At 39.3% G+C, this 72089-nt stretch overlaps 1 protein-coding gene and 1 pseudogene across 3 annotated transcripts; one reads left to right on the forward strand and one right to left on the reverse strand.

Moving 5' to 3' along the window:
- The first annotated feature begins 26777 nt into the window (after nt 1-26777).
- LOC107822604 (uncharacterized) lies at nt 26778-34496 on the forward strand. 3 transcript variants are annotated; one of them, XM_016649150.2, is made up of 3 exons: nt 26778-26911; nt 27051-27242; nt 33948-34496. In XM_016649150.2, the coding sequence occupies exons 2-3, from the start codon at nt 27122-27124 to the stop codon at nt 34238-34240; spliced, it is 414 nt and encodes a 137-aa protein (XP_016504636.1). In that variant the 5' UTR covers nt 26778-26911; nt 27051-27121; the 3' UTR covers nt 34241-34496. The 3 variants fall into 3 exon arrangements, with proteins under 3 accessions (XP_016504636.1, XP_016504635.1, XP_075097157.1); XM_016649149.2 differs by lacking the exon at nt 26778-26911 and adding an exon at nt 27917-28328 and having other exon boundaries at nt 26936-27242; XM_075241056.1 differs by lacking the exon at nt 26778-26911 and having other exon boundaries at nt 26943-27242.
- Nucleotides 34497-35883: 1387 nt separating this feature from the next.
- Nucleotides 35884-41583, reverse strand: LOC107822605 (inactive protein kinase SELMODRAFT_444075-like; annotated as a pseudogene).
- Between the last annotated feature and the right edge of the window lie 30506 nt (nt 41584-72089).

The raw sequence follows: 72089 nt of genomic DNA on the forward strand, positions 1-72089 counted from the left end.
GACGGACTCGGAATGAAAATATGAAGATTCTGTTAGCTCCGTTGGGTGATTTCGGGCTTAGGGGCGTGATCAGATTATGTTTTGGGTCCGTAGATAATTTAGGCTTGGAATGCCGAAAGTTGAATTTTTGAATTTTCTGGTCCGATAGTGAGATTTTGATCTGAGTGTCGGAATGGAATTCTGGAAGTTGTAGTATCTCCGTAGTGTTGAATGTGACGTGCGTGCAGAATTTCAGGTCATTCGGACGAGGTTTGATAGACTTTTTGATCGAAAGCGTATTTTGAGAATTTTGGAGTTCTTAGGCTTGAATCCATGGTTAATTCGAGGTTCCGATATTGTTTTTGGTGTTCTAAGGATTGGTACAAGTTTGGATAATTATTTGTGGCTTGTTGGTGCCTTTGGTTGAGGTCCCGGAGGTCTCGGGAGGAATTCGGATGGTTGACGGGAAGATTTTTAAATTTCAGTTGCAGCTTCAGCTGCTGGTTCTGTCATAACCGCACATGCGGTTTGGGTTCCGCAAGTGCGGTACCGCAGAAGCGGCTCAGTGGCCGCAGAAGCGGAAATTGGGGACTTCTTCAAGAACCACAGAAGCGGTGGTATTTCTGCAGAAGCGGTACTGCATCTGCAGATTGGGAGTCGTAGATGCGGAAATTGGTCATTAAGTGAAAAGTCGCAGATGCGACATTAGTTCCGCAGAAGCGGGACCGCAGATGTAGTCTCTTGACCGCAAATGCAGAAACAGCTGGGCAGAAATATAAAATTTTGAGTGTTTAGTTTCAAAAGTTGGAAATTCGATTTGGAGCTCGGGAAAGGGCGATTTTGAGAGAAAATTGAAGAGGAGATCATTGGGTAACGATTTTTTAACCTTTTCTAGTTATATTCCATCAATCTATAGTTAGTTTCATCATTTAATTTCGGATTGGAGATGAAAATTAAAAATTGGAAGAAAGTTATTAAACCTAGAATTCGACTTTTGATTGGGAATTTGACCTTAGATTTGGATAATTTTGATATGCATGAACCCGTGAGAGCGTGAGGATTCTGAAAATATAAATTTTACCCAATTCCGAGACGTGGGCCCGAGGGGCGTTTTGGTCATTATACATAATTTTGCGTATTAGCTTAGAATTTAATTGTAGAATCAGTTACTTGAAGTGTTATTTACATTATGCAATTGAATTGAATAGATTTGGGCCATTTGGAGTCGAGTACTAGTGGCAAGAGCGTGGTTTCGGGTTGATTTTTGAACGGGTTCGAGGTAAGTGGCTTGTCTAACCTTGTGTGGGGGACCTTCCCCTTAGGATATGATATATTTGATAATTGAAATGCCTTGTACGTGAGGTGACGAGCGCGTACTTGAGCTAATTGTTGAAAATCCGGTTTTTCCTTAAGTATTTCAATTGAGTTCTCTTTCCTATTTTATTCTACTTGTGAATTTAGACTGTTGCTAGTTTAGAAAAGCATGTTTAATTGACTTAATTGCCTATTTGCTTAAACTGCCTTAATTGCATTACGTGAAGCATGTTAGGCTAGAATTAACTGTTTACTTGGTACGAAATTTAGCTTAATTGGGTATTCTTGTGTTGCTGCTATGTGTTTTTACTTTGGGACTACGGGACGGCATCCTGGGAGATCCCCTGTACGTATTTATGATCTGAACTAAGGTGCAGGATACCAAGAGATCCCTGGCACGTATATTGAGGATACCAAGAGATCCTCGGGATACCGTGAGATCCCTAGCATTTATTGAGGATACCAAGAGATCCTCGGGATACCAAGAGATCTTTAGCATATATTGAGGATACCAAGAGATCCTCGAGATACCAAGAGATCCCCGGTTATCATCCTTGTTATGAGTGGTACTTCCTTGTGGTTTACCTTCATCTCTGTTTCCGTTATTGTACTCTTATTATCCTGTATAGATTCTTACTGTAGATTCTCAATTGTACTGTTTATCTTATCCTGTCAACTTATATTTATTTAATCTCAGTAGGACCCTGATCTTTCTCGTCACTACTCAATCGAGGTTAGGCTTGGCACTTACTGAGTACCGATGTGGTGTACTCATTCCTCTTCTGCGCATGTTTTTCATGTGCAGATCCAGGTATCGCTACTCAGGCATATCATCCTTAAGGATGCGAATGCTCTAGAGACTTCAAGGTACATCTGCCGCGTCCGCAGACCGAGAAGTCTCTTTCTATTCCTGCTTTTAGAATTTAGCCCTTATGTATTTTTTTCTGTTCTTATTAGACATTCCGGAGTTAGAGCTATGTAGTATTGATCTTAGCTTGTGATTCATGGGTTTCCGGGTCTTGGATTTATGTATTGGTATTGAGACTTAAACATGGTGTGAGCCGAGCGGCACATTTAAACACTGTTACTACGTTATTTCTGTTTTAAATTGTTTTACTTCCGCAAATTTTGGTTTTTCTTCCGTAAATTAGGCTTACCTAGTCAAAGAGACTAGGTGCCGTCACGATGGTTCAGGGAGGGCAAACCAGGGTCGTGACAGGGCTCCGGAACCAAAATACGGGCCCGATACCATAAATTTCAAATATAATCAAATTTCCAAAAACTCTTATATTTTCAGTAAAATAATTCTATCAAAAATTCATTTCTCGGGCTTGGGACCTCGGAAATTCGATTACGGGCATACGTCCAAGTCCCATATTTTCCTACGGACCCTCCGGGACCGTCAAATCACAAGTTCGGGTCCGTTTACCCAAAATATTGACCGAAGACAACTTAAATTTAATTTTAAAGGCCAAGTTAACATTTTCATCACATTTCCACATAAAAAGCGTTCCGGATATTCGCCCGAATCGCGCACGCAAAACGAGGTGAGGAAAAATGAGTCTTTTAAGGCCTCGGAGCACAGAATTTACTCGTAAATCAAGTGATTACCTTTTGGGTCATCACACTATCGTGGTTAGATAGTTGGGGGACAATTTTAGATTTTGCGGAATTTTTCTAGGGAAAGTGGTTGTAGACAATAAATTTGCGTCAAGAAAATAAAATCGAGCGATCGAAAAATATTGCAATAATCGCAGTATTTTATTTCAAATAATTTGAGCGTTACAATCTCTATGAATCCTCTGATTCTTCTTTTCAATAGTAAATAAATTCAAGGGCCTTTGAGCTTGATCTTGAAAATGTATTTGCTGCCACGAACGATGGTCTTGAATTCAATTAGCACGAACTTTGATTTGAACTCGTACTCCTTGAATCTTGATTTGTTATTCGTTCTTGTACTTGATTTGTTCTTCGTTCTTCAGCTTGAACTTGATTTGTTCTTCCTTCTTGAACTTTAACTTGATTGCTTGAAGCTTGAAACTTGTAAAGAAATTTGCGGCATTTGATCCACGAGCTCTCTCTTGCTTCTTGTTATAACTTCTGATATCTTTTCTGGGTTATGAAGACCCCTATTTATAGTTGTGGGAAAGAAGAGTTATGATAAGAACAAACTCTTTCCGACCAATCAAATCGAAGTGTGACAAGGCCGCGTTTGATTGGTCATAACATGTCACTTGCACACGTAGCGCGGTTTCATTGGCTTTTTAATGTGACTTGGCATGCCTTGTCATTTTGACATATGGCACAATCCTAGTGGCTCTTTCGTTTGACTTGGCATGCCACGTCATTTGACACGTGGCACTGGGCCTCTAGGAAGATGCCATCTTGGGTCTAATAAAGTGGGTTCATCGCTTGTAGCCCAATTAAATGGGTTAGCCCACTAAATTTGGACTTATTTATTTAATCCATATATACTTGATTTATATAATTAATTCAATTATATTAGCCTAATAAAATTATTTGAATTAATATATGTTTTATTTAAAATATAGTCCAAAATATTTTATGAATTTAATTCCAATAAATTTTATATGCCTACAAATGTTCCCAATTTCAATACTTGCCCGGCAAAATTGAAACTTAGGCAGGGGTTGAAGTATTGGTACGACATCATTTATTTTCCTTCCCACAGTGACGTAACTCCAAATACTTATGGATTTGCAGATTCCTTCAATTATTTTATTAATTACCATAACATTACATCTTTCACTGGTGCAAAACTTTATTCAATCCGTTATGATGCAGCAAAATCTAAAGAAATTGGCAAGAATTTGTAACGCCAAGCATCCCTTTGAAGACAACACGCAATACTCTCATGCATTTCTTGGCCAAAATATATTATTTACTATTTATTTGGCGACATCCTTTATGCTTCAAAATTGAAAAGCAAAACCTTGCATGACTAGTAATTATACTACTAGTAATTAAAGATCAGGACTGGCCTTGTAGATACTCCAAGAGTATAAGCAGAACTATCAAACCCAACGTCGACGTAGTGATACTTCCGTTGGAAACCAAGTTGTATACGGCGAACCCGGGGCCCGATTTCCCCATCGTAGGGCCGTCTCGCGGTCATGCCCCTCGAAGCTCGGAGTCAAGGTCGAGACTTACCTTCGGGGGTCGTCAGATACCGGCCCAAAGGACACCGCATTCCGACAGCTATAGCGGGCTACAACAGGCGAGAGGGGAGTTCCCAAGGCACACGGCTTAATCTGACAAAGCTGGCCTATCCGGGGGCCTATTTCAAGATGTCACGTCCAGCCACCATATCTCCACGCCTTCACGGTTAACACGTTTTGTACTATGACGGATTTCCCTCCTATATAAAGGGGATCCCCATCACTTTGTAACGGGTTGGCTGATGTTGCTCCAACTATTTTCTCTAAAAGATCAATAATATATCTCTCTCTCTCTCTCTCTCTAAATCGCTCGTTCTTACTAACTCAAAGCCACTTTGGCATTTATCAATCCCTCACTTGTTCTTCATTTATTGCTTGGTATTGGCCATATAGAGCCTTGTTTAATCATATCTTAACTGTTATCCCCTTCCCGACTACCCCCGATAGCTCGAGATCGAGCCCAGGTATCGACCCTGAGGTCCCCCATCGACCAATCCGAAGCCAGGGCAGTAAGCCCCTCGGTTTGATTACTGCCTCGTTTAGCTTGCATTTCGTCGTTAAACATCATATTCCTAGCATCATCTGTTCTAACAACTAGCATAAAATAGATCACGTATTTTTAGAATCTCATTTACACATTTAATTATTGTTACCATTTTTACGGTAAACAGTTTGGCGCCCACCGTGGGGCTAAAAATAATAGTGATTATTTTCTTGTTGGTTCCATCACAAATACGCAAATTATCTTTCACACTTTTTCTTGCCCAAGATCTCTTGATTTCAGGTCGAAATGTCCGGCTCGGTAAACAGGAAAAGGACACGACCGTTCTAGAGGCCGACATACCACCGGATTCAACTCGGACGAAAGGGAAGGTTCTCCAACATAACATCCACATGATTATTGGGGAAACCACCGCTCCCCAAGGACCCATGTTCAAACGAACGAGGACATCCGCTACGGAAGAAGGACCGACCCGAGAACGCGTACTCGAAGATACCCTCATATTCAGCAAGGAGGACCTCGAGACTATGACGGAACCGTATAACGACATGCTAGTGATCTCGTTTCTCTTAAACAACACCAGGGTAAAGCGCGTGCTCGTGGACCCAGGCAGCTCGACCAACATAATCTGGTCGGAAGTCAAGTCGTTCCCATCCCTCGAATCCTCCACGGTTTCAACATGATCGGCGAAATAACGAAAGGAGAGATTACTTTCCCGATCAACACGTCTGGCGCAATCCAGAACACCGAGTTCCAGGTCATCGACGGCGACATGAGATACAACGCCTTACTCGGCAGGCCTTGGATACACAACATGAGGGCAGTGCCCTCAACCTTGCACCAGGTGATAAAGTTTCCCACGAGGTATGGTATCGCAGCCATAAATAGAGAATAGCGGGCAGTGCAAGAAATGTTCGCGGTCCACCATGAGGCGCCAACCCTCACATGCCCGATCTCAGACGAGGAGGGAAGTGTGCAGACCCCCAAAGACGACGAGGAAGACTTCTTCGCCACCCAAACTTTCGTCGCCCCCGAGGAAACAAATGAGACCATATCAACAGTCGAAGAACTGGAGCAGGCCATGTGGATCGAGCACCTCCCGGATCGCAAGGTATACCTGGGGACAGGGCTGATCCCCGAACTCAGGACAGGGCTTATTCAATTTCTTAGTAACATTATCGACTGTTTTGCTTGGTCCTACCTAGATATGACAGGAATCCTGCCGGAAATAACCTCCCACAGGCTAAGCGTTGATCCCAAATTCAAACCCGTAAAGCAAAAGAGAAGACCGCAGCCCGAGGTAAAGCATACCTTCATCAAAGAAGAGGTAGCGAAACTTCTTAAAATCGGATCCATTAGGGAGGTAAAGTATCCTGAATGGCTAGCTAATGTAGTAGTAGTGCCAAAAAGGGAACAAGTTGAGAGTGTGCGTAGATTATAAAGATTTGAATAAAGCATGCCCCAAAGATTCTTTCCCGTTGCCTAATATCGATCGTCTGATCGATGTTACGGCCGGTCACGAGACCCTCACTTTTCTCGATGCCTACTCGGGGTATAATCAAATTCAGATGAACCACAAGGACAGGAAAAAAACCTCGTTCATCAGGAAGTATAGTACATATTGCTATGATGTAATGCCCTTCGGGCTAAAAAACGCGGGAGCAACATACCAGCGCCTGGTTAATAAAATGTTCGAGCATCAAGTTGGCAAATCAATGGAAGTATATATTGATGATATATTAGTCAAATCCCTGCGTGCAGAGGACCATCTGATCCATTTGCAGGAAACTTTCAACATCCTCAGAAGCTACAACATGAAGCTCAACCCCGAGAAATGTGCCTTCAGAGTAGGCTCGAGCAAATTCCTAGGCTCCATGGTTTCAAATAGGGGGATCGAGATCAACCCTAACAAAATAAAAGCCATCGAAAAGATCACGGTGGTGAACAATGTAAAAGTCGTCCAATGGCTGACAGGGCGGATAGCGGCCCTGGGAAGATTCATATCAAGGTCATCGGACAAAAGCCACCATTTCTTCTCCATACTCAAAAGAAAGAGCAGCTTCGAATGGACTCCAGAATGCCAACATGCCCTAGAAGAACTGAAATGGTACATGACTAGCCCGCCTTTGTTGTACACGCCCAAGGAGGATGAAACATTATACCTATACCTGGTGGTGTCCTAAATAGCGGTAAGCGGCTTACTGGTTCGAGAAGAGCAAGGTACATAATTTCCTGTTTATTATGTAAGCCGAACCTTGGGGGACGTCAAAACCCGGTATCCCCATCTGGAAAAATTGGCTCTCGCACTGATAAGTGCCTCACGCAAGCTGAAGCCTTACTTTCAATGTCACCATATCTGCGTACTGTCAACTTACCCCCTCTAGAGCATACTGCACAACCTGAGTTATTGGGTCGATTGGCCAAATAGGCCATTGAGCTCGGAGGGTATGATATCGAGTATCAACCTCGGATGGCCATCAAGTCCCAAATCTTGGCGGACTTTGTGGTCGATTTCTCACCACCCATCGTGCCCGAGGTATAGAAAGAACTTTTATTAAAATTAGGCACATCCTCCGGGGTATGGACCCTGTTCCCAAACGGTGCCGCAAACATACGATGATCCGGGCTCGATATAGTCCTAAAGACGCCCATCGGCGGCATAATCAGACAATCCATAAAAACCGCAAAACTAACTAACAATGAAACCGAGTACGAGGCTATGATTGCAGGCTTAGAATTGGCCAAAAGTTTGGGAGCCGAGACCATAGAGGTAAAATGCGATTCTCTCCTCATAGTAAGACAAGTGAACAGAAGTTACGAAGTCCGAGAGGATAGGATGCAGAGGTATTTGGACAAAACCCAAATCACATTACATCGCTTCAAAGAATGGACCTTAGTCCATGTACCCCGAGAGCAGAACAGCGAGGCCGATGCCCTCGCAAACCTAGGATCTTCTACTGAAGAAAAAGACCTACTCCCCAGAGCTGTTGTCCAATTGTTCAAATTTATGGTCGAGAAGGTCACACGGAGATTAACTCCACCAGCCTAACATGGGATTGGAGAAATAAATATATCATTTATCTGAAGGACGGGAAGTTACCCGCAGATCCAAAAGAATCGAGGGCCCTGCGAACCAAAGAAGCTCGGTTCTCAATCAACGAAAATGGGGCTCTGTATAAGAGAACTTTCGATGGCCCCCTAGTAGTATGCTTGGGACCGAATGACACAGATTATGTGCTCCGAGAAATCCACGAAGGCATCTACGGAAATCATTCCGGGGCCGATTCTTTAGTCCGAAAAGTGATCAGGGCGGGCTACTATTGGGACAGCATGGAAAAAGACACCAGGGAATTCGTCCGGAAATGCGACAAGTGTTAGAGGTTCGCTCCCATGATCCACCAGCCTAGTGAGCTACTGCATTCCATTTTATCACCATGGCCATTCATGAAATGGGGAATGGACATCGTTGGCCCTTTACCGACGGCGCTAGGTAAGGCTAGATTCATTATATTTATGACTGACTACTTTTCAAAATGGGTGGAAGCGCAGGGCTTCGAAAAAATAAGAGAGAAGAAAGCCATAAATTTCATATGGGATCACATGATATGTCGGTTCGGGATGCCGTCGGAAATAACATGCGATAACGGGAAGCAGTTCATCGGGAGCAAGGTAACATAGTTCCTTGAAGACAACAAAATCAAGAGAATCCTGTCAACACCGTACCACCCGTGTGCAAACGGCCAGGCCGAATCCACAAATAAAACCATCATTCAGAACTTGAAAAAGAAATTGGAGAGCGCCAAGGGAAAATGGAGAGAAATGTTGCCCGAGGTGTTGTGGGCATACTGGACAACTTCAAAATCGAGCACCGGGGAAACATCCTTCTCTCTAGTATATGGCACTGAAGCACTGATACCAGAGGAAGTCGGGGAACCAAGCGCCAAATTCTAGCACACTAATGAGGGCTCGAATAATGAGGCCATGACAACGGCCCTCGAGCTGCTCGACGAAAGACGGGAAGCTTCGCTGGTTCGGATGGCTGCTCAGAAGTAGAAAATTGAAAGATACTACAACAGAAGGACAAATCTCTAATATTTCGGGATCGGGGACTTGGTCCTGAGGAAGGTTACTCTCAAAACCCGGAACCCTAATGAAGGGAAGATGGGCCAAAATTGGGAGGGGCCATACCGTATCCTCGGGATAGTTGGCAAAGGATCCTATAAGCTTGGCACCATAGAGGGCGAACAGCTTCCGAGCAATTGGAATGTATCGATTCTTAAGTGGTATTACTGCTAGGGCGTCCGATTGCAAAATCCCACAAATATCCTCAAGCAAACGCCGCACTCTTTTCTTTCGACCAAGTTTTTCATCCTGACACGGGTTTTTTTCGGTAAGGTTTTTAACAAGGTAACGTCCACGCATTTCCCGAGAAACGACAAACAAGGTTCTAATAGAGAATGATGTACCGGGCCAAACAGTCAAACGAACCATATACGCCTGAGCTGGGTTTACGACAACCTAGCAACATGTATTTACGCCAAGCAATTAAAGAATATCTTTTCAAACATCTCATACTCTAGAAAAGGGAATTTCAGCATACTCACGGCAAGGGTGCCCCCACCAAATGCGTCCCGAAGTACTTGGAGACTTAGCATTAACAATTTGACACCCGCATGACCCCAGGGTCGGAACTTTGGGCTCATAAGGCCCCAACGAGGCAATTCCGAGCTCATAAATAACGGCCTTTTAGCCTAAACAAACTCGATGACTCGAAGAATATCGTCAATTTCCATACACTAGAAAATCCAAGGCCATAAGACCTCGAGCGGGTAGACTCGTAATAAATGGATCTATTCTACATAGCAACAAAAACTATAAGACCTCAACAGGCATGAAAATTTTGTAAGACCTTACTACAAGCGTAAAACGCAATCTCGAAGTTTAGGCTATATGTCGTATTTGTAAGAATCCTGAAAGGGCATACCCTCGGTGTAGATGCCTAAACTATCACTCGGGATCAAAAATGGCTCTGGCCAAACACATATGACTACGGTCAAAACGGCTGCTCCAGCCAAAATTAACGCGACTCAGGGATGCCCGACTGTCCCTAACAAAATCACAGGTCATTACTTCGAATATACTTCGAAAAGAACCGGTTAAAACAGGCTTCCCTCAACAGGCAAAACGAGCTTCGACCATGTCAGCTCCAAATCACAAGGCTTCGAGCTACTCAGCCTACGAACTAAGAACCTTTCGAGGTGCTCGAACATCGCCGTTAACGACTTGAAAACGAGGTTCTTCCAGAACCAACGACGGGTCAGGAAAAACCATTCCAAAAAGACCTTAACGAGAGTAAAACAAAGCCTATAAAATGCCTATGGGCAAAAGCGTAAGAGCCATTATCGCCAGCCAAACGAGCCTCCGGGCCGCTACTGAAAGGTCTCAACAACCAAACAGCATAAGAGCCATTGTCGCCAACTTAAAAATTGAAAACTTGAGGATTAAAATGAGCTCGAGTCGTAACTCGATTCGGAGACTGGATCCAAAATAGTTAACTATAATATGCCTCAGGGCACAACATAAGTGCCATTGTCGCTAGCCAAACAAGCCTCCGGGCCACACACTCAAAAGGTCGCTTTGACCTGAGGTGCAAAAGCCATCGTCATCCACCCATACGGGCACAAAAAAAGCTTGAGTGTCAATTGAAGCTCTAGTCGCAACACGACTCGGAGACTAAACCCAAAAACAAGCGAAATACAAATGTCCAAGAACAAAGGATAAGAACCATCATCACCCGGCCAGGGAGGCACAGGAGATTAAAGATCGAGTAAGCTCGAGACAAAACTCAGCCCGGAGACTCAACACAAAATGTTTGGAAAAGGCGCAAGGACCCTCACGGTAGTTCACACTAAAGGTCGCACCGACCAGCCGCATGACAACTCCGAGCCGGCTTAAATGGGCCACAAAGCTGTATTGCGGGTTTACGGTTCTTTCGCCAATCCTTGTTGAATTCAAAGCAGAAAGGGGAATGAGGAAAAACAAAGTTGATCCTCTTTATACATATGCCAAAATAAAAGGTAATATATACAAACAGGGAGATCGACATGAAAAAACAACAAGGATCCTAATCTACTGCCGAACCGGTAGCCTCAACAGCTCCCCAAAGGTTGTACCCAGGTGATTACGAGCCTCCGGATGGCCCCTTCTCAACGGCGTCCTCTCTCTCCGGGGATCCGCCCCCATTTTTAACACCGCTCGAGCTGCCTTCCAATGCGCCCTCAATGGTCTGCCTTTGGGAACCTGGCCAGCCACGATCCGCGGCTCGAGGTAAAGTCGAGCCAGCTCCCTCAAACGTCCTCTTAACGCAAGAATTTGCAACAACTGATCCTCCCCCATGCAAAGATACAAGTGCCTCGGCCTCAGCTTTGATCTGAACCAATGCAGCCACCAGCTCGGAATAGAGGCTCTTATACTTGCCACTATCCTCCTTCGCGTCCTGGAGCTGACGCTCGATCAAGGTAACTTTCCCCCTAAGGATGTCCCTCTCGGAAGCCCCTTCGCTCACGTGCCGACTAAGCTCGAAGATTTCAGCATCTCTGGCCTGAAGCTCCCCTCTCAGCAGGGCGTTCTCCTTCTCAAACTGCACAAAGCAAGGCCTAAGGAGTTAAAAGCAATGGAATCTCACAAGAGCTCAAATGATAGTAAAAATAGGAGATGAATAACCTTCTCGGTAAAATAAGCTTTCTCGCGTTCGCGACGGCTCACCTCATCCTGATACTGGGCGAGAGCCTGGTCATAAAGCACTTTGGCCTAAAACCATATAAAAAAGTTAGGAGAATGAAGGTCGAAACAGCCCAAAGCGGCGACAAGGCTAGTAGAAGTTACCCGCTCACAAAGTCTGCCCATCTCACCAAAAATGAACGAAGCGTCGACCTCGAGACTACCCTCAAGAATGATCGTCAGCCTCTTGAGTGCTTCTCCTCCTTTGATCAGTGCTCCTACTGCAGAAGGCTCCTTGCTAGGCCAGTCTAGCACTTCGAAAGATGGAAGGATCTCCCCCCTCCCCCCCGAGGAGAATCGACAACAATCAATGGGCTAACGGGGTCAGCCAAAATCTCCGTCTCTTACTCACCCTGGGTCCCGGATCGAAGCCCCTCCGGACTTCCTGCCAAGGGCGTCTTTTCTCTAGGAGAACTCCGGCCACCTTCCAATTCAAGGGCGGTGCTCGATACCCCATCTATTGCCTCACCGCCATAAAGCTGGGCTGCACCAGCATCAGACTCCTGTCCGGAAGCATCCATCCCCACGGCCCGAGGATCAATCCAGCTCAAATACTCTTCGGGGGGTACCGAGAAGCTGCTTTCTCGCTCACCTTCAGCACTGGGTTTTCCCGTCGCCCGGGAGGTCGGAACCATTGGGTCAACCTTGGAATCCTCCACCTTGACCCTCTTGGGCTCCGGTGGCCCAACGGATAGACTCTCCTCCCTTTTCTTCTCCTCGCCAAGCACCCATACATCCCCTCCAGCAGACGGTGCCTCCCTCATCAGCGGGATTTTTCCCAGACCTATATAGATGCAGAGGTTAAACACACATGATGGAGAAATCTACTAACAGAAAACTACGTTGAAACGCTGAGATGCATCGAGGCTCACCATGATCTTTGGCTTCTCACTGAGCTCGAAATAAATCTTCTCACGCTCGATCGATATACGGGCAGACTAAGTACAAACGAGCAACCCAACCCTGGAGATCAGGTCATACGTCCTCACTCGGACGAATCGGATTAACCATCCGTCATCCCTGAACTCCTCAGTGTAGGCAAAAAGGAGTCTCAAGGCTCGACAACGAAGCTTGATTAAGCCCTCGTGAAGAAAACGAGGACTATACATCCAGATCATATGGTTCAGGGTAAAGGGCATTCCCTCTATCATGCTCGAGTAATGCCTGATCATATGAACCACACGCCAAAATGAAGGATGAACTTAACCCAGAGTTACTTGATAACTCCGACAGAAGCCGAGAATCACAGGGTCGATCGGGGTCGAGGATGGCCCCACCGACCCCAAGGTGAATGGGTAGGTATACATGCTCAGAAAGCCGGCTCTTAGCCATAATATCTTTCTCTCGAGCAGGAATCTCCACGAGCACGGTATCCCCCTAACAATAGTCGGCCCTCACTCTTTCAATGTCCGTTATAGAGATGATATACCGAGTTACAAGCTCGCGGTGCCCTGATCTCGAGGAAGGTTTTTCGACCCTAAAATCAGAGGTCATCACAAAGGATCCTGGGACGCACTCCTCGACACGGGGGGAGCAGTCACTTCGCCTTCAGAGAAAAATGATGAAGATGAGCCCGCAACCTCCTGGGAAGCAGAAGCGGAAATTTTTGCCATCCTTGAGAAAATTTGAGGAAAGAAGAAAAATGGGGGTTGCGTTCCTAAAAAAGAGCAAGAATGAGGGAAAAACAGACCTTACTAAGGGTTTCTTGGCACAAGATGGAATGTAGAAGGGAAAAGGTGAGTATTTATAAAAGCGCCATGGGCACATTGAAGGAAGCCAACCACCGCAGTCAATGTTGAAACATGCAGGGACGGTGCACATAGTGCACCTTGATGCCTCGTGACCGTTCGTAAGAATACCGAAGGAAACAGGAGTTCAGGATCGTTTCTTATCATTTCTTGTCACCTTCCCTCTAAGAAACGCGGAGACTATCTGTATACGGCGAATCAGGGAGGCCGATTTCTCCGTCGTAGGGCCGTCTCGCGGTCATGCCCCTCGAAGTTTGAAGTCAAGGTCGAGACTTACCCTCGGGGGTCGTCAGATATCGGCCCAAAGGACACCGTATTCTAACAGCTATAGCGGGCTACAACAGGAGAGAGGGGAGTTCCCAAGGCACACGGCTTAATCTGACAAAGCTGGCCTATCCGGGGCCTATTTCAAGATGTCACGTCTAGCCACCCTATCTCCACGCCTTCACGATTAACACGTTTTGTACTATGACAGATCTCCCTCCTATATAAAGGGGATCCCCATCACTTTGTAATGGGTTGGCTGATGTTGCTCCAACTATTTTCTCCACAAGATCAATAATATCTCTCTTTCTCTCTCTTTCTCTCTAAATCGCTCGTTCTTACTCGCTAGAAGCCACTATGGCATTTATTAATCCCTCACTTGTTGTTCATTTATTACTTGGTATTGGCCATATAGAGCCTTGTTTAATCATATCTTAACTATTATCACGTTCCCGACTACCCCTGATAGCTCGAGATCGAGCCCAAGCATCAACCCCGAGGTTCCCAGCAACTAGTCCGAAGCCAGGATAGTAAGCCCCTCAATTTGATTACTGCCTTGTTTTAGCTTGCATTTCGTCGTTAAACTTCATATTCCTAGCATCATCTGCTCTAACAACTAGCATAAAAATATATCACGTATTTTTAGAATCTCATTTACAAATTTAATTATTGTTACCATTTTCACGGTAAACAGAAGTCCTAGTGGAACTCATTATTTTGATTTTCCAATTTCCAGCAGGCTTAGGAAATTTAGGATCAATAACCACCCCTTTACCATGCATGTATCCTTTTTACCGCAACTTGTACCTCTCCAAATAGGTTTAGAAAACCTTTTTCTCACCTTACAGCGTAACCACTTCCAATTAGGTGAAATAATTGTGTCCCACACCAATTTTTTGTTTCCCATAGCCTCCTTGAGGTATATATAAATAACATACACCATTCATTGCATTAATACCAATTTCAATACCAATTTTAGCATTTTCAAATTGCTTTGAGTCTACTTTTGACGACATGGAAGCATTAACGCAAAGGTAATTTCATTCTTGTGCTTTTCTTCCGTTACTAGTTCTTTTTTTGTAGGTCAAATAAGAAAAGTGTGTTCTTGTTTAATGAGATGACCCATGCATGAAGAAGACAATCTTGGGGTATGAGGGGATGAGTACTCATCCTCGCCCGAATATCAGGGAGATTACTCTCAATATGGCCGACTACCGGAGAGAATACTCTCAATGTGGCTCAACTACAGGAGAGATTACTCTCAATGTGGCTCGACTACCTGAGAGATTACTCTCAAAATAACCTAACTATCGGAGAGATTACTCTCAATGTGGCTTGACTATCAGAGAGATTACTCTCAAAATGACCCGACTACCGGTGAGATTACTCTCAAAATGACCCGACTATCAGAGAGATTACTCTTAATAAAATTAGTTCCTTTTAAGGACAAACCCACGAAGAGGCCAACTTAAGGTACAAAGGGACTTATATGTCCACCTTAATATTGGAAAGTTATAAAGCTTCAGCTCGAAAACAACATCGACTTGACGACACCGACTTGAACACTTGGAAAACTTTGAAGATTTGGCTGACTTTGCAGACTCCAACTCGAAGAGTGTTTGACTTTTAAAATTCAAGTTACAAAAATTAGCAGACTTGAAGACTTCAACTTGAACATTTGGAGGGCTTAAACAATTCAACTTTAAGACCGGCGAATTTGAAGACTTCAACTTGGAGACTTGGAGAGCTTAACTATTTCAACTTGAAGAGTGTCGAACGTGAAGACTTCAACTTGAAGACCGACAGATTTGAAGATTTCAACTTAGAGGCTTCAACTTGACGACCGATGAACTTAAAAACTTCAACTTGGAGACTTCGAGGGCTTAAATATTTCAGCTTCTATTATGCTTTACATTGTCCAACTTTTATCTTAGTCGCATAATTTTCAGCTTTACGCGCTTGTAACAAAAGATTCGTATATTGTCGTGGGAGAGTCCAAATAACAAACCATTTGATTTTTCGAAAATTAGACTTCAATGTCTAAATTATATCCAAAATTTAGAATCAAACACCTTCAGAATCAACCCAGATAATATTTTGAAACCAACTTTAGATTCTACCATGTACAAAATTTTACATTTGCATAGTTTCACCAAAAAAAAATTATATCTTGGTGTAGAAAAGTCGAAATTATGAACGGTTTGATTTTATGGAAATTAGACTTCATGATCTAAGACATATCCAAAATTCAGAATCAAACACTTTGAGAATCGTCCCAGATATTGTTTTGAAGCTAACTTCAAATTCTGATACGTTGATAGTTTCAGATTTGCGCAGTTTCACCAAAAACGTTGTATCTTGTGTAGAAATGTCAAAATTATGAACCGTTTGATTTCATAGAAACTAGACTTCAAGATCTAAGAATATCCAAAATTTAGAATCAAAAATATTGAGAATCATCCCAGATATTATTTTGAATCTAACTTTAAATTCTGACACGTTGATAGTTTCAGATTTGCGCAATTTTACGAAATATTTTGTGTCTTGATATAGGGATGTTGAAATCAAGAAACTCTTGATTTCTTGGGAACTAAACTTCAAAATATAAAACATATCCAAAATGTAAAATTTAATGCCTTAATGATAGTTTCAGATGATATTTTGAAATCGACTTTGGTTTCTGATATGTCGACAATCCCAAATTAGCGCGACTTCACCAAAATTTTGTATCTTGATGTGGACGCCTCGAGATTGCAAGACCTTTTTTTAATTGCCAAATAGAAATTCAAGAGCTTCACTCTCATCAAATATCTTGGGTTCAAGTCTCACTAAATTTGAAATGTCGTGAAGGCTTCACTAAAAAAACTTGAAGGTTTCACGAACATGAAGGCATAGCGAATCCCCGGACTTCAATACAAATGCTTGGAAGCTTCCTAAAAGATATTAATCATTTTATTGAAGACACCAATTTACCATAGCGGCTTGCCCCCTTTAAATCAAATGGGATCTAAAGTTTAATAGAAGAATGGTATCTCAGCTCGATTTTCAAGTGGCGATTGAATAGATTACATTCCATTGTACTTCATTCGGATAATAATTGGGGGATTATGTATCTTTTTAACTTATGCGACTGAACTCAGAATGAAACTCTAAGCTGCCTACGTACCTCGGTAAAGAGGATCAAGTCATACTGTAGTTCAGAATGGGTGTATTTTTTTATGTCTTAACTTTTGCCTAGGCCGCCTCTTTCGAGGTTTTCAACCTAGCGGACTTTTGTTTTTTGGGTGGGCCATACACAGTTCATACTCATGCGGACTAGGAGTGTAGGAACATGCAGTTTAGGCTCATGCATCAAGGAGCATCATGACTTGCAGTTTAGGCTAATATGTCGAGGAGCATGGTGACTTCAAGGATAATACTTCTTCAAAAACTTGTCATTGATAGGGTCGATTCTTATGCCATTTGCATCAACCAGCTTGTAAGTCCCACTTGAGTAAGCTTCTTGTACGACATATGGCCCATCCCATTTTGAAGTGAACTTCCCTATAGGTTTGTGGGAAATAATAATGGGTCTTCTTATGGCAAGGCCTTGATATCCTACTTGAAAGGATCTTGGGTGAACTCTTTTATTGAAGGTGCGAGATAATCGAGTTTGATAATATTCAAGACTCTGTTGAGCTTCCAACCTTTTCTCATCAAGAGCCTCCAACTTTGCTAATCAAAGTCGAGCATTTTCTTCATCAGTGATGCCTTCTTGAATAGCTAATCATAATGAAGGTATTTGACACTCGAGTGGCAAGACGGCTTCAACTCCATAAATGAGTGCATAAAGGGTCGCTTGTGTTGGCATGCGGTGTGTTGTCCTATATGCCCACAGAGCTTCCTCCATACGGTCATGCCAATCCGTTTGGATTTGGAGACAACTTTCTTTAACAAGTTGCATAGAGTCTTGTTGAATGCCTCGGCTAGACCATTGGCGGCAGCATTGTACATAGAAGAGTTGTGTTGCTTGAAGCCAAAGAGTTCAAAAATCTTGTTCATCAACCTATTGTCGAACGACTTGCCATTATCCGTTATTATGTAACGAGGAATGTCAAAGTGATAGATAATGTTTACTCGGATGAAACTTGCAACATTTTCCTTATGTACTTCCTTAAGAGCAACAACTTCAGCCCATTTTGAGAAGTAGTCATTTGAAGCCAAGATGTACAGGTGCCCACCAGAGGACTTTGGCAGTGGTCCAACAACATCCAATCCCCAAGCGTCAAATGGCCAGGATGCAACAGTTGGGTGCAACACTTCAGGAGGTTGATAAATAAAATTCGCATGGAATTGACAAGCCTTGCATCTTCGAGCATAGTCCAAGCAATCTTTTACCATCGTTGGCCAATAATATCTCATCCTTTTTATATGGAAGTGCAACTTTGGTCCAGACTATTGTGACCCACATACTCCAGAATGTGCCTCTTGAAAAGCTTGGAGTGCTTCTTATTCCCCTAAGCATCGCAAGAGTATTCCCTCAGATGACCTTCTGTATAGAGTATCTTTGTAGTAAAGGAAGAGAGGTGCACGGCGACGGATTTCAGTCCTTCTCCTTGGAGTTTCTGGAAGTATCCCATAACATAAGTAGTCGATAATGGGTTGTTGCCATTCTTTTTTCTCAACTTCAGAAACAGCGGCAAGATGCTTGAGTTTATTTTCTTCACCTTCAGCCTCATTTGGCGGCGGTACTACCCATTTTTGGCAGACAGTAACTTGCACTTGATCAGGCAGGATTAATAATGAAACTAGGGCAGCTAAAGCATCAACCTTCTTATTTTCTTTCCTTGGAACATGCTGAATAGTCACATCACCCGAGCCACCCTATTAATTTTTTAGTGTAATTATTATATGGGCGTAGTTCAGGCTTTTTGACCTCGTAAATACCTAAAAGCTGATTGACCACTAACTGGGAGCACCAAAGACTTGCAATTGCAATTGCTTCATATCAACAGCCATTTCAAGCCCAAGTATTAATGCTTAATACTTAGCAACATTGTTGGAATAGAACTGTGTCAAGGTAAAGGAGTAGGGCAAGGCTTCACCTTGGGAAGTGACAAATACTACGCCAGCCCCAGCTCTTCCACGATGCGCAACACCATCAAAGTACATCTTCCATGGAGGTTGAATTTCAACGACCATTGCGTCCTTATCAGGTAGTTCGTTAGTTAGCTCCCATTCATCAGGTATCAGATGATTTGCCAAGAAGTCTGCCAATGCTTGTCCTTTTACAGCCTTTTGAGGGATGTATAAAATCTCGAATTGTTGAAATTGGAGGTACCATCTCGCTAGTCTTCACTAAGGACAGGTTTTGACATCACGAACTTGATGGGATTTGATTTAGAAACAAGATGGATAAGATGAGCTTGAAAGTAGTGCTTCAACTTTTGAATTGAGAAGACTAGCACCAAACATAACTTTTCAATTGGCGAATAATTCAGCTCGTTTGGTGCCTTCATCCTGCTCAAGTAGTAAAGGGAGTTTTCTTTCCCTTCACTATTTTCTTGGGCCAACAGCGCTCCAACAAACCTTTCTTGTGTTGAAATGTATAGTGTCAGCGGTTTTCCAAGTATAGGGGCTACCAAAATTGGAGGCTTCATCAAGTAGGATTTAATGCTCTCAAAGACATTGCTACACGTTTGGTCCCATTTGAAAAGGACACCTTTCTTTATAAGGTGACTGAATGGTTGGCACCTCCCAGCTAGGTTTGAGATGAATCTCCTAAGGTACACTAATTGTCCTTGCAGACTTTTCAATTCGTGAATATCCCGAGGCCCAGGCATTTTCAAGATCACATGTACTTTGGCTTGATCAATTTCAATCCCTCGATATCGAACAATGAAACCAAGGAATTTTTCGGAAGTAACTCCAAAGGCGCATTTAATGGATTCATCCTAAGTTGGTACCTCCGGAGCAACTCAAACACCATTCTCAAGTCTTTCAAGTGGTCACCCTTCTCTCTTGATTTTACCAGCAAGTCATCAACATAGCATTCGACATCCTTATGGAGAAGATCGTCAAAAATATTCTACATAGCCCTTTGGTAAGTAGCACCAGCGTTCTTCAAGACAAAAAGCATTATCTTTTAGCAATAAATACCCTTTTGGGGTACGGAATACAGTAAGCTCTTTATCTTTTGGTGCCAAGCAAATTTGGTTATACCCCAACGAACCGTCCATGAAAGACATTGCCTCGTAACTAGTAGTAGCATCGATCATCAGCTCTGGAATAGGGAGTGGGAATTCATCTTTCAAACACGTATTGTTGAGATCCCTGAAGTCAACGCATACTCGAATCTGGCCATTCTTCTTCCTTACAGGGACAATACTTGAAACCCATGTTGGGTATTTAACTTCCCGAATAAATCCAGCTTCAATGAGTTTGTTAACTTCGATTTCGATCAAGGGAACCAAGTCCGGCCTAAAGCGGCTTTGAGCTTGCTTAACAGGAGGAGCACCATTCTTGAATGCAAGGTGATGGACTGCTACTTTAGGGTCCAAGCCAGGCATTTCTTTGTAACTCTAAGCAAAGACATCCCTAAACTCCTAGAGTAACTCAATATAAGTGCTTTCTTCATCAACTTCTAGTAAAACATTTAGGTATGTGGGTCTTGGTTCATCATCAGTGCCAAGGTTAGCTTCTTTTAAGGCATCAATCGTTGCCTTCACCCCTTCTTCAAGTTCTGGCAGAGCATCTTTTGCATCTTCATCTTCTTGAGGGTCCCCGTCGTCGAAGGTATGTGATAACATGGTGAAACATCGTCTAATCTCTCGTCATCCTCTATTAGAGATGAAACATCGTGCTCGCCTTGTGCAGTAACATGATACAAAGAACTCATACTTTCTTCGTCTTCATAACGTTCTTTAGTGTAGACCATAGTGTATGGCTTCACCTTTAGAACCTCATCACGCGAAACCATGACTTTTGTTTGTCGCCTCATTCTAGAAGGAACCAGACTTTAGAAATCCTTAGAGATCTTCCGAATTTTGGGCGAAGCAGATGTCCTTATATTTTGATAATTTCTATGGAACTTATCCACTTTCTTTAATGGACCGAATCTCTCAAACACAGAAGTCCTCACTGATTTTCCAAGTCGATCAAAGACAGAAGGCTTGTTAGAAGTGGCAGATTCATCTTCTACAGTGATATGATTGCTCCTCACCCTCCTTATGGAGATGTGCACTGGTGACAGTTGTTTGTATCCTAAACCTTCATGTGGTTGTCTCATCGCAGCTTCTGATGGGAGCTTCCCTAACTTTGATGGCTCATTGGGATTGTATCCAGCTTTTGCAAATAGCCTATAAGCGTTAGGATCAAAACCTTCATTTGTTCGCTTTATAGGGAGTGTCACATTCTGCAAACGATTTTGGGCCATAAACCCTGCGAGCAGCATTGAGGACGACTTTACTGCCTCAATTCGTTTGACCGGAAGAGTTAACTCCTTTAGCAAGTTAGTTTGGAGATTAGATGATTCACCTTCATCTTTCTTCCTTTTAGGGACATATTGGAGCGCATGACTTACTTTCTTGCCATAAGACGCAATATTCCCTCCATAAGATTTATTCGCGTTAGGTTATACCTCCACTACTAAAAAAACCAGGGTTTAGCGATGGACAAAATCTGTAGCTAAACAGAAAAATCTGTCGCTAATCTTATTTAGCGACGGATTAGCGACGGATTATCAAAAGATTCTTTTAGCAACGAGCATTTTAGCGACAGATTAGCGACGACGTTCGTAGCTAAATCCAGTTTTTTTTGTAGTGCTCCTCAGTAACAGTTTTGGCTTCACCAGTAGTCACATCTTCTCTTTTAGTTGTAGGCTCGTTATTCTTGCTTTTTATGCCATCATCAGCTTTTAGCTCCTTCACAATGCGGTTCTTCAAGTAGAACTTTGCATCGGCGAAGTGTGACTCAGCCTCGGTGAATGGCTCATCATCAGCAACTATCTTCTTCTCGACTTCACCCTCGTAGTATCTAAAACATTGATGGTAGGTAGATGGAACTACTTTATTCTTATGTATCCAAGGCCTTCCAAGCAAGACATTATATGAAGTCTTCGCATCGATCACATGCAGCCATACACTTCATTGCATATTTTCAATAGTGATTCCCAGCCTGATCGCGCCTATGGCTCTTTGCCCCCCTTGGTTGAATCATTGGATCATCACACGACTTTCTGAGAGTTCGCTCATAGAAATACCAAGTTCCTTCACAATGCGAATTGGCAAAATGTTCACTGAGGATCCTCCATCAACCAAAATTCGATTTACCCTTTCATCATGCATATAGCCAACCAGGTACAATAGGCGGTTATGAGGAGTGTCACCTAGTAGAAGATCACCATTTGTGAACGTAAATATTTCCTCACACGTGTTAACTTCTTGCGGAATAGACTCAATGAGCTTTTCTGAATATGGTGCCAATGATAGTCCGCCATTCTTTTCTTCCCCTTTATTAGCATTGCAACAAGAGGCCTCAATACCATCACGGGAAATCTTCATGCGGAACCAACATTGCAAGAAATCCTCCAAGGTCACTGGATATCGTGGCTTTTGAGGGTGGTACATCTCTATTTTTGCTTTCTTCAAACGCCTAACTGGATTCTGTTTTGTTGGTCTTTTTACCATTATCTTCCTTGTTGGTTTTTCTATTGATTCTTTCGTGGGCTCCTACGATGAGTCACCAACGTCCAACCTTCATCATCATTAGATTGATCGTCTTCAACTTTGTTGTTCTCCAGTAATTCTTGATCTTTGATTTCTTTTAAACTGCATAACTCATCTTGACTGAATGAGCAAAAGGTGATAGATACTTGGTTTGCGCTTGCTTTCTCATCTTCAAGCATGATCTTCTTTTCACGGGCCAAGTGCATGACTGTCCTTGAAGACAAAGCACTTCTCCAGAGGGTGGCTTACAAGTCGGTGATATTTGCAGTAATTTGGGTCATTCATTTTCCCAGCTTCATTTGGTCGCTTCATCTCCGGAAGCTCAATAAGATTTAACTTGAGGAGATCTTCAAAAATTGCTAGCACATCAGAATCCAAAAATGGGTACTCCTTATTTTGCATTTCTTTTAAAGTCAACTTCCCACTTGGTGTATCTTGAAAAGAAGTGGATTTCGTACTATGCTTGTTGCTCACCTTCATTGTGAACTTCACAGGTGATGTATTGACATTCATGACTTCTTTGTTTTCAGGCCTCGGTACCAACTTGCTTCATTTCCTGACTTCATGCTTGTCGTTCCCTTTGCGAGGCTCATAGATAGGCAACCTTTCGTTTCCAACAGAGCCCATGCTTAACTCCATGTCATGGTCACGAGTCGTAAGTTCTTCAAACATGCTAGGCTTGATACCTTGCAAGATGTAGCACAATCCCCAATACATGCATTGGATACACATCTCTATGCCAGAAGCTTCACTAAGCCTCTCTTTGCAGTTGAGGCTTGCGTTCCTCCAACGATTGATAAAGTCGATAACCGATTCACCCTTTCATTGACAAGTATTTGTAAGTTCTATCATACTCATGGTACGTCTCGTGTTATAAAAGAGATTGAGGAATTTTTGCTCTAGTTGATCCCAGCTATCACTAGATCCAGCCTCGAGGTCTATGTACCAGTCAAAAGCATTTCCTTTTAGCAAGCAGACAAACTACTTGATGAGGTAATCTCCATAAGTCCCAGTATTGTTGCACGTCTCAATGAAGTGCGCCATATGTTGCTTTGGATTATCTTTTCCATCAAACTGTTGAAACTTCGGAGGTTGATAACCAGCAGGCATCTTCAACATATCGACCCTTGCAGTGTACGGTTTTGCATATGTAAGGGAGGACTTGGCAGCAACTTCATACTTGTTCTTAATGGTTCCTTCAATGAACCCCTTCAGTTGATCGATTGGAATCATCCCTTTAGATGAGACAGGGATAGCCTTAGCGGATGCTCCTTGTCTTTGGGGAGAATCACTTTCTGGAACTTTTGGGAGTTGGCCAGGTGCATGGGTAGATGCTTCTTCCATCAAGATTCCCACCCTATTTGTTAGCTTGTCGATTCTATCATCTTGATTTTGCATGCACTTGGTCAAGCCAGTGATTGCTTCTGTCTAGTTTGCTAACTGCTCCTTCACAGATGAAGTGTTTGTCACCATGGCTTGCATGATTGTTCTGGACGATGGAGAGTAGCATGAATTTTCACACAGATTGATCCTTGATTGGCTCACACTATTTGGTGTAAGTGGGGAGGATCCATCACTTGAAGCATCATCATCTTCCTTCATAGCAGAGTGCTTGGATCCGGAGAGGTCAAGTAGAGCATGATTTTTCTTGATCTTTTCAGCAACATCGCTTCCTCCTTTAGGTGCGTTTGTGGAAGATCTTGCTCCTTTTGAGGATGAAGATCCAAAAATAAGGGTTGATGCGGACGACACTTGGGTACATGTTGTCGTAACGAGCTTGCTTTTCTCCTCGTAACTGGTCCAAAGCTTCCAAAGGTAACATCGAGGATGCTTTCCACATCGGCATATAACCTGGAATTAGAAGCTTTGGTGAAAGTTGAACTGGAGTTGATTTTCTTTGAAGCCATTTCAATGTTCTTGAACTTTGGTGATTGAAAAGTTGAGATGAGAGGTAGAGATGGTCCCACTGGGCGTGCCAGTTTGTTTGCAACTAATTTTTAACATATGAAAAATAAAGTGCAATCACAAAATAAGAGAAAAATATTTTTACTAATCAATTGTGAGTACAATACTATTTCTCTCTTGATTCTTCTCTACTGATTATCTCCGTGATTCGAGGGCTGAAGTCGCATATTTCTTGAGTATAAGATGATGCAAACCTTCTGGGGATGTATTTGATCTCCAGCTTTTTGAACTATTTGATTGTCAAGAAGTATCCGGTCATATTTTGATCTCTTTGTAAATATCCCAAGAGTTTATGGGATTTTGAGACATCTCTTCAAGGGATATGTATCCCTTTATATAGGCGTGAGTTATGGTTTCGGGTAGAGTAACCTCCAAGAAACCCTAACAGACTCCTAGGATTTCAAGAGTCATGTAGTATCTTTAATTTAGGATTTGGCTTGATCCCTTAAAATTTCGATGTCTATAAATGGTTTTGCCGAAACTTTAAGACGAAACTTGAAGTACTCTAAAATCGCAACAAATGGTTTTGAAACTTGGAGTTTTTGATTTATAGGAGGAAGAGATGAAGGGCAAAACTGGTCCCACTGGGCATGCCAGAATTTGTAGACAATAAATTTGCATCAAGAAAATAAAATCGAGATAAAAAAATATTGCAACAATCGTAGTATTTTATTTCAAATAATTTGAGCGTACAATCTCTATGAATCCTCTGATTCTTCTTTCCAATAGTAAATAAATTCAAGGGCCTTTGAGCTTGATCTTGAATATGTATTTGCTGCCACGAATGATGGTCTTGAATTCAATTAGTACGAACTTTGATTTGAACTCGTACTCCTTGAATGTTGATTTGTTCTTCGTTCTTGATATTGAACTTGATTTGTTCTTCGTTCTTGGGCTTGAACTTGATTTGTTCTTCGTTCTTGAATTTGAACTTGATTGCTTGAAACTTGAAACTTGTAGAGAAATTTGTGGCGTTTGATCCACGAGCTCTCTCTTGCTTCTTGTTATCATTTTTTGTGTCTTTTCTGGGTTATGAAGATTCCTATTTATAGTTGTGGGAGAGAAGAGTTATGATAAGAACAAACTCTTTCCGACCAATCAAATCGAAGTGTGACAAGGCCGTATTTGATTGGCCAGAACATGTCACTTGCACACGTGGCACGGTTTCATTGGCCTTTTAATGTGACTTAGCATGCCTTGTCATTTTGACACATGGCACGATCCTAGTGGCTCTTTCGTTTGACTTGGCGTGCCACGTCATTTGACACGTGGCACTGGGCCTCTAGGAAGATGTCATCTTGGGCTTAATAAAGTGTGCTCATCACTTGTAGCCCAATAAAATGGGTTAGCCCACTAAATTTGGACCTATATATTTAATCTATATATACTGGACTTATATAATTAATTCAATTATATTAACCCAATAAAATTATTTGAGTTAATATATGTTGAATTTAAAATATAGTCCAAAATATTTTATGGATTTAATTTCAATAAATTTTATATGCCTACGGTGGTATCTAAATATACAAATTACAAATAAATTTTCTTTTTTAGAGAAAAAAATGTGTCATTTAATGGTGCCATGTAAAATAAATTATTTTTTAAAAAAAATTAAAAACTCTGAAATTTTAAATTCTGAAAACAAACGTGTGCTATACAACAACAAATAAATTTGAAACTCTACAAAATTGGAGAATTATCCAAAAAATTTATATATATCAATTTAATATTATGTCACTTGTCAATATAATATTTCTTTGCCTCTCTTCTTATATATATAAATAGACACGTGGCACTGGGCCTCTAGGAAGATGTCATCTTGGGCTTAATAAAGTTTGTTCATCACTTGTAGCCCAATTAAATGGATTAGCCTACTAAATTTGGACCTATTTATTTAATCCATATATACTGGACTTATATAATTAATTCAATTATATTAGCCCAATAAAATTATTTGAGTTAAAATATGTTGAATTTAAAATATAGTCCAAAATATTTTATGGATTTAATTTCAATAAATTTTATATGCCTACGGTGGTATCTAAATATACAAATTATAAATAAATTTTCTTTTTTAGAGAAAAAAATGTGTCATTTAATGGTGCCATGTAAAATAAATTATTTTTAAAAAAAATTAAGAACTCTGAAATTTTAAATTCTGAAAACAAACGTGTGCTATACAACAATAAATAAATTTGAAACTCTACAAAATTGAAGAATTATTCAAAAAATTATATATATCAATTTAATATTATGCCACTTGTCAATATAACATTTCTTTGCTTCTCTTCTTATATATATATAAATAGAAAATAGATTTAGGATTAATCTCTTAACGAGGTAAGAATCTTTTTAGTCAAGTCACATATCGAAACTCGCAAATGGAGAATAATATTATAGTTCCTTTTTCCTTTTCCCCGTACTGTTTCTTCAGATATTCACATGTAGCCAGTTCCGAGTTCAGATAAATTGGTAATTTTAACTGTTCCTGTAAAAATAGTTTAATTTTAACTGCAGAACTAGTTTCGAATTGAGAGACACTTTGAAATATTATTTGATTGATTTGCTTATTTGGATAGTGACATTGATTCTTGTATACTTTGTATTACAGCTCAGCTGAAGCAAAATCAACAACTACAAGGATCTACTCCGGCAAATTTTCCACCTTCTTCTTCATCATCGATGACGTCAGTAGGAGGAAGTGTGGCGGCGCCTCCACCTCCGCTGCCGCCTAAGGAATCTTTTGTCCGGCGCTACAAGTTCCTTTGGCCTATGATCTTGGCTGTCAATTTGTCTGTTGGAGGTTCCTATCTGACTCCCTTGCTTTTTTCTACTTTCTTAAAACTGTATATACTATTCAATCTCCTACCTTTGATCCTTGCTTGAATATACATATTCGCGCTCTTTCACTTTCAACTAGCGCCCAGTTTTGTGGATTTTTTGGTTTAAGCAGGATAGATCCTTAATGTTAGGTCAATTGGTGCATAGGGCTATTGTATGCACCAATTGATAGAAAAATACTTTTGATATCTCAAAAAAGAAATATTCTAATATTATGTCTAGGTTCATTTTCTTACTATTATATTAATGAGTCATTATGATAGTAATTATTTTTAAAATATTTGTAACAGAAAATTAGTTAATTTTGAATTCAATTTGGGATAATATAAATTTAAAAATTGAATGCTCATTAGTATTGATCTGTACGTTATTGAAAAGTCAATAACGTTTGTATTGAAAAATCAGTGCCTAATCTTAATGGCTTTAATACTTAACGTATAGTTTTTTGAACGTTTCTGATGGTTTATGTTTTCCTTGAACAACCTCTAATATGGAACAGAGAGTCTACTTCTGTTTTAGACTATATATACCTCTTCATCTTCAAAACAGAAAAGTAGTGAAATTAGTAAAACTTTTCTTCTTCTTTCTTTTGTGCTGGGTTTTCTTCTTATAAATCGTTGTTGTTTCTGCTCCTAGTTATACTAGAAGAGCTTGTTGAATCTTGGGGGATACGCCTAATATTATTCATCTCGGTGTGGGCGAAATATCCTTAAGGACAGTGTCCTTGACACGCCTCAAGCTAAACCTCTTATTCTCCATAATCATCCTATTTTTTCCAACAATCTTAAGGATATTTTCACATAGTTATTATGGAGAATAACGCTGCTAATGTTGCTGTTGATGCTACTGCACCTGCTGCACCAACTGTTTCTGTTGATGTTCCATCACCAATTACATGTGCCAAACCTTTTCCGGATGTTTCAAAAATTGAGGTTTTTGGTGGAGATAATTTTAACCGCAAGCATGCTGTTGTTGACAAAGGAAAAGAAATTGCAACTAGAAGCAGCCTTGTGGAGGACAACAACTGTCAGAGAAAATCAAGTAACAGGTACGACGAAAGAAATGGTTATAAGCCCAAAACTAACAATCAAACCTTCAAGGAAAAAAGCAACTGCTTTGTGTGTGGCAAATCTGGCCAATATGTTGCTCAATGTCGAAAAAGGGTTGGGAATGACAATCCCACTAAGCTAAAGTAAATTTGACTGAAGCCAAAGTGGATGATATAATTGTTGCGGTTATTTCCCAAGTTAACCTTGTGGCCAATGTGAAAGATTGGGTGTTAGATTCTGGTGCCACTAGGCACATATGTGCTAACAAAAAAGACTTTGTGTCTTACACCCAAGTTGAGGAGGGAGAAGAAGTTGTCTATCTTGGTGACTCAAGAACTACTCAAGTTCTTGGAAAAGGCAAAGTTCTTCTCAAACTCACATCTGGCAAAACTTTGGCATTGAATAACGTGTTGCATGTTCCTAGTATCCGAGCCAATTTGGTCTCTGTGGGATTATTAGGAAAAGTGGGAGTGAAGGTTTCTTTTGAATCTGATAAGGTCGTGTTGACCAAGAATAATAATTTTGTTGGCAAGGGTTATTATAACCATGGCTTGTTTGTACTCAATGTTATGAATGAAAATGCTAGTACTTCTGCTTACTTGATTGATTCTTTTAATTTATGACATGCTAGATTAGGACATGTTAGTTTATCTTATATTAAGAAAATGCATCTTGAAGGTCTTATTTCAAATATTAATTTTTCGAATATTGATAAGTGTGAAGATTGTGCAGAAGCTAAACAAACTAAGAAATCATGTGCTTTAGTATTTAGAGAATCTGAATTATTAAATTTAATTCATACTGATCTAGGAGACTTGAAACAAACAATGACTAGAGGAGGGAAAAAATATTATGTGACTTTTATAGACGATTTTTCTATATGTACAAAAGTTTATTTGTTGAGAAATAAAGATGAAGCTTTTGATAAGTTTTTAATTTATAAATCTGAAGTAGAAAATCAATTAGATAAGAAAATCAAAAGAGTTAGATCCGATAGAGGTGGTGAATTTATTTTGTTGAATGATTATTGTGAGAAAGAAGGTATAATTCACGAGATAACTCCGTCATATTCTCCACAATCAAATGGTGTAGCGGAAAGAAAAAATAGGACTTTAAAAGAAATGATGAATAGTATGATTGTTAGTTCTGGTGCTCCGGATAATCTTTGGGGTGAAGCCATTTTATCTGCTTGTCATTTACAAAATAGGATTCCTTATAAGAAAACAGGTAAAACTCCTTATGAGCTGTGGAAAGGCTATCCCCCTAATTTGAAATATTTGAAAGTGTGGGGGTGCCTTGCTAAAGTAATGCTACCCGATCCTAAGAAAAGAAAGATAGGATCTAAAACATCTGATTGTATGTTTATTGGGTATGCTGAAAGCAGTGCAACATATAGATTTTTAGTAGTCAAAAGTAATGTACTTGAAAACAATACTATTGTTGAAACAAAAAATGCTGTATTTTTTTAGAATATTTTTCCTTTAAAATTTGAAAAAAATTCCGATGCTCCTATTATTCCAAGCGATAATATTTCACATGTTCCAATTGTTCAAAATGATTTTGAAAGTGAGGATTTAAGAAGAAGCAAAAGACCAAGGAAAGAAAAATCTCTTGGTAATGATTTTGATACTTATCTTGTGGATAATGATCCTTTAACATATTCTGAAGCTATTTCTTCGTATGATGCCTCATTTTGGAAAGAAGCTATTGATGTAGAATTAAATTCAATTTTACAAAATAAAACTTGTATTTTGGTAGATTTACCTCCGGGAGCTAAAACCCATTGGTTGTAAATGGATTTTTAAGAAGAAACTCAATCCGGATGGTTCCATTGATAAATACAAAGCTAGACTTGTTGCAAAAGGTTTTACCCAAAAGCAAAATATTGATTATTTTGACATTTATGCTCCTGTAACTAGAATTTCCTCGATTCGTGTTTTACTTGCCTTGGCTTCTATTTATAAATTTTTTATTCACCAAATGGATGTTAAAACTGCATTTTTAAATGGTGATTTGGAAGAGGAAATTTACATGGAGCAACCTGAGGGTTGTATAGTGTCTGGGCAAGAAAATAAAGTATGTAAATTGTTAAAATCTTTATATGGTCTAAAGCAAGCACCTAAACAGTGGCATGAAAAATTTGATCAAGTATTGATTAATGATGGTTTTTCATCAATTGAAGTAGATAAATGTGTTTATACAAAATGTGTAGATGGTACATGTGTTATTATTTGCCTTTATGTGGATGACATGCTTATTTTTAGTTCTAGCCTTGATTTGGTACATAAAACTAAATTTTTCTTGTCTTCTAATTTTGAGATGAAAGACATGGGAGAAGCTAGTGTTATTTTAGGCATGAAAATTATAAGAGATGACAATAGTTTGATGTTGACTCAAGAACATTATGTTGAAAGAATTCTTAAAAAAATTGCTAATTTTGATGTGGTACCTGTAAGCACTCCTTATGATGCTAGTAGTCAATTAAAAAAGAATGAGGGAGATTCTATAGATCAAAATAAATATGCTCAAGTTATTGGTAGTCTAATGCATTTGATGAATTTTACTAGACCTGAAATTGCATATGCTGTGTGTAGATTGAGTAGATATACTCAAAACCCGAGTCATGATCATTGGAATGCATTAGTAAGAGTAATGAAGTATTTGAGAGGTACCATGAGCTATGGTATTAAATATAGTGGATTTCCCACTGTACTAGAAGGATACAGTGATGCTAACTGGATCTCTGATTCAGATGAGACAAAATCCACTAGTGGTTATGTGTTCACCCTCGGTGGGGGTGTTGTGGCATGGAAATCAGCTAAACAAACAATAATAGCTAGATCTACCATGGAATCTGAGTTTGTGGAATTGGAATTAGCTGGCAATGAGGCCGAGTGGTTAAAGAACCTTTTGGCGAGTATTCCACTAGGAATAAAACCGACACCTTCTGTGTCGATGCATTGTGATTGCCAAGCTGCAATAGCCATTGCTAAAAATAAATCCTTTAATGGGAAGAGTAGACATATCAGATTGAGACATAATGTGATAAAGCAGCTGCTGAAAGATGGAATTATTTCAATAGATTATGTGAAGTCAAAAATGAATTTGGCCAATCCTCTGACTAAACCTTTGGGAAGAAAATTAATATCCGAAACATCGAGGGGAATGGGACTTTTGCCAATTTGAGTTATATCAACTATGATGGTAACCCAACCTATGTGATTGGAGATCCCATGAAGTAGGTTCATATGGGTAATAACAAGTCATTAGTTTATCAAATGTGCACTATTAAATTATATCCCTTCCTATGGTGTATGTGTGTATATAGTGCAAGTCTGCAAGGAATGAGAGGCTGAGTTATTAAACTCTTAATCTATTAATCCATAGCCTTTTATAGGTGGTGTATTGTGTTGTAGAATACACTTGATGGATGGACCTATATGAGTGTGGAGTGGGGCCGCTCCTATGAAATTTATGGCAAAAAATTTCTAGAGCACTCATGAAAACCAGGCGCACGCATGGCCTATTAGCGCAAAACCGCGACAAACAACAAAGTGTGTGCGGGTATAATGTGATAGATAAGACACTAAACTTACAAAAGAATTCTTGGTTCGTAGAAGTTCTAAACTTCACCATTTGTTCTGTAAGTTTAATCTTATTTTATCTAGGTCTGGTTCATAGTCCAAGAGACACCAGATTCGACGCATTATGCTCATTTGTGAAACCCAGCAAATTATTTTATTATTATTATTATTATTATTATTTTTATATCTTTTTGAGATATGTGGGGGATTGATAGAAAAATACTTTTGATATCTCAAAAAAGAAATATTCTAAAATTATGTCTAGGTTCATTTTCTTACTATTATATTAATGAGTCATTATGATAGTAATTATTTTTAAAATATTTGTAACAGAAAATTAGTTAATTTTGAATTCAATTTGGGATAATATAAATTTAAAAATTGAATGCTCATTAGTATTGATCTGTACGTTATTGAAAAGTCAATAACGTTTGTATTGAAAAATCAATGCCTAATCTTAATGGCTTTAATACTTAACGTATAGTTTTTTGAACGTTTCTGATGGTTTATGTTTTCCTTGAACAACCTCTAATATGGAACAGAGAGTCTACTTCTGTTTTAGACTATATATACCTCTTCATCTTCAAAACAGAAAAGTAGTGAAATTAGTAAAACTTTTCTTCTTCTTTCTTTTGTGCTGGGTTTTCTTCTTATAAATCTTTGTTGTTTCTGCTCCTAGTTATACTAGAAGAGCTTGTTGAATCCTGGGGGATACGCCTAATATTATTCATCTTTGTGTGGGCGAAATATCCTTAAGGACAGTGTCCTTGACACGCCTCAAGCTAAACCTTTTATTCTCCATAATCATCCTATTTTTTTCCACACCAGTTACCATTTTGTGATGGTGCGAATTTAGTGTGTGTGTGTGTGTGTAAAATTGCTCATCTATATACTCGTTTCGAGCTGAGGGTAGTGGGTGCTTCCAAATACTACACCTGCTTCCCTAAATGCTACTCCTCTGTGATATGAGACAAGGAATGCAACTCCTCTCGTCCTTGAATTCACTCATCGCTTTCCTGGTATTAGTTGTCTGATAGAGTTCTCTTCCTTTTTCATTTGAATGTTTTGTGGTTGTTTCAGCTTTAACTGAAAGCTTAAATGGGATCCTGGTGGTATTGACAATGTTATGACATGGAACTTCTACTGCTTCTTAGGTTGTTTGTGGTGGACATAGTATTGCCGTCTTTAAAATTTGATTGCTGTTGGATAGAGGCGTACTCTGATAGAATTTGACATTTATATAAACTAGTGGATCCACTCTTTTGTTTTCACTCCTCCAGTCTACCATTTGCTTCCTGTAACCGAAAAAAAGAAAAACACAGATTGTACTGAAATGAGAAACTCAGAGCTTTTCACTTGATAAATTTTCTAATCAAAGCCACATTGTACTTTAGAAAGAGAAAAGAATCTGAAATCTTGTATACACTTTTACTTGGTGGTTCACTTGGTGATTGTATTCAAGTTGGAAATGTGGAGAACTGGATAGCCTTCTATTTAGATCTTATCTAGTGGCTTATAGTCCTTCTGCACTATATGCTTCGGTCTATATTTTCAGTATCTCAATTGGTTCAGTTCCGACATCAAGAGATCATAGTATATCTAACTTATACTCTGAGTGGTGGACAGTCTTTATTCTGTATTGTGCTTTGCTGCAAGTAGATTCTCTTTGTCTTTCACTATATTTCTTTAGCTAAAGTTTGTGCTGTAAGGGATATGACTCTGACGGAGAAGTAGCAAACACTTTATATATGTATGAGCATATTCATTTTCTGAGAAGTGAATTGTTTTTGTTTGTTACAACAAGTCAGAAGATGGGGCTTTGTTACTTCTCATATCTTAGTTCAATGTCACGTGTTATCTTCTGGAAAGATGTGTGACTCTGATGATAAGTTAACCTGTATTCTTTTGTCGCTCGTGCATTCTTTACATTCTTTGGAGCTGTGCTGCAGTGTCTTTCCAATTCTAATTCGATAACTCATCTTGCTTTTACATTCACGGCACATTAACATGCACTTTTTTTTGTAATTTGTGTAGCTTATCTTGTCTTGAGGACCAAAAGGAAAGATGTGGGAACTGATGCAGGAGAAGTGTCTGATAGTCCTAGTAATTCAGTTTCATCAGCAGCTGCTATTACTGCAGCACCTCCTGTGCTGCCTGCTATTGTTCATGAACCAATTTCAGGAGAACAACAGCGTGAACTATTTAAGTGGATATTGGAAGAAAAGAGAAAACTTAAGCCAAAAGATCCCGAGGAGAAAAGGCGCACTGATGATGAGAAAGCCATTCTCAAGCAGTTTATTCGAGCCAAGTCCATTCCAAGTTTGTAAAGACAGATCCTTCACGCCTTTGATACTAGTAGCGTTGGATTGATTTAGGTTGGATTTTCTCTTTTTCTTTTTTACTACAAAGATTGCGCTGAAGAATCAATTTGCTTGGACTATGAGTGGACATAGGATGTGTTTAAATCTCTGGCTTTTGTAAGAAATCTGTAAATAGTGGTGCTTTTCTTCTTTATATTTGAAATACGAATCGAATATAGCACAAGTGTGAGTAAGTTTTAATCTCATAATCATTTTTACTCTATCTTGTATTGTTCCATTCATTGAATGTTGCTCCACTTAGAGAATGACCTGGTGAAACATAAGATAGTAGTCAACTTTCTTTTGATATGTGCAGCTTGTGCTAAACCGTCGAAACAATACGGTGCATAATATTATGTCTCTCCAAGTAAAACTGAAACGAAAATGGCTTTAAAACACCAACATTTGAGCTAGCTGAGACTAGTATCGATAGTCTTCTCTATGTCCAATTTACTTATGCAGTATATATAATGCCATGGATTGAGCCAAAGCCTGTTCTCTTCCACTATGGTTTGATTCGCTCTTGGTGCTTTTAGGACATGCTCATTTGGGGAAAATTGACCTTCACGCAGTTTTTGTACTAATTTCATGAATATATAATTTGTTTATTTTAAATAAACTTTAATCTTCCCATGGTTTAATTATTGCACGTCACTTAAACTCTGAATCTTGTTTGGTGTAAATACTGGATTTATGTCTCTGCTAAATTCCCGTCCTTGCATTTACGTCTACCCTCTTCTTCACGCCCTTCCATCAACTACAATAATCTCAAGTAACCTAGTCTATTTGTAAACTGTAGAATATTTAAAGAAGTTTGTGTGGTAAATGAAGTACGGTTTGCATAGTGAAAGTTGGATACTTTTGACATCGGTAATGAAAGTTCAACTTGTACATGGTGCATAGTGAGCATGATTGCACTTGTAAAAAGGTTGCCCCGTGCACAAGACATCTCGCGTTCATATAGCGTTCACCGCACCCAAGAAGTGTGATCTAAACAACCTACCTTAATGCAAGCATGATTGCACTTGTATCTTCTTAAAAGAGAGTGAACTTTCACTATAAGTCCCGAGTGTAACTTTTTATATTGACTAAGAAAACAATTAAGAATTTTAGTACAGGTAACTAAGTGATACGTGTAGGACTAGCAGGCCAGATAATATTTAGCAATTGGGACGCGAGAACAGTTCCTTGTAAGCTTGGCGTTTGCACAAATGTGAGTTTGTTGTCTCGAAACAATCACAGACGAGCGAGGATTGCTCTACTGGTAGAACAACCGCTCCACTTTTGACCATAATGTTTGGTTCGAGCCACAAAGGAATGAAAGACAGTGCTGTTGATCCTATGGTGGACTAAGCGGAAATGCAAACATTAGTGAGAATCCAATGCCTCAAAACCTAACGTTTCGTTGAGATATGACAGAAGTAGACAAGTGGCAATACAAGCCTTGCACTAATATGCCTCACTTCTATACCGTGGATGGAAATATATGGCTGTTGATCCTAGTGAAGGTGCCTATGGTGGCCTAAGCGGAACATTAGTGAGAATCCAATGCCTCGAAAACCTAACGTTTTGTTAAGATACAACAGAAGTAGACAGGTGGTAATTGTTAAGATCAGAACTGCCTGGCTTGATCTGCTGATAATTGATAAAGCAGCAAATATATCTTTGTTCACAAGAGTCAGTACCAAGCAATTTATAGATGACCTGAAAATGCAGTCCTCTGATTATCCCTATCCCAAATAATAGAGGGGCTCCTTTTGTCAAATGAGAGTTTTGGACTTAATCCCTCCAACCCATCGTTTAGTATTGAGTCACTGTACCTCTGATACTGCATGTAGTGATCAGACAAAATCCTTCCACTTTGGCTTCCCACATCATACCTAGGTGTTGTAGACAATTGGCCAGATTCCATTATCAGGTCACCTTCAAGAATTCTAAGCACCTGACACAAAAACAAAAAATACATGAGAAACCAGACATAGCTGATTCACATTTTGCTGCTGGTAAAAGGATAATACAAAGTTATAAGTAACACTTAATTTACCTGAGACATGCGAGGCCTAGCCAGAGGATCTCGTCGTATGCACAAAGATGCAGCATGCAACATGCAATACACCTCGTGCTCTGAGTAGCTGCTTCCTAGTCGGGGATCTATTAGCTCATCGATTGCACATTCTTCCAACAATGGACGTGCCTGAAAATAATTGAATGAAAAAATCACGGATTTTTTAAGGGAAAAAGAGACGAGGCACCTGCATAGCTGTACTATTCCTCAAACCACAACTGAAAGATGCATAATAAGGTGTTGAAGTATACCCATTCTGTGAGACACTGCTGGCCCTTAGGCCGGGTAATATCCACTGCTTTTCGACCAGTTACAAGCTCTACGAGCACCACTCCAAGTGAGTAAACATCAGCTTTTTCAGTAATCTGGCCACTTTGAGTATACTCGGGAGCCAAGTACCTAATTACAGAAAATAAGTTTAATGTTTCTGCAATTGCATATTAAAAAAAAAATGGCAGCCCAGTGCAGTAAGCTCCCGCTATGCGGGAGGTTAGGGGATGGGCCGGACCCCTAGGATCTATGGTATGCAACCTTACCCTACATTTCTGCAAGAGGCTGTTTTCACAGCTCGAAGCCGTGACCTCCTGGTCACATGGCAGCAACTTTACCGGTTACTTCCCTTCCAATTGCATATTAAAAGTAAAATACAAATAATTTTTCAAGGCCTAACCCAAACATTCCGAGTACTCTCGTTTCAACACCTGCATCACCATCTGGTTGCGATCTAGACAAACCAAAATCTCCGACCTAGAAACAAAGGTGAAGCAAGATTAATACAGTTCAAGTGCTGCTTCAACAAAATGTAGACATCTAAAGCACTGTAATGCAACAAAAGCAACTCATTTTTAAACTTCAAAAGCAATCAAGTGTCATATTTATAAGAAACAAGTGAAAACAAAAATGATATGTCAACAAGAGGATGATAAGCAAAGGATGCAAGTGAGAATACTCTAGTAGTCAAAACTCAAGGAGATAGCTTTCAAAATTGTATTGCATATTATAAAGACTACTTGCCTATTTTATCCACTCATTTCATTTTGTCTCACCAAAGAGGTCCACAATACATCTGCTTGTTAAGAGTTCTAAAACAGCATGCATTGAGTTTAAGAAATTGTTATATGACATTTGATGCTAACAAAGTTGCTTTCATCTCAAAGGTGTTGCTTCTTTTATTGTTTTCGTCTTCCAATCAGTCGCTTGAAAAACAATGGAGAAGCTCTAGAAAAATGTTTGTTTATTATAGTCCATCTATATCAATTGAGCTTGGAGAGATTAGAATATATATAAATGATGTGACCAGCTATCAGTGGCGAAGCCAAGAATTTCTCCAAGTGTGTTCAAACTTGAAAGAAGTGAAAAAAATTCTCCGACAAAGAGTGTTCAATATATGTTGTATACCTTTAAAACCTAAAACTTTACCTATATACACAGTATAGTTTTTCAACGAAGGGTGGTCAATTTGACCACCCTTCTAACAATGTAGCTTCGCCCCTGCCATCTATATCAAGGATACAACTAAAAGAAATGCTTCTGAGTAAGAGATTTTCCGTACTAGTGGTTCAAAGTCATGTGTGATGAGAATGTTGTTGGGTCTCATGTCCCTGTGGACAATGCATCCCACTCTGCACTCTTCATGAAGATATCGCAAACCACGTGCAGCTCCAACTGCAATCTTTTGACGTGCAGACCACTCCAAAGGTTCCCTATTATGTCCTGTAAATACCAGAAAATGATGTAAAGTAATACATAAAGGCAAAAGACCAATCTTAAAGTGAAATGAACAAACCATTAACAACACCTTTTATGAATCTTTTTGTGTCTATAACTTTTCTTTAGTGCAAGTTCTACTTCTTATATCACCATATATGGGTTTCCGGGTTTAAATCGAAATTACATCTAAGTACATGCTCTACATATCCAAACAGTACATCTCTACTGTCACTTTAATTTGATACAATTCATATATCAACAGATCAAAACAACAACAATAACAACAACAAAAAACTCCGTGAAATCCCACAAGTGGAGTCTGCAAAAGATGTGTACACAGACTTTACCCCTACCTTATGAAGGTAGAGAGGTTGTTTCCGAAAGACCCTCGGCTCAAGAATGGTGAAAAATGAAGCATATTTCATCAGATCAACAAAGAAAAATCATATTGAGAAAAAATATGATAGGTTTTCTTATATTACTGCAAGCACACATCTATATCAGCATTTATTGGAAATTAACCTTGCCAACCTAAAAGAAGTCCATTTATTGACTGAAGCAAAATCAGCATTCACCAGAGTGTATAAAGAAACATGAGTACACATACCATATAGATGATAATCTAAAGAACCATGGCATATATATTCATATACTAGCAATCTTCTCCTGCCTTCGATGCAGAATCCTATCAACATGACAACATTACGGTGCTGAGCACTTCAACTTCCGAGCAAAATTCTTGATCTCCTTGAGAACTTGCCAATTTATGTTGCTTGACAGCAACAACTTGACCGTCTGGAAGGACTCCTCTGTGAACAGATCCATATCCTCCCTCGGCCAAGAAATTGGCTTGTGAAAATCCGCCTGTTGCGAGCTCCAGTTCAGTATAAGTGAACCACCTCGGAGGTTTCCCAAATACAGGCGCCTTGTGTTGACATATTGAACACAAGGGAGGAGCGCCAAGAGGTGTATTTCTGGTTAATGGACTCGGGGATCCACTACCATCTTCTATATCAAGCTTAGTCAACTTCTCCAGCAATGACTTGGTTGTAGATATTTGAGACATGTCAAAAAATCTAAGTGAGCTTCCCTGGAGTTGAGAGAGTTGACTATGTAAATTGACACTGTCCACTATCGACGATTGGAATCCTGAACTTGAAGAAGATAGACTTTCACTCTCACTCTCTGAACTTGAATCATCCACATCTTGATCTTCCTTTAAGGAGAACAACTCTGCTTTGTGCAAATCCCTATTTGCTTCAGTGACCAAAAATGGTGAAGTTCCAGGATCAGAGCTTGAAACTGATGAAGTACCGGCTTCAGTAGCACTGAACATCTCTGGACTACTCGTTGGTGTTACTAATGCACCTCTACAAGAATCCAATGAATAATTTTTTTCTAGTTCTTTTCCATATGATTGAGCTTGCTCTGAAGGTAATGAGCCCGCGACATCAGATTCCTTTTTAGGTGAACCAACTAAATTAAGGCGGAGAACTTTTGGTTGAGATCGCTTCATTATTACGATATTGCACTGCAGCTCTTGCATACAGCATTTCTTCTCATGTTTGAGATGTCTGGAAAAGTTGAAACAAGAATCAGCAAATAGCTTAGAGAAGATAGAGAATAAAAAGAACATAAACAAGGAATCACACTCTTAAAACTTGTAAACTTACTTGTCCAAAACAACCCAATTAGCTTTAGTCCTCTTTGCCTCAGCAGCCACAGCTCCATGTGGTGAACCAGAAACAATTTTAATCTTCACGTTTATCTGGCGGACATGAAATGGACGGAAAAAACCAAGTTTTTAGTATGACAGTGTGAAAGTACACCATATAACAATTTGCACAAGTAAAGTATTTTGGAACTAACCTTAGTGGGATCATAAACATCTTGGAGCTGAAGGATCATTTGAGAATAGGAATCTGTTAAGTCTAACTTTTGCTCAGTACTATTTCCAGAATTTGACTTCCGGTGGCCATTGGCACAATCTCCAGCAAACCTGGGGAAACCCCACAGCTTTCTACCTAGAAATTGTGTGTGAAACCACTAAAGTTATGTACATATAATTAGAACAGTCTGTTGCTAGACTTTTTCTGTGGAAGCACAGAAACAGCAAAAACTGACAACAAGAAACACCAGGTATTAATTTGACCACAACAACAAACCCAGTGTAATCCTATAAGTGGGGTCTGGGGAGGCTAGTGTGTACACAGACCTTACCCCTACCTTATAAAGATAGAGAGCCCGTTTCCGATAGACTCTTGATTCAAGGAAATGGGTATTAACTTGACAAGGCATATTATAATTCAATAAAGATGCTTAATGAAAGCTCTATAGAAACGAGCCCTGGAATAGAATCGCCTCTGGTAAGGAGCGTTTTACCCCCCAAAAGGGGACTTTCCGGCACAAATCCGGATTAGTCGGGCCTCAAATCGAGTATCGGACACCGGGTGAGAAACCAAAAAAATGTAGATTTAGTACTTCACAATGAGACTGAAGGAAATGGAAATAAGTTAGAAAAATTACCAGAACTTTGTGAAGGTACAACCACAACAAGTGTAATGCAATCTCCAGGTTGAACAACATGAGTCAAAGCCCACAAAAGAGCAGTCTTAGGTATCTCTTTTGATGCCTTAACAGACACCATAACTTTCTCAGCAACATTACAACTCTTATCTTCTTGCTTCCCTTTCTTCACTTCCCTAGTACTCATTACCCCCAAACAGTTTCCAAACCTTTGCCTTTAAACTTTCAAGAAAATCAACCCACTAGACACATCACAGACACAAAACTGTTTCTCTTTACAAAGACAGCAAAATCAGAGGCGAAGCCAGGATTTGAAGTTACGGGATTTGGGATTCTAGTTTTTTTTATGTTATTGGGTTCTAAAGTAAGAATTTGTACCTATTCAATGGATTTCTTAAGACAAATATATGGTTTGCACTAAAGCTACTGAGTTGGGCCGAACCCGTTACTAAAACTCTAGCTCCGCCCCTGGCCATAATCTCTGAATCCACAGGGCATTCATGTCTGCTCAACACAACAACAAGAACAAAGCTTTACATTCATTATTGCTGAAATCGCAACTATTCAACCCTCCAGAGACAACTGATTGTAAGAACTAAAGCCTAGGAATTTTCTCAAGAAACTCAAGGTAAAAGAGAAAAAGATTAACTTTTTCTATACAAATTTTATCCCTTTTTTTTCTGGTGAGAGGAGGGTGTGGTCAAGATTCTGAGACAAATGGAAGTACATAAAGAAGATCACATTGTGAAATCTATGCAAAAAATATTCCAAATTTAGAAGCAAAATAGCACCAATAATTCAGCAAAAAGACTTCTTTTTTTGGAGCTGTCCTAATGAATCCAAAAAGACCTGACAGAAGCTGAAACTCAACAACTCAGTCGTGGTCCAAATTTATTCATATGCTTTAATATGAATGAACTGTTGTTGCACATGATTTCTGAAAAAAATGTACAATCCAGATGACAATGATATCGTCCCACACTGCTACTTCTTTTATTAGGCTGCTTTCAAATAGCGGAGCTCAAAATTTGTGCAAAAAAACTCAGGTGATAGCTGACTTTTTTCGTGTGCCTTTTATCACAAAAATGAATTGCAAGGAAGTGAGTAATTCAGAATCCAACAAAACATTACTTTAAGCAGTTTCCTCAGCTTCTTTCACTATTACAAAAATGCAAGAATCCCAATGAAGCAACTACCTAATGTCCAAATGACACAAGATTTCTGCTTTCAGTAATATCAACACATAAACTTCTAGACAGTAATAAAATATTTACAGGCAATATTATATATAGGAGCGGTTCTTTAAAAAATAATAGTACAATATTATCATCAAACACAACAGTTCAAAAAAGGAGGGATGTTGTTGTTTAAAATACTAGTACCTCGGTGGCAAACGAGCGGGTCGGATCGGATATGAGCAGCTCCGTAAAATGTCGTTTGACTTAAGGTATGAAATTTAAGAAAAAAGATTTGGCATGTACTAAAAGAACACATAGAATTTGTAGTGTTAAATACAAATTAGACTTTTTAATGACTATAAAACATGTATTAAAGTAAAATAAGAAATTTAAAGTTAAATAGTCTTAGCAGACCTCTTTATAATAATTATCCTTTCTCTGAAATTAATTTTTTTGTTATATTTTACCTCTCCGTAATAATTTTTTATGGGGCAAGTGCATAGATATCCATTTTCAAATATGTTATTAAGAGATAAGCCGGTACTTATTTTTTTCTGAAATTTTAAATTAAAAATCTTAACTTCAAGAAGTGAAATGAAAAACTAAAATCCAGGATGCACTAACTAAATCCTAAATATCAGTCTTTTAAAGTGGCTACCTGGTGTCATTTCTATATTATTTTACCTATAACAACAGCAGAGGCGGACCTACATGGTCATTAGAGGGGTCACCGGAACCTGTTAAATACAAAAGTTTGATTGTTGAGCTGGTTTAACATGTGGCATTTGCTCCTCCCTCTCAAGATGACCTGGGTTCAAGACCTAGCTGCAGCAATGCATTCTCTTTTTCATTTTATTTTTTTTTCTCTTTGAATTGAAGGTAGTTTAGTATTCTGTATTTAGAGTTCAATTTGGTTTTTTCTCTCTTTTTTTTAAATCTTTTTTGAGTTCAAAAATAATTTAGCACTAGTACATTTAGTGAATTTAGTTTAGCTTTGCTCCCTTCAAATCTCTCTCAAAAGCTTCAAACCAAGCTTCTCTCCACGATTAGTTCTTTAGAGCTTCTATATAAAATAGTCAAAAACTTTTTTGAGAAACGTCTTTCTAGAATTTGAAAAAGTAACAGAGAGACATAAAAAGATTAAAGAAAATTGGAGAGGAATAAAATATTCCATTAGCAATAAGCCAATTTATATTCTTTATCATGATAACTAAGTTTACAAGCATCATCATTTTCTTGACTTGTATTAAAATAAGTAATTCAACAAAATTCCCCTCAAAAAGAGCGATAGAAAAACTCCAAAATGCTTGTGCCTTCAAAAATCACTTCGGCAAAGCAGCATACCTCCGTCGATTTAGCGATGGCGATTGAGACTCTGGTTGAACTACTTAACGAATATTTAATCTTGATTTTATTAGAGTAAGTTTTTGATATTTTAAAAGATATTTTTGATCACTGACTCATAATCATTAAATTTTCTAGGAGCTAGCATGCTAAATTTTATCGCTACTAGCTTATATATCTATGTTAAAGATAGTGGTGCCCCCGCTGTGCTCAAATCCTGGGTCTGCCCCTGAACAACAGCATCAATCTATAAAATTATCTCTCTATAATATCCTTATTCAAAATTTTATATGTTTATTATTAATACTAATATAACCAAAAAATAATCTATTAAATGTCTGTCTACAAATCTCTATCATTCTTATCTTGTAGTTTGCTCTAGTTTCACGTCAAAGCAGCTAAAAACGACATAAATTGAAAGAGAAAAACATACATTTATTTCAAAAACTTGTACGGTTGCCTGCTAAGACAGAGACCTCAGAGAGCAGAACAAGGAAACAAGCATTAAACTATCGTAAAAGATTTCGAAACTTCAAATTTGAACAACCTCAACTACTCAATCCTAAATTGGACAGAGGTTGATGCCTATTTCGGATGAAGGAATAATGGGGTTTACCAATATTGGTAAAAAGTACTCCTATTTGCTGCTACTGTCATTTATATAATTGAATTTTAAAAAACAAAAAATTATTTATGTCTATACTTGGTTCAAACATATTGCCACTATTTCAATTTATATATCTTAGTTTGACCGGACATATAGTTTAAAAATGTAAGAAAATTTGTTAAATCTTATATTTTAAACTAAAGATATGTGTAATGTAACAAAATATCTTTGAATCTTATGATCTTAAATTTGCCACGTGGAAAGTTAGAGTTAAAGAGCTGTAAAATATTAAAAAAAAGTACAGTAATTTTTTTTAACAAACTAAAAAAGAAAGTAAGATACATAAATTGAAATAATTAGACATGTCCTGCCATGTTCTCTCCTTATATATCTCATTATAAATATTCTTTTAATTATATGATATATTTAACAGAAAATATTTTTGTTTAGGCGTAGAAAATTAATAATATAAAATACAAGAAAAATTATTGGATCATTTTCTTCTATTCACATTGCAACGAATTATTTTGTATAATTTCCTTATCATAAAAAAAAATTCAAGATTAGGGAGAGTGAAGTGCGGGTTCCTCAAGGCATTAAAATTTAATATGCCTGTATAGTCATGCATATCACGTTTGAATGGTCGACTACTTCTTCACACTTTAATTATTCTCTTTTGCTTAAAATTGATATACCTAGATAGTTTCATTAATGTAGGTGTGCAGGTATATAATAAAGATGTAATAATATCACCTCAAAAAACATTTGACGTTATTCAGCCTAAAAAATAAGCGTTTAGATATAGATTTGGTTGAAACTTAAAAAAAGAGATTTTGAAGTTGTGTTGAAAAATAATTTTTGAAAGTTGAAGTTGTGTGAGTGGAGGAAAAAACTTCACCCATCCAAACCAATTTTTGGAACTTGAAAATTTTTCTTTGAATTTTTTTCAATAAAATGATCAAATTCCACCAACAAATAATATTTTTTTAAAAAAAATTATGTCCAAACGGGAGCTAACTTTTTGTTATTATGGTATATTTGATAAAAATAAATTTTAAAATATTAATCTGATCTATTTTTATAGTAGTAAAAGAAGAAAAAATTTGTAACAGTGGAAAAGATAATTTGACAGTTACCTCAAAATTAAAAATTTGAAAGATGAATGATGCTGAATTCTTGAAAGGGGGTTTAAGCTAAATTGTTTCTAAATTTAGAAAGGCGCCATTTTTTTTTTGAACTGACTAAAAAGAAAATAGATTCACATAAATTGGAACGCAGAGAGTAGGTATTAAAAATTGTTATGATTATACCTACTTGCTCCTATAATTATCAATCAGTTTCATTGCAACAGTAAACTTGTATTTCTCATTTATTATTTCTGTCTTTCTTTGGGAGTCATAAATTTAGTGTAATGATGAATTCCACTATCACTATTCTTAAAATTTTTCTGAAATTTAAGTGAACAAGACAAAATTTCAGCACATCAATGCCAATTTCAAAATTTGGAGGGAATTTGATGCAAAATCTAAGAGAAAATTTATTTGAAAATACAGAAAAGAAAGAGAGAGGTCCATAGAAAAAGAAAAGATTTTACGCGTAAATTTTCATACTACTACATCAGTTAAGACACACTCTTTATGTAATAATAGAGTTAAGTACCATATTTCCTCCCCTACACTAGTGAATTATTAGGACGTCCAGAAGCAATTTTTGCATGTATTTGTTTTTTTTTTCGCTAATGAAAGCAACTCCAAATTAAATATGGAAATTGACAATTCAATCTCAATAAAGTATTTGCCAATTTATAAAATATAAATCTTATGGCGAATCAAAGTCTACTCCATATATGAATGTGCAAAGAGAGTTTCGAACGAACCTCAATCATTCATTACATCTGATATATTTGAGAGTCACGACCATAATGTAATTTATTAAGAGAATGTCATGAGAAAGTAGGTCTAATTACATGGTAGGATTCAAATTTAACTAGAAAGTTACTTTCGTTTCCCTAATGAATTAATTCTACTTCATTTGCAGCACATTTATACAACTATCAGTAAAGTATTTTTATGAAGGGACCTTTTCGTATATACGAGATTTTAAACTTATTTATCCGAATTTGTGTAAGTTTTGCTATTTACAGAAAATAACTAAAGTTTTTTACAAAATATATTCAAATCCAGTCAAAAACTACAATATATCTACAATTGAAATTCAATTTTTTTTGGGTACAGAATCCGGTCAAAAACTACAATTTGCATACAATTTAAATACAATTTATCTACAATTTTGTTAGTTGTATATATTTTGTATGCCGTTTCTACACCAGACATACAAAATATATACAATTTGTTTATGTCTTTTTCAAGTTTCAAACTGAAATTCTAACCAAAACCACCTCGAATCTTCGCCAAATTCTCTCAAAATCAATATATAAACTCACCCAATCCAACAAATAACTATTATAATTAATGATTTGATTTTGCTTTCCCAGGCCATCAAAGAATATGGGGACGTTGAAACGAAAAAGGTCATTGATGAAGAAATCAAGCTGCGTTAAATGGATGATTGAAAGACATAGAAAACGTCATATGAAGAAGGATCATTGAAGAATCAAAAGCAGACAGAAACAAACGTCGAAATCAGGTGAACTCGAAATGATCTCAAATCCATTAAGATGACTGATATCGTGGTAACAACCTGATAATCAAACAGGAACGCAAGAAGATTATAAGAAGAAATTTGGGAGCAGAAGAGTGGTTTTCTCTATAACACTCTTCTTCCTCACCCAAATTAGAATCTAATACATTATTTTGTATATAATTGGTAAATTATATATCAATTTATAATTAAGTTAAAACTTCCATATTGAGGGTAAATAAGTTTCAAAAGTAGTATAGATAAGTAAAAATCTCTTTTATGAATGTAAAAGGCCGGTTTGATAATTAAACTAGTGAAAATAATACGGGCTAGCTAATTTTTGGACTGGCAATTGAAAAATAGCCACGTTTGCAAAGTTATTGAAAAATAGCCATTATTTTACTGAAACACTTAAAGTTCCAGCATAATATTCTGGATTATGGAGCTCTTGTGTATAAACTTCAAGCATATTGTGTTGGAACTCCAACATACGAAAACTTCTATTATGCTTGGATTATGGAGCTCCTGCATATAAACTTTCAACATATTATGTTGGAACTCCAGCTCATTATGTTAAAATCTCATATGTAAAAAATTCAAACTCCACATATTATGCTGAAATTTTTTCGAATTTTTAAGGGTATTCCTTTTTTCAAATTTTATCTTTACATGAAAATATGGCTGAATTTTAATTACTTATGAAACAGTAATTATTTTTTAATTATCAATTATAAATCTGGGTATTTATATTTTTTGTCCCCATTAAACTGCAACAATACACAATTGGAAGATCAATCTTTGCAAGCCAAAAAAATGAACCAAAGTCCAATAAGATAAAAAGCCCAAATATTCGTCCAACTATAACAAGGGAATTGAGCAAAGTTCATTTGTAGCTGCTAGGGACAAAGTTATATCACCTGATAGCCATAAAATAACCTCATACAAGTCATAGCCTAAAAATAATAATAAAGGCTAGCAACTGAAAAACTTGAAACCATACGCCCAACGCAAACGAAAAGGAAATCGCTCCTAATCGATTTTGTATCCTAAATTCACGCGTTCAGTATGGAATCTTCAACCCCCAAACAGTATAAAAGTCGCCCAATTATTCACATTGTCAAAAAAATTCTAGGGTTTCTGAAGATTAAACCTAGAGCATAGCTCCCAAAAGTTAATGCTGAAATTCAAAGTTTTTGCACAATTGCTGCCTACAATCAGCTTAATAGAGTTGAGATTTCGTTCTTAAATTGTGTAATTGATACAAAATCGACAAACTCAATTAATGTCTACGGAGATTGTGAATATTGCAACTACTATTCCAATTTTTATTTCAATTTTACTTCAACACAGTGGTGAGTGGGTAAGTGAGAGTAAATTTGTTAATTTCCTTGTTATGACATGCTGATCAATTCGGACTGTAGTTATGAGTATTTTGTTGATGAGATATACAAGCAATTGGGTAGAGATTCAATTACAAGTGCGATGGAGTGTGCGCTTGTATATGGAGATGAAAAAGAAAAACATGGATATCACTGAATATCCATTATGCATAACGTTGAAAACTGTGTATTCAAGTGTTGAATGCTCATATTCAAGTTCATACTTGGGTGGCAACTTACTCGCAACAACTTCAGCTGGTTTACAATGTCAGAACGTAGAATAAGTACACGAAACTAATATTGTTGAGATGATGGATATTCATGGAAAAGAAGACAAAATTGAGATAATGAAGGGATATTATATAATAGACAATCCACAACATGAAGAAATTGCAGAAGGTCAGTTGTACTGGGACAAATATACACTCATTAGTGTAATAAAGCACTACGCAATACGGGAAAAATGTCAACTTATAGTGGATAGATCATCTGTAACAAGGTACGATTTCTACGTATGAGATTGCACATCTCTGTAATTTTGTGTATACTTCTTGTATAAAAAATGTATAATTATGATAATGAGATTGCATGTGTATATTGCTTGTTTATTTGAGACACAAGTGTAAAAATCTAAAGAAGTGCAGTATCATAACACTATATTTTAAATAGGTGTTATCTTACATGCGTGGATGTAAGTTGCAAATAGAGTCTTAGATCTTCAAGTCTACACAAAACAAATGTCTTCAAGGTTAGACGGTTCAATGATGTTAACACTTGCCCAGAGTCGAGTAGACTATTTTCACATCGTCATGCTACTTCGTCAACCATTGCAAAAATGATTTACAATAAATATGTCAATCTAAAAATAATATACACTCAGACAAACTTCATGAGCAACATGAAATAACAATATGTGATTAATATGAGTTACGTAAAAGCTTACAGAACAAAAGAAAAGGCGATTGAACTGCTAAAAGGGATACCACGTGAATCTTATAGTAAACTGCCAGGTCAATTGTATATGATAAATATGACAAATCCTAGTTCTGTCACAATGTTATATAAATCAGAGAACGGGCGTTTCATGTATGTTTTTGTCGTACTAAATTCATAAATCATATGATGGAAATCCTGCTACTCTATTATAGTGGTTGACGGAACATTCCTTAAATCATCACACAGGGGGACAATGTTAACAACTAGCGCACAAGATGCGGCAGGTGAATATATTGCAGTCTCGTATCATAATTATATATGGTATAGATAGTTCTTATCCGTGTATAACAAAAATAACATGTCGATGCTTTTTTATTTGCTTATCCAGGTAAAAATTTTCCACTAGCATACACTGTTGTTGATTCTAAAAATAATGCTTCTTGGGAATGATTTGTTGAAATGTTTAGACAGGCTTTTGGGGAAAGGGAAAGGATATGCATCATATCCGATCGTCATGCAAGCATATTGAGGGGTGCTTCGATTGTGTATCCAAAGGTATCTCACTATGTATGCATCTTTCATCTTTGGAATAACATAAAGAAGCAGTTTAAGAAGAATCATAACTGGCTAAGGGAAGTATTTTTTGCAATAGCCAGAGCATACAAAATTGAAGATTTTAATTGCCTCATGTAAGATATGGACGACATTGATAAGAGGGTAAGGGCTTATCTGGTCCAAGTTCGCTATGAAAAGTGGTTCATAGCGCATTCCACTGTTAATAGATCCATGGTAATAACTTCAAATATTACGAGTCACTCAGTGCAAGAAATAGAGAGGCAAGAGAGCTACCAATCATGAGTTTGCTAGATTACATAATGAATTTGGTTATGGAATGGAATAATACAAATAGAATGACTGCAATGAGTACATTTACTGGCCTAGGAAAAAAATATAACGAAGTACTGAAGGAAAATAGCAGTTTGTCACATAAGATGACGGTGAATATTCTTTTATCATGTCTTACTTCATACACCTCAATAACATACTTTGACAAAAATATATTAATATTTGTCATATCCTTGTTTTACTAATGATATCTATTTAAATTTAGGTGAGGCTTAATTTCAACCGATTATGTATATGTAGTAATGGATGTTGAACAACAACGGAACATATCTGCATGCAAAAAGGGAATGCTCGTGCAAACGATTTCAAGTGGATGAGATTCCTTGTCCACATGCTATGGCAGTATTGGACTATACACACATACAATCACCCAAATATTGTTCTGCCTATTACACCAAGGAATACTTCAGGAAGACTATGAAGTGCCAGTTAATCCACTTCCAGATGAAACTACATGGGACCTTCCAACAGAGGTATTAGATAATGTGGTCCTACCACCGATAGTGAAGGGCAAATCAGGAGGACCGATGAAGTTGCGACACAAGGGACTTTAAGAATATCTACATACTGAAACAATTACCTGTGGACTGTGTGCAAAACAAGGACACAACAAAAGAACATGCAGGAATGCTCGAGACAACTAGTAGATGTTGCTATAATGATTTAGTATTCTGTAACTTTTTCCCTTGTGAATGTTACAATTAGAATATTGAAAAAATAATGAGATTTGCAATCAGATTCTCTTTGATGTATGAATAAAGATACTACTTTTTATCTTAATGAAAGTATTGGTAGAAGTTTTATCCCAACTATTATTATGGATGTCACTATATGTCACGACCCCAAATACCAGTTGTGATGGCGCCTATCACATTACTAGGCAAGCCAACCAATCAATGAATCACAACCCTTTTTCCTTTAACAATAAGCTATTTTCTAATACAGGTTTTAAATATCCAATTTCATTATAAACGTTTAAAGCAACAGGAAATATGCGAAAGTCAAATAACAGGAAACTACACAGCCCCATAATCTGGTATCACGAGTCTAGAGCCTCTAAATATACAAATCTGACTGTCTAATACATAACAAGTCTAAAATGCGGGAAAACAAGGATAAGAGGAAGAAAGCAGGGCCGCGGACGCCATGCAACTACCTTGCAGTCTCCAGCAAACTCTGAAAATGCTGAGGATCCTCACTCTGCCGCTCGGGCACCTGGATCTGCACACAAGGTGCAAGGAGTAATGTGAGTACGCCAATTCAGTAAGTAACTAAAGTAAATAAGGTCTGAAAGCAGTGACGAGTAGTTAAAAATCATATAACTGAAGAAAACAACAGGGTAATAGGTCAACTTCACAGTTTAAAACCAGTTTCATCGTAAAATCATCAAATTTCACTTTAAACACTTGAAATCATATACTTAGCAATTTTTCCAACAGAGGCTTATTTTAAAAGAAGAGTGAAATCAGTAAAAATATCATAACTGGGCCCCTCGAGCAAGGTATCACTCAGAACATGGCCTCTCGGGCAGCCTCTCAATCACTCGTGACTCAACTCTCGTCACTCAATACTCGCTCTCAACACTCAGGCTTATTAATATCTCATAGTAATAGAAATCATGTTAACCGCTGCGGCGTGCAACCCGATCCGTCATTTATAGTCGACTACGCTCACAGGGGGTGTATAGACTCCGGAGGGGCTCCTACAGTCCAAGTGTCATATCGTTGCGGCGCGCAGCCCGATCCAATACATATATTGCTGCGACGTGTAACCCGATCAAGTATATATATTGCTGCGGTGTGCAGCCCGATCCATAATATATACATATAATATCCTTACTATTAGGTTCTAAACCTCTCTCAGTCATTAACCTCACAGCATCTCGGGCACAACAATAGAAATTAGGGAACTCAGCCCAAACAGTCCTCACAATTAGAAGTGGAGTGATAAAACCAGTTTTAAACATTTAAACAAGTAAAACGTGACTAAGGATATGCTTTCAACAAGTAAAGTGAGGAAAATAGTAAAAATGCACCTAAGGGTCTCAACAGGTTGGCACAAGGCCCCAAACATGGCATACAACCCATAATACCGTATAAATGACTAAAGTACGGAATATCATAAGGTTTCAAATCAAATACGCGGCTCGATAATCGCTGCAGGACGGACCAAGTCACCATCCCTATCAGTGCATGCCTACACGCTCGTCACCGTATTTATCAAAACAAGTCAAATACCGAGGTTTGTACCCTCAGTAACAGATTTACAAAGGTTACTTACCTCAAACCGGTAAAAATACTACTCCGCGACGCCTTTGCCCCTCGAATCGGCCTCCTCTTGCATCGAATCTATCCAAAATCAGAATCACGACGTCAAAATATGTTAAGGGAACGAAGCCCAAGCGAAAACAATCAAATAATACCAAAAATCTTGAAATTGGCCAAACCCGACCCCAAGGCCCACGTCTCGAAACTCGATAAAAATCACATCACCGGAATCCTATCCTCCCACGAGTATATACATATCAAGAACACTGAAATCGGAGTCCAAATGATCCCTCAAATCCTCATTTAAAGTCTATTAATCTCAAGCCCTAATTCCTCAATTTTAGGCTTAGATTCCATGATTTATTAGGTAGATTTCACAATAGAATCGAGTTTTAAGTCCAGAATTCTTACCTCCAAATGTTTCCCCTTGAATTCCTCTTCAATCTCCTTCAAAAAGCTCCAAAAACGACCAACTATGGAGGAAATAAACCCCACATTCGCGGATAAGATGACCTTTTAAATCTTCTGCCCAGGCCTGAAAATCCTTCTTCGCGAACACGCTCAAAGCCTCGTGTTCGCGAAGCACAACTTAAATTTGACCAATTTTCCTCTTACGCGATCACGACCAAACCCTCGTGAACGCGATGCTTTACCCAGACGGACCTTCGCAAACGCATTCCATCTATCGCGAACGCGATGAGTTAATTCCACTGAAGCTTAGCCTCTCTTTTCCTTCTATGCGAACGCGACAACACACCCGCGAACGCAATGCACCTATGCCCAACCCTTCGCGAATGAGGAGAACTTATCGCGAACGCGAAGGTTTAATTCCCACTTTCCTCGACTGACCCTTCGCGAACGCGAGGACCCTCTCGCGAACGCGAAGGTCTCTTTTCTGCAGCACTGACCTGCAATTTTCTGCAGGTTCCAACTTCATGATATGGCCCGATAGACTACCCGAAACTCACCCGAGGCCCCCGGTACCTCAACCAAAGGCACCAACACATACTAAAATCTTATTCAAACTTGTTTCAATCTTCAAAACACCTCAAACAACATCAAATCAACCAAACACATCGGATTCAAGCCTAAGTTTTTAAAAATCTTCCGAATTTCGCTTTTGATCAAAAACCCGACCAAACCACGCCCGAATGACCTGAAATTTTGCACACACGTCCCAAATGACACAACGGAACTACTGCAACTCTCGGAATTCCATTCCGACCCCTAGATCAAAATCTCACCTACCAATCGGAAATCGCCAAAAATCCACTTTCGCCAATTCAAGCCTAAATCTACTCCGAACCTTCGAAACTTATTCTGATCACGTTCCTAAGTCATAAATCACCTCCCGAAGCTAACCGAACCATCGGAACTCACATCTGAGCCCTCTAACACATAAGTTAACATCCGGTTGATTTTTTCCAACTTAAGCTTCCTTAAAAGAGACTAAGTGTCTCGAACCTTACCAAATCCTTTCCGAACCCTAACCAATCAACCCGATCACATATAGAACCATTATGCAAAGCAATTAGAAGCAGAAATGGGGGAAAATAGAGCGGTAACTCATGAGACGACTGGCCGGATCGTCACATCCTCCCCAACTTAAACAATCGTTCGTCCTCGAATGAGTCAAGAAACATACCTGAAGCCTCAAATAGGTGAGGATATATGCTCTGCATCTCCCGCTCGGTCTCCCAGGTAGCCTCCTCCATGAGCCGACCTCTCCACTGCACTCTCACTGAAGTTATATCCTTTGACATCAACTTTTGAACTTGACGACCCAAACTAGCTACTAGCTCCACATCATAAGTCAAATCATCATCCAACTGAACCGTTCTGAAATCCAAAACATGAGACGGATCCCCAGTATACTTTCGGAACATAGAAACGGATGCACACTCGATAAGCTAGGTGGCAAAGCAAGCTCATAAGCCACTTCCCCAATCCTCCGAAGCACCTCAAAAGGCCCAATGAACCGAGGACTCAATTTCCCTTTCTTTCCAAATCTCATAACACCCTTCATGGGCGAGACCTTCAACAAAACCTTCTCACCCACCATGTAGGACACATCTCGAACCTTCCTATCGACATAACTCTTTTGCCTCGACTGCGTTGTACGAAGCCTCTCCTGAATCACCTTCACCTTTTTTAAAGCATCCTGCACCAAGTCTGTCCCCAATAGCCTAGCCTCACCCGGCTCGAACCAACCAACTGGAGATCTACACCGCCTCACGTACAAAGCCTCATATGGAGCCATCTGAGTACTTGACTGGTAGCTGTTGTTATAAGCAAACTCTGCAAGCGGTAGAAACTGATCCCATGACCCTCCGAAATCAATGACACAAGCATGCAACATGTCCTCCAATATCTGAATAGTGCGCTCGGACTGCTCGTCCGTTTGAGGGTGAAAAGTTGTGCTCAACTCAACCTGAGTACCCAACTCTCGCTACATAGACCTCCAAAACTACGAAGTAAGCTGAGTGCCCTATCTAAAATGATGGAAATGGGGACACCATGCAAACGAACAATCTCCCGGATATAGATCTCTGCCAACCGTTCAGAAGAATAGGTAGTACACACAGGAATGAAGTGTGCATACTTGGTCAGCCGATCCACAATCACCCAAACAACATCGAACTTCTTCAAAATCCGTGGAAGTCCAACTACAAAGTCCATAGTGATCCTCTCCCACTTCTACTCTGGAACATCTATCCGCTGAAGCAAGACACCCGATCTCTAATGCTCATATTTTACCTGCTGACAATTGAGACACCGAGCTACAAATCCCACAATGTCTTTCTTCATTCTTCTCTACCAATAATGCTGTCTCGGATCTTGATACATCTTCGCGGCACTCGGATGAATGGAATACCTCGAGCTATGGGCCTCCTCCAAAATAAACTCCCGAAGCCCATTCACATTGGGTATAATAATCCGGCCCTGCATCCTCAACACCCCATCATCACCTATAGTCACATCTCTGGCATCATCGTGCTGAGCTCTATCCTTAAGGACAAGCAAATGTGGATCATTATATTGGCGCTCTCTGATGCGATCATATAAGGAAGACCGAGAAACCACACAAGTCAATACCCGACTGGGATCCGAAATAACTAACCTCACGAACTGATTGGCCAAGTCCTGAACATCCACTGCAAGAGGTCTCTCCCCAACTGGAACATATGCCAAACTCCCCATACTCACCGCCTTTCGGCTCAAAGCATCGGCCACCATATTGGTCTTCCCCGGATGGTACAATATAGTGATATCATCATCCTTAAGCAACTCCAACCACCTCCGCTGCCTCAAATTGAGATCCTTCTACTTGAACAAGTGTTAGAGGCTACGATGATCAGTAAACACCTCACAAGACACACCATACAAGTTATGCCTCTAAATTTTCAGCGCATGCACTATGGCAGCCAACTCCAAATCATGAACGGGGTAGTTTTTCTCATGGGGCTTCAACTGACGAGAAGCATAAGCAATAACTCTACCCTCCTGCATCAAAATACAACCAATACCAACTCTCGAAGCATCACAATACACGGTATATGAACCTAAAGCTGATGGCAAAACTAACACTGTAGCTGTGGTCAAAGCTGTCTTGAGCTTCTGAAAGCTCTCCTCGCACTCGTCCGACCATACAAATGAAGCACCCTTATGAGTCAGATTGGTCAAGGGCGATGCAATAGATGAGAATCCCTGAACAAACCGGCGCTAATAGCCTTCCAAACCAAGAAAGCTGTGAATCTCTGTGGCTGAGGACGGTCTGGGCCAACTCTGAACCGCCTCTATCTTTTGCAGATCAACCCGAATGCCCTCGCTAGACACCACGTGCCCCAAGAAAGCCACTGAACTGAGCCAAAACTCACACTTGGAGGATTTTGCATAAAGATTCTCCTCCCTCAATCTCTGCAACACAACTCTCAAATGCTTCGCGTGCTCCTCCTGACTACGCAAATACACCAGAATATCATCAATGAAGACTATGACAAATGAATCGAGATAAGGCCGGAACACACTGTTCATCAAATCCATGAACACTGCGGGGGCATTGGTCAGCCCAAAAGATATCGCCAAGAACTCATAATGACCATATCGGGTCCTGAAAGATGTCTTAAGAATATCCGAGTCCCTGATCTTCAACTGGTGATAACCTGAATGGAGATTAATCTTGGAGAACACTCTCGCTCCCTGAAGCTGGTCGAATAAATCATCAATGCGAGGCAAAGGATATTTGTTCTTAATTGTTACTTTGTTCAATTGCCTATAATCAATGCACATCCTCATAGTGTCATCCTTCTTCTTCACAAATAGGCGCACCCCAAGGTGACACACTAGGCCGAATGAACCCCTTATCAAGGAGCTCCTGAAGTTGTTCTTTTAATTCCTTCAACTCCGCTGGTGCCATACGATATGGCGGAATAAAAATGGGTTGAGTGTCCAGCACCAGGTCAATACCAAAATCAATGTCCCTGTCCGGTGGCATGCCCGGCAGGTCTGTAGGAAACATATCGGGAAAATCCCTCACAACTGGAATAGAATCAATACTGGGAGTCTCAACACTGATATCCCTCACGAATGCTAGATATGAAAGACATCCTTTCCCAACTATACGCTGAGCCTTCAAGAATGATATTACTCTACTGGGAACATAGTCAGTCAAACCTCGCCACTCAATCTGTGGCACACTCGGTATAGCCAATGTGACTATCTTAGCATGACAGTCCAGAATAACACGGCATAGAGATAACCAGTCCATGCCCAAAATGATATCAAAATCCACCATACACAGTAATAAAATATCCACTTGGGTCTCCAGACCACCAATAGTCACCATACACGACCGGTACACATGGTCTATAATAACAATATTGCTCACTGGAGTAGATACATGAACAGGTGAAATAAAAGACTCACGGGGCGTATCTAGATAACGGGCAAAGCATGATGACATATAAGAAAAGGTGGAACCGGGATCAAATAATACAGAGGCATCTCTATGGCAGACTAAAACAATACCTGAAATCACGGCATCTGAAGCAGCAACATCTGGTCTACCTGGAAGAGCATAGAAATGGGCCTGACCACCACCTGATCGACATCCCCCTCTAGGGTGACCTCTAGCTGACTGACCTCTACCCCTAGTTGGTTGGGCGAGTGGTGAAGTAACTGGAGCAGAAGTCGAGGGTTGACCCCTCTGCTGAGACTGACCATCATGAAGACGAGGACACTGCCTCCTCATATGCCCAAACTCTCCACATTTATAACAACTCCCCGGTGCTGGAGATGGGGACTGAAGGGAACCCCTAGCACCGGAATGACCAGTAAAGGGCCTAGCATGGAAGAACCCTGCACTGATGGAGCACAGGACGAACTCTAGGCTGGGATGGCACTGAGTGATGAGTAGCCCTGATGAGAACTGTGGGAACCATGACCCAATGATGCCCCACGATAACCTGGGCGAGCTGAATGAAGCTGTCTGAATGGGTGGCCTCTGCCCTGCTGGAACTGACCCCTCGAAGGAGCACCACTAAATCTACCAGATCCCCGAGCCTCTTGGCCTCCATCTCCTCTCGTTCCTGGTGGCGAACCGACTCAATCTCATGGGCTATGCCAACAACCTCCTCGAAAGTAGCACCTATCACCCTCTCCCTAGTCATGAGAATCCGAAGCTGATATGTGAGATCATCAACAAACCTCATAATCCTCTCTCGATCTGTGGGAACCAACCCAACCGCATGACGGGCTAACTCGAAGAACCGCATCTGATACTGCGTCACAGTCATCTCTCCCTGGCGCAATTTCTCAAACTGCCTACACAGCTCTTCTCGGCGAGACTGTGTCACATACTTCTCCAGAAAGAGAACAGAGAACTACTGCCAAGTAAGGAGCGCTACACCAACAGGCCTACGTCTCTAATATTCCTCCCACCAAGTGAAGGCAGCCCCAAAAAACTAAAAGGTGGTAAAAGCTACACCACTGGTCTCTAGGATCCCCGCTGTACGAAGCATCCTCTGGCACTTATCCAAGAACCCCTGGGCATCCTTGCCCTCTGCACCGCTGAAGGTCGGAGGCTTGAGTCTACCAAACCTCTCTAGTTGATGCTGCTCGTCGTCCGACATAACTGGTACCACGAACTCCTGAGCTGGTGCAACCGACTGAGCTGGAGGTGCCTCGGTGTCTGGAGTCCCTACACAACCTGCTCAGGTGTGCGAACAATAGGAGTCTGGGTGCCTCCCCCCGCCTGAGAAGTAGCTGCGGCCATAGTAACTGAAACCGCTTGAGCCAAACCGGTACACACTGATAAAATCTGAGCTAAAGCCTCTTGAAGGCCTGGAATCACAATGGGCACAACTGCTGCCTGAGCTGGTGCTGTTGTAGCATCCACAACTGGGACTTGATCCTAAACTGGGGCAACTGGTGGGTCTGCAGGTGATGCCCTAGTTGCTCTGCCCCTACCACGGCCTCGACCACGTCCTCGGCCTCTAGTGGCCCTAACTGGTAGAACTAGTGGTCGTCCACCCTACCCGGTAGCATATGTCCTCACCATCTTTGAGAGAATGGAATAGCAGAAGTTTAGTATTCGGATCAACAAGTTTGCACGACAAGAATTTCAAGAATATGATGAATTTTCCTAAAGGTTCTGCAGCCTCTCGAGGATAAATACAAGCGTCTCCATACCGATTCGCCAGACTCTACTAAATCGACTCATGACTCGCGAGACCTATGTAACCTAGGCTCTCATACCAACTTGTCACGACCCCAAATACCAGTCGTGATGGCGCCTATCACATTACTAGGCAAGCCAACCAATCAATGAATCACAACCCTTTTTCCGTTAACAATAAGCCATTTTCTAACACGAGTTTTAAATACCCAATTTCATTATAAACGTTTAAAGCAACAGGAAATATGCGGAAGTCAAATAATAGGAAACTATACAGCTCCATAATCTGGTGTCACGAGTCTAGAGCCTCTAAATATACAAATTTGATTGTCTAATACATAACAAGTCTAAAATGTGGGAAAATAAGGATAAGAGGAAGAAAGCAGGGTTGCAGACGCCATGCAGCTACCTTGTAATCTCCGGCAAACTCTGAAAATGTTGAGGACCCTTACTCTGCCGCTCGGGCACCTGGATCTGCACACAAGGTGCAGGGAGTAACGTGAGTACGCTAACTCAGTAAGTAACTAAAGTAAATAAGGTCTGAAAGCAGTGACGAGCAGTCAAAAATCATATAATTGAAGAAAACAATAGGGTAATAGGTCAACTTCATAGTTTAAAACCAGTTTCGTCGTAAAATCATCAAATTTCAGTTTAAACTTGAAATCATATACTTAGCAATTTTTCCAACAGAGGCTTATTTTAAAAGAAGAGTGAAATCAGTAAAAATATCATAACTGGGCCCCTCGAGCAAGGTATCACTCAGAACATGGCCTCTCGGGCAGTCTCTCAATCACTCGTGACTCAACTCTCGTCACTCAATACTCGCTCTCAGCACTCAGACTCATTAATAATTCATAGTAATAGAAATCATGGTAACCGATGCGGTGTGCAGCCCGATCCATCATTTATAGTCGACTACACTCACTGGGGTTGTACAGACTCTGGGAGGGGCTCCTACAGCCCAAGCGCTATATCGCTGCGGCGTGCAGCCCGATCCATATAAGTATCGTTGCGGCGTGCAGCTCGATCCGTATACATATGTGTATATATTGTTGCGACATGTAGCCCGATCCATAGATATATAATCCTCACGACTTTCGGGCACAACAATAGAAATTAGGGAACTCAGCCCAAACAATCCTCACAATTAGAAGTGGAGTGATAAAACCAGTTTTAAACATTTAAACAGGTAAAACGTGACTGAGGATATGCTTTCAACAAGTAAACCTTCTTCCTAGGCCTGAAAATCCTTCTTCGTGAACGCGGTCAAAGCCTCGCGTTCGCAAAGCACAACTTAACTTTGACCAATTTTCCTCTTATACGATCGCGACCAAACCCTCGTGAACACGATGCTTTATCCAGACGGACCTTCGCGAATGCGTTCCATCCATCGCGAATGCGATGAGTTAATTCCACTGAAGCTCAGCCTCTCTTTTCCTTCTGTGCGAACGTGACTACACACTTGCGAACGTAATGCTACGCCCAGCCCTTCGCGAATGCGGAGACCTTATCGTGAACGTGAAGGCTCAATTCCCACCTTCCTCGACTGACGCTTCGCGAACGCGAGGACCCTCTCGCGAACGCGAAGGTCTCTTTTTTGCAGCACTGACTTGCAATTTTCTGCAGGTTCTAACTTCATGATTTGGCCCGATAGACCACCCGAAACTCACTCGAGGCCCCCTAGACCTCAACCAAAGGCACCAACACATCCCAAAACCTTATTCAAACTTGTTACAATCTTCAAAATACCTCAAACAACATTAAATCAACCAAATACATCGGATTCAAGCCTAAGTTTCTAAAAATCTTTCGAATTCCGCTTTTGACCAAAAACCCAACCAAACCACGTCCGAATGACCTGAAATTTTGCACACACATCCCAAATGACACAACAGAACTACTGCAACTCTCAGAATTCCATTCCGACCCCTAGATCAAAATCTCACCTACCAATCGGAAATTGCCAAAAATCCACTTTCGCCAATTAAAGCTTAAATCTACTCCGAATCTCCGAAACTCATTCCGATCACGCTCCTAAGTTATAAATCACCTCTTGAAGCTAACCAAACCATCAGAACTTATATCCGAGCCCTCTAACACATAAGTCAACATCTAGTTGACGTTTTCCAACTTAAGCTTCCTTAAAAGAGACTAAGTATCTCGCACCTTACAAAATCCTTTCCGAACCCTAACCAGTCAACCCGATCACATATAGAATCATTATACAAAGCAATTAAAAGCAAAAATGAGGGAAACGGAGCGGTAACTCATGAGACGACTAGCTGGGTCGTCACTCTATACAAAAAAAATATACAAAATAGATGAAAATATACGAAATATATACAAAAAATGTTGTCACTATACAAAAAATATATAAAATAGACTGTCATTAGACAATTTATATACAATAGATTATCACTATATAAAAAAATATATAAAATAAATTATCGCTATACAAAAAATATACAAAATAGATGTCACTATACAAAAAATAAATAAAAAAAGATTGTCACTATACAAAAAGGACTATTACTATAAAAAAAATATACAAAATAGATTTCACTATACAAAAAGGATTGTTACTATATACAAAATAGATGTCAGTATACAAAACATATACAAAAAGACTGCTACTATACAAAAATTATACAAAATAGACAGTCACTCTACTATTTATATATAGTTTAGCTGCCCCCAAAACTTTATTCACAAAACTTCCTATAACAACTTAGCAACACCAGCTAAATTTGCAAAACCTGTCGAAACAAATTAAAACTGTATAAATAACAAAACTAAAACTGTAGAAAAGTCAAAACTACACAAAATCTGAAACTTTCAAAATTTCACTATTAACTGAAAACAAACAAGTCGCAACTAAAAGTAATATTCCATTAGCATTTCAAACATATTGTTCAAAAATATCCCAAACAAAAAACATAAAACGTGATATAAGTATACAATTGTATCCAATCATAAGACAATATCAAAACTAAACTACTTCATCTTAAAACTACATGTGAATTTTCCACTAAACTATCTCAAACTACTTCATCTTGCCTTTCAACTTGATCTTTTTCTTGATATCCTTCAAAGTCTCATCATCACAAACAACATGCGTCTTGCCTTTTTCTTGTTATCCTTCAAAGCCTTATCATCAACAACGGCATGCAACTTGCCACTTTTCTTGTTATCCTTTTATGTCAGATCCTTCAATCTACCAGTAGACTAGTCATCACTAACTGCATGTGCTCTTTATTTTTTCACTCTATAATCTCATAGAAATATATCGTATCGGTTCCGTATCCCATCAATATCAATAGCTTAAGGAATATTGTTGCCTTGAATGATGTACTCAGCAAATGCAACAACATAAACACCACAGTCACTACATATAAGGTCACACATAAACGTTGAATAAGTTAGTATAATATACAAATAGGAATTCATGTACAAAAATGAATAAGAATAAAAAATATTCAATAATAATTTATATGTTATCTTGCATTGGCAACCCATCAACGACATGAATCTCAAAAGAATCAATAACGGGGATTCCCATAGGATTTTCCTTTGTGTCCCAAAAACCAATACGATGAAGGAAATATGGGAGCAACACTGAGTATGGCTCAATTGATCTACGAACTTTACTATTATGCCGCGCACCACTCATGGAATCGTATACATAAATGCGCAGATCTTTGAATGACAGTCTCGCCAATATCCAATGCCACTTATCATACAGATTTATAGGGAAAATGACTTCATCAACAGTACACTAAGGAACATTACATCTTAAAAAATACCCAAGTATATACTCAGCAATTGGATCTGTTTCAGTAATCAAATTCATGTCTCTGTTTTTCTCCAAAAATTCCTTGTACAAATTCGAAATTAAGCAGTTAAACCAACAGTCGGTAGTTGTGAATCTTACTGGAACATCAATACGTACTTCCCTTTCTTTCTCAAATAGTAGAAAATAACATCAATATGGTGAAATATGAAGAATAAACACACATAGTCAGAAAATTACATTATGAGAAAACTAAAATGTATATTTTATATTTAAACTGATTATACATTTTACAGAAGATACTGCAAATATACATAAAAGATACTCTTCCAAGTTGATACCATATTTTCTATTGCCATTATTGTTCTAGTAATTTCTTCTACCTACTATCCAATGGTTACCGAGTCTCATTTCTCATTTTATTACAAATAGAATCTATATGTAATTACAACACGGATAAAAGAAAAAAAATGGCATTCATGCTAACAAATTAACATCAATATGCTGAAAATATGAAGAACCATTATAGTGTTGACTTACTGAATCACACAGGGGTAGGCCGAGATATGCAAATATGAAGAACCATTTTTTTCTCAGATATTATCAACTCCAAATTCAAAAAATTTATTTAGCTTATTGCTAATCTCTGTATAAACACCGTCACTGATGAATCACGATAAAAAGATATAGTTCATAACATGAAACACAAAATATAAACAAGGAAAAAAAAGAAAAAGAAAAAGCTGAAACATAAAACTTATGGTGCATTAGTCCTTAAGCCTATATTGATGAAAGTGTTCCACTTACATAATATTCTGAAATCAACAGGATTGTCAACATTTTCCTGAAAAGTATACTTTATAGTGAAGATGGACTTATTTGGCTTATTTGTCTAGATGGGCTTCTTTGACTTAGTTGGCTTATTTTGAGCAACTTGGATGGTGCCACCAGAGTCAAATGTGTTCTTGAATGGTGACTTCATGACCCCTGCTAGTTTCCTTTCTCTAGGGATCATTTCAGGTGTGTCATGATCAACAACAACTATGCGATCTTCCTGCATAGTAGAAATACTTTTCTCCACTCCTAAACAATTACCATGTACAATATTTTGATTGAAATACTTTTGAGTGATTGCAGTTATTTGAGCCTCGGCATCACTAGTCCAGCCATTATCCTCACCAATTTCCTCACAACTATTTTTACCAACAACTTGTACAGAATCCTCCACCAAACCCCCCAATTAGCAGTATTTTTCTTAACTTCTACAATATTAACTACACTATCACCATCTACATTATTTTTGTCACAAAACTTCTAGGTAATTGCAGTGATTTCAGGCTCGACATCCTCAATCCAGGCTTTGTCATCACCAACTCCTTCACTATTTTTATCAGCTTCTATAGAATCCTTCATCACACCCTCCATGACATCGACAATTTGCTCTAGACTTACGTCAGTGCCAACATTTTCTTTAAAACTTCTTCACTACCAATATTTTTCTCCATAACTTCCTCACTACCAAAATTATTCTCAGCAACTTCCTTATCGCCAAAATAATCATTATGAATATCACCAGTATCATGATGGCCATGACTATCATGATGGTCGTCATCTTTTGTATCACCCTGTTCAGAAAAATATATAAAAAGTTGTAAAAATTATAGTAACAGGTAAAAATAACAAATAAGCATAGTCATGAGAATACCTTTGAAGCACCGCGTTCACCTAGAGCTTTAAAAACCTTTTCAAATGAGGAAATCATTAACTGCTCCAAAGACAAAACCTTATCGTTTACGTATAAAAGAAAAGTGAAACCGAATATCAATTAAGTTGTCAAAACTGCTCAAAGCCAAAATAGAACTGTACCTTATTGATTTCACTTCTCATAAGTTTTAGCTCATTCTCCCTTGAACTCAAGTTACTGGGTTGTAGATCCGGATTCTCATTGTTGATAGGTTGTGATTCCAATTTTTTTTTGGGTTGCTTTTTAGCATTTTCTTTAGGTCGAGTATTGAAATCATTCTCTTGGATTAACTTGAACCACGACTCTAGATTCGATATACATCTCATTTTTATCTTTATACATGGGACAAAATCATGCAATTCAAGCCTTGTTTGTTCAATATTTGTTGGGGCAATGTTACCAAACACCAACTACAAATAAAATAAAACTTAGCAATCATGAAATTTTAAAAAAATAAAAGACAACCAATATATTACTTGTAAAAACTACACATCATACAGTTAATTGATATTATGTATATTAAAGGTATTAATAAAGGTATAAAATATGTATGAGAAATGTATAATTTATGTATCAGAAGTAAATTCATGTCTATTACTACAAAATGTTGTAAACTAAATAAAAATATTTTTTACCTGCTCCCGACTTAAAAGAAAAAATTCTTTCCTCAACCTCTTGAAGGTCACCTTCTTCTTTACAGTCCAGTTTAGTATGCGTGGTACAAGATCTCCAATCTGGTAAGTGAGATTTTTGCGAGTATAGGGGGAGCATTCATAAAACCAACACTAGAATGCCAAAGGCAAACCACCATATCGGTGCATCTCCCTCCTACTACGAACCTTATCCTTCATTGAATTCAACGTAGCATTGAAAATCACTTTTCCCCGAGGGAAAGCCTCAAAATACCAGATTTAACCAACAGAAAATCATTCTTTGTTATGAAATCATCATTCGTAACAGAAAATAGAAAACTGTGAATGAAATACAATACTGTAATCTTTAATGTGTCCTCATCAGATTTCCACATCTTTTTTAAGAAACAGTCAGTTAAATTTTTTTTAAACATTTTTGACATGCTTAGAAAGTACAATTCCATCAACCGACTCGACTGGACATATTCATAATCCTTATTGGGATCACTATTACTCTTTAAACCTGTGATAATACAAAACTCTACAAGTCCAAAGCGCAACTTGGTGCTATTCACTTTAATCCATAATTCATCATCTTTAGGTGATACCACTTCCTTAAGCAATAGTGAAAGGATAAGTTGGTCCTGTATAAAAAATTCGGGCAAGTCCACAAAATAACCAAAACATGTTCTTCCAAACATCTCAATCTGCTGACCATCCAAAGTATCTTTCAAATGTTTCACTATACTGCAGTTTGTATGCACACTGATACGAGTACTATAATGATCACCCAAAGGAACATAGTAATCCCAAAGCTGCAGAAAATAAAAAAATATAAATATATATAAGCTTCATAACAACCACAAATTTGCTCTTTAAACATTAATTATACACTATGTGGATAGATGATACACTTTATATACAAATTGCACATCACTTCTTGACTTGATACAAATTATATACAATATGAAAAAGAATGATACATTCTATATACAAAACTGGAACATAACTGCAATATTGGATAAATTTTCTGCATACTAAAATAAACTAAGCGCACACAAGTCAGAGTTATATCATTAGAAAATTGTCACGACCATAAAACTAACCCGATCGTGATGGCACCTATCGTGAAACTAGGCCAGCCGACACAAACCCCAAATCTAACCAGTATTTCATAAAAGTCATTTTTAAGCCATTAATTAACAAAAACCTCATAACATAAGTCTAAATAACCAGTGCGGAAATATAACACAAGCCCGACATCGGGGTGTCACAAGTCACGATCAACTACAAGATCCGTCTAAGTACAAGAAAAGATATTATAGCCGGAAATAAAATACTAAGAAAAGTCTGAATAAGGTAAGAAGGAGAAGTGTAGGGCTGCGAACGCCAAGCAGCTACCTTGCCGACTCCGGAGACCTACTGGAAGAACGATCAGCACTCACTATCGCGACCCGCAACTCCTAGATGTGCACACAAGGTGCATGAAGTAATATGAGTACACCAACTCAGTAAGTAATAAAAGTAAATGAAAGCTGAGTAGTAAGAAAACAAGTAATTTCCACGTCATAGCACTACAACAAATATAGTACATTTCCAAAATAGTACAGAAATCAATTATCTCGTAAAAACAACCTCAGTTTCAGTAAAAACCTTTCCTTTTTAAAAACATCTTTCAATAGTTTCAAACAAGTGATGAAAACAGTGAGTAAAAATTATAGAAATGTAAACAGCCCCTCGGGCAAGACATGTACCATCAACCGCCCCTCGGGCAAAATATCAACAGAATCAGCCCCTCTGGCTACCTCACAACCACTCGTAATCAGCCCCTCGGGCAACAACATAAATAAAAAAAATAGCCCCTCGGACAACATCACATCACTCACACTGGGTACCCGTGCTCACTAGGGGTGTTCAGACTCCGAAGGGGCTCCTACAGCCCAAGCACTATAACAAGCCATCTCGTGGCATAATAAATCAGGCCCTCGGTCTCTTTTATATCACAAATCAGTACAACATGCTGCGGCGCGCAGCCCGATTCCATGATATCCTCACAACACAGGCCATCAGCTTCACTCAGTCAAAAACCTCTCAAGCCACTCGGGCTACAGTAAAATAGGGTGCTCAGCCCAAAATATCATTTATAATACCAAACAGAGTAAATAAGACTAATTTATGAAATCAGTAAAACACTACATGACTAAATACATATATTAAATAAAAAACAGTGAGGAATAGTAGTAAAAAGCCCCTAAGGGTCCAAAATAGTTGGCACGAGGCTCAAATTTGGCATTCAGCCTAAAACATAGTAATACTTTCCAAAACACAATAGTATCAAATAATTTTCAATCAAATACGCGACTTAATTGTCGTGCGAGATGTAGCAAGTCATAATCCCTAATGGTGCACGCCTCCACGCTCGTCATCTAGCGTGTGCGTTACCTCAAAGTAGAACGATGTGAAATCTGGGATTTCATACCCTCAGGACAACATTTACAATCATTACTTACCTCAAACCGGTCCAAACTCTAGCCCGCAATGCCTTTGCCTCTCGACTCGGACTCCAAATGCTCCAAATCTAACCAAAATCAGTATCATAACATTAATAAACGCTAAAGGAACAAAGCTCAAGCGAAAATAATCAAATTAACTTAAAAATCTCGAAATTGGCCAAACCCAACCCCCGATCCCATGTCTCGAAATTTGATAAAAATCATATCACTAGAATCCTTATCCTCCCACGAGTCCATACATACCAAAAACATCGAAATCGGACCTCAAATGGCCTCTCAAATCCCCAATTTAAACTCTCCAATTACAAGCCCTAATTTCTCCAATTTATCTCCAATTTTCTCACAAATTTCATGTCTAATCAGTTAAAAATCACCATAGAATCGAGTATTGAGTTCAAAAACCTTACCTCCAAGCATTACCCCTCGAATCCCTCTTAGTTCCTCTAAAAAAGATCCAAGTCCAAAAACAAATGGTGAAAAAATGACCAAATTTTGCGAAGGCAAAAATTTATATATTCTGCCCAGGGGTTCCGCATCTGCTGTCCCAATACCGCATTTGCGGCCCCCGCACCTGCGACCAAATTCCCCCATCTGCGGACTTCACTTAGGACACCTGCTTCAGCACCCGCTCCCTAGGCCTCGCACTTTCGGGCTCGCAGGTGCGGTTGATCCTTCCGCTCCTGCGACACATCTCCGCTCCTGCGGTCATCTCTCCGCACCTGCGGTCCCCACTTCACAGGTGCGGAAACAACAGAAGCATCAAAAATTCTGCAACTCCAAATCCACTCCAAACCTTCTGTTAACCACCCAAATCCATCCCGAGGTCCCCAGGACCTCAACCAAACACGCCAACAAGTCACATATCATCATTCAAACTTATTCCAACCTTCGGAACACTCAAGACAACATTAAAACATTAAATCATCCTCGGATTCAAGGCTAAGAATTCCAAAACTTCCAAATTCTGTAAATTACGCAAAAACCTATCAAACCTTATCCGAATTACCTGAAATTTTGCACACACTTCACAAATGACACAAAGGTCCTACTCCAATTTTCAGAATTTCAATCCGACCCCGATATCAAGAATTCCACTACTGAGAGGAAAACAGCAAAATTCCAATTCAAGCCTAAATCTACCGCAGACCTCCAAATTACATTCTGAACATGCTCCTAAGTCCAAAATCAGCTAACGGGGCTATCCGAACCATCAGAATTCACATCCGAGACCTTTTACACATAAGTCAACATCCGGTTAACTTTTCCAACTTAATCTTACTCAAAAGAGACTAAGTGTCTCATTCCACTCTAAGATCACTCCGAACACAACAAAACCAACACGATATGATGAAATACAACTGAACAACACACAAAGAAGCAGAAAGTGGGAAACAGAGAGGTACCTCATGAAACGACTAGCTGGGTGATTACACCCTCCCCCTCTTAAACAAACGTTCATCCTCGAACAAGTCAAGAAACATACCCTAAAACCTCAAATAGGTGAGGATATCGTCTCCGCATCTCCCACCCGGTCTCCCAGGTAGCCTCCTCCATGGGACAACCTCTCCACTGCACTTTCACTGAAGCTATATCCTTTGATCTCAACTTTTAGACCTGTCGCTCCAAAATAACCCTGGCTCCATATCATAAATGAAATCACCGTCTAACTGAACCGTGCTGAAATCCAAAACATGAGACGGATCGCCAACGTACTTCTGGAGAATAGAAACATGAAATATCGGATGCACGCTCGACAAGCTAGATGGCAAAGCAAGCTCATAAGCCACCTCCCTAATCCTCCGAAGCACCTCAAAAGGCCCAATGAACCGAGGACTCAATTTACCCTTCTTCCCAAGTATCATAACACCCTTTATGGGTGAAGCTTTCAATAGAACCTTCTCCTCAACCATGTAAGACACATCACGGACCTTCCTGTCAGCATAACTCTTTTGTCTCGACTGCATTGTACGAAGCCGCTCCTGAATCACCTTCACCTTACCCAAAGCATCCTGTACCAAGTCTGTACCCAAAAGCCTATCCTCGCCCGGCTCAAACCAACCAACTAGAGATCTACACTGTCTCCCATATAAAGCCTCATATGGAACCATCTGGATACTCGACTGATAACTGTTGTTATATGAAAACTCTGCGAGCGGTAGAAACTAATCCCATTAACCCCCAAAATCAATGACACAAGCGTGCAACATGTCCTCCAATATATGAATAGTACGCTCAGAGTACCTGTCCGTTTGAGGGTGAAAAGTTATGCTCAACTCAACCTGAGTACCCAACTCTCGCTGCACGGCCCTCCAAAACTGCGAAGTGAACTGAGTACCCCTATCTGAAATGATGGAAACTGGGATACCATGCAAGCGAACAATCTCTCGGATATAAATCTCTGCTAACCGCTATGAAGAATAGGTAGTACACACAGTAATGAAGTGCGTGGACTTGGTCAGCCGATCCACAATCACCCAAATGGCATCGAACTTCTTCAAAGTCCATGGGAGTCCAACTAAAAAATCCATGGTGATTCGCTCCCACTTCCACTTTGGAATATCTAACCACTGAAGCAAGCCACCCGGTCTCTGATGCTCATATTTCGCCTGCTGACAATTAAGACACTGAGCTACAAATCCCACAATATTTTCTTCATTCTCCTCCACCAATAATGCTGTCTCAAATCCTAATACATCTTCGCAGCACTCGGATGGCTGGAATACCGCAAACTATGGGCCTCCTCTAGAATCAACTCCCAAAGCCCATCTACATTGGGCACACATATCCGGCCCTGCATCCTCAATACCCCATCATCACCAATAGTCACATCTCTGGCATCGTCGTGAACTTTGTCCTTGAGAGAAAGCAAATGAGGATCATCATACTGGCACTCTCTAATGCGATCAAACAAGGATAACCGAGAAATCACACAAGCTAAGACCCGATTGGGCTCCGAAATATCCAACCTCATAAATCGATTGGCCAAGGCCTGAACATCAACTGCAAGAGGTCTCTCCCCAATAGGAATATATATGCCAAACTGTCCATACTCATTGTAGACGCGTGATTTTTGACCCTCCCCGAGAATTTTCACATTTTTAGCGTAAATATTTAATTTAGGTCTAATATAGTTATTTGGACTATTTTACTTTATTTCGTCGCAAAAAGAAAAAATTACAAAAAATATATATATAAATTTTAGTTTATGTATTTCTCATAAACTTGAAAAAATACAAAACAATGTACTTTATTTTTGTACTTTATATAATTTCGAAAATTACCAAAAAAATATAGTTCTATTAATGTTTTGTAGTCATTTTAATTTTTGAAAAAATACAAAAATATTACTTTATATTTTTTTCTTTATATAAAAACGAAAATTATAAAAAATAGTTTTATTAATATTTTGTAGCTATTTTAATCTTGAAAAAAAATATTTAAAAAGATATAGTTTTGTTTTAAATATTAGTCTTTTGGTAGTTATTTTGCTTACATAGGAGTAGTTGAACAACGTCGTGTTCTTATTCTCGGGTCCGAGCAAAAGAATAATATTTGGGTTTAAACTACCCGTTTTTAGGCCTAATTTTCGGGCCTAGCCCATAATAATCCGAGTCCACCACACATGGGAGACACGCGTGGGGAACACGGACGGAACACCATACACGGGGAACCCCACCGCGCATGGGGGACACAAATCTTGGACCCCTACACACGTGGGGTCCATTTTCTTGGCAAAGGCTACAAAATACATGGACAAAGGGAGGGGAAAGGGGTTGGACTTGACAGATTTTGAAAACGAGCACTGTTCATCGTCTTCTTCCTCAAAAAGAAGAAGGAACAAAGAAAACCCTACTCCCTCACGTCCAAAACCACTAGCTCCCCGCCACCACCAAACACCACCACCAAACGGACCCTTCCACCACCAGAAACGTCCGTAACCCCCCACAACGCCTGAACCACCACCAAGCAGAACCTTCCGCAACTCCCCCCTCGTCGGAACTCGAGCAGCTGCTGCTGTGTTCTTCTCTTTCGTCGACCACCTGCGTCCGACGACCACTGCTGGTTCATCAACGTCTTCCTCACCAGCCGAACCAACCAGCCCCCCACTCCCTCACGTCCAAACACCACCACCAAACGACCCTTCTGGCGAGCACCTCCATAACCCTCGACCCTATTGTCGCTACCTGCTGCCCAGCTCGTCGTCCATCCCTGTCGACCCAACAGTCCCCCAGTCTCATCGTCCTATACTGTCACTCACCCACGAACAGTTGCGAACACCATATCAGCCCAGCTATCGCTGTTTCTTCACTGTCGTCGCGTAGTCCGTTGAGGTCGTCGTTTGAGTTGTGCTCGTGGCTTCCGGTCTGATATCATTGAGCTTGACATCGAGGTTCCGTCGTTGGAGAGGTTTCCGATAGTTGTCCGCCCAGTTTGGTTGTTGTTCTTGCTTCAAACAGGTGCATACACATTTCCAAACTTATGATATTTGTTTAAATGGAATAAAAAAAATGATATGGATTTCCTATGAACTGTTTGTGTGTCGTCTTTGTTGAATTGCTTTTTCATTTTACCATGGATATTATTACCTATTAGAATTGTTGTTTTTGTTTAACCTCGGATGACTTCATTGGTAGAAAATCGTAGTTGTCTTAAGTTTGCCCTTAAAAAATAAAAATGAGACGAGCCTCGCCAAATAAAAATGTACAGGTTGCGGAGCCCTCACAAAAAATATATGTATTAAATACTTAGATTCCGGGACGGGCCGTTCAGCAAATTTCACGGCCCTTCCCAAAATAATGATACGCTAGTCGCTTTAGGCGCATATTTAATAACGTTATCTCCTTAAACTCGGGTGCACATTTATGTGACCCAAATCCAAATCTCAACGGAATCGAAATGTGTC

The sequence above is a fragment of the Nicotiana tabacum genome, chromosome 20, assembly GCF_000715075.1.
Source record: "Nicotiana tabacum cultivar K326 chromosome 20, ASM71507v2, whole genome shotgun sequence".
NCBI lineage: Eukaryota > Viridiplantae > Streptophyta > Magnoliopsida > Solanales > Solanaceae > Nicotiana > Nicotiana tabacum.

What these genes read in the sequence shown, in the direction of transcription:
- LOC107822604 (XM_016649149.2), top strand. Translation starts at nt 28,109, where the DNA reads ATGTTGCTGTTGATGCTACTGCACCTGCTGCACCAACTGTTTCTGTTG. An exon ending in CAGAGAAAATCAAGTAACAG is followed by an intron (nt 28,329 to 33,947) that starts GTACGACGAAAG and finishes TAATTTGTGTAG; the next exon opens with CTTATCTTGTCTTGAGGACC.